General features: G+C 38.5%; 4 protein-coding genes and 1 non-coding gene across 6 annotated transcripts; 1 reads left to right on the forward strand and 4 right to left on the reverse strand.

Annotated features, from left to right (window-relative positions):
• The first annotated feature begins 24,943 nt into the window (after window positions 1–24,943).
• On the forward strand, window positions 24,944–29,249 carry LOC135673817 (cellulose synthase A catalytic subunit 7 [UDP-forming]-like). 2 transcript variants are annotated; one of them, XM_065183148.1, is made up of 12 exons: window positions 24,944–25,102; window positions 25,170–25,368; window positions 25,441–25,562; window positions 25,643–25,709; window positions 25,798–25,942; window positions 26,014–26,626; window positions 26,698–26,835; window positions 26,955–27,080; window positions 27,162–27,374; window positions 27,461–27,967; window positions 28,101–28,451; window positions 28,532–29,248. In XM_065183148.1, exons 1-12 carry the CDS (start codon window positions 25,022–25,024, stop codon window positions 29,111–29,113), a joined length of 3,144 nt encoding a protein of 1,047 aa, XP_065039220.1. In that variant the 5' UTR covers window positions 24,944–25,021; the 3' UTR covers window positions 29,114–29,248. The 2 variants fall into 2 exon arrangements, with proteins under 2 accessions (XP_065039220.1, XP_065039222.1); XM_065183150.1 differs by having other exon boundaries at window positions 24,963–25,102; window positions 25,182–25,368; window positions 28,532–29,249.
• Window positions 28,000–28,070, reverse strand: TRNAG-GCC (transfer RNA glycine (anticodon GCC)). The gene has a single exon. It is a non-coding gene; the product is annotated as a tRNA-Gly (tRNA).
• A 3,997-nt stretch (window positions 29,250–33,246) lies between the features above and the next one.
• Window positions 33,247–38,220, reverse strand: LOC135673818 (pentatricopeptide repeat-containing protein At2g22410, mitochondrial-like). The gene is made up of 2 exons (XM_065183151.1): window positions 35,892–38,220; window positions 33,247–33,559 (listed from the first exon to the last, which is right to left on the reverse strand). The coding sequence occupies exon 1, from the start codon at window positions 37,930–37,932 to the stop codon at window positions 36,232–36,234; it is 1,701 nt and encodes a 566-aa protein (XP_065039223.1). The 5' UTR covers window positions 37,933–38,220; the 3' UTR covers window positions 33,247–33,559; window positions 35,892–36,231.
• A 12,351-nt stretch (window positions 38,221–50,571) lies between these two features.
• On the reverse strand, window positions 50,572–51,849 carry LOC135674991 (peroxidase 44-like). Its single transcript, XM_065185252.1, has 2 exons — window positions 51,583–51,849; window positions 50,572–51,493 (listed from the first exon to the last, which is right to left on the reverse strand). Exons 1-2 carry the CDS (start codon window positions 51,802–51,804, stop codon window positions 50,729–50,731), a joined length of 987 nt encoding a protein of 328 aa, XP_065041324.1. The 5' UTR covers window positions 51,805–51,849; the 3' UTR covers window positions 50,572–50,728.
• A 1,655-nt stretch (window positions 51,850–53,504) lies between these two features.
• Window positions 53,505–57,874, reverse strand: LOC103985044 (uncharacterized). Its single transcript, XM_009402658.3, has 7 exons — window positions 57,698–57,874; window positions 56,661–57,122; window positions 55,557–55,691; window positions 55,432–55,474; window positions 54,818–54,880; window positions 54,505–54,619; window positions 53,505–53,802 (listed from the first exon to the last, which is right to left on the reverse strand). Exons 2-7 carry the CDS (start codon window positions 57,011–57,013, stop codon window positions 53,675–53,677), a joined length of 837 nt encoding a protein of 278 aa, XP_009400933.2. The 5' UTR covers window positions 57,014–57,122; window positions 57,698–57,874; the 3' UTR covers window positions 53,505–53,674.
• Window positions 57,875–72,089: the final 14,215 nt, after the last annotated feature.

A 72,089-nucleotide genomic window follows, 5' to 3' on the forward strand; every position in this document is an offset into this window, starting at 1 on the left:
GGATTTTATTATTCTCTTACTTTATGTTGATGACATGCTTATCCTTGGAAAAGATATGTCTAAAATTGATAGGTTGAAAAAGAAACTAAGTGAGTCATTTGCAATAAAAAATATGGGGCCAGCAAAGTAAAAACTAGACATGTATATTTTTCATGATAGAAAAAATAAAAAGAATTGGTTATCACAAGAGAAATACATCAAGAAGATATTGGATAGGTTCAGTTTGAGCAATGGAAAACTAGTTGGTTCTCCTTTTTCAAGTCACTTCAAGTGATTATAAGAAAGAGAAAATGCAAAATATTCATTATGCTTCAGTAGTTGGAAGTTCGATATACACGATGGTATATACAAGATCGGACATCACATATACAATGGGTGTTGCTAGCATATTTCTTACAAATTCAAGCAAAAAACACTGGGCAATAGTGAAGTAGATTTCTAGATATCTCAAAGGGAGCTCCAAAGTTTGTTTAAGCTTTAAAGACAGATCACCTATGTTGATAGGTTGCATAGATGTAGATATGGCAAGAGATATTAATATAAAGAAGTTCACATTAGGTTTTGTGGAGTTGTGTTATGGCAATTTAGATTACAAAGGTGTATTGCTATCTCTACTACAAAGGTAGAATATATTGCTGCTACAAAGGTTTGCAAAGAAATGTTATGATGAAAGAATTCTTATAAGAATTGGGGTTGAACCAGAAAAATTATGTCGTGCATTATAACAGTTAAAGCGCCATCCATTTGTGTAAGAACATAACTTTTCATTCCAAGTTAAAGTATATAGATGTTAGATACCACTAGATTCAAAATGTATTTGAAGAGAAGTAATTGCAACTTCAGAAAATTCACATAGATGGTAACATGGCAGTTATATTGACAAAGAACTTACTAAAAGAAAGATAGGAGATGTGCTAATGGTTGGTCGGCATGACTTCACATTGATGACTCATGAGACTCCTCCCTTAAAGGCTGAAGGGGGAGGTTATTGGTCACATGGCCCATTTATTCATCTATGACTCATAGATGTTATGACAAAAATTGATAATGGGGGGAGGGGGGTGGGGGTGGGCGGTGTTGGGTGGGGTGAATTAGTGCTATTAGAAAACTTAGTTGATTTAGGAAAATCGTTTCGATAAAGCTCAGAAATGATATCGAAAGTGTGCTTCACTTGGAGTGGGTAGCCAAATTAGTGAGCAATATAAAGAAACGGCAAAGAAGAGAAGGTACACTAATTTTATAGTGGTTCGGTCATCGTGACCTACGTCCACTCCTGATTCCCCCTCCGTTGAGGTCAACAGCTTCCACTATTAATCTTTGTTCAATGGGTGAAGATCAACCACCCTCTTACAGCTCTATTCTCCTTTTCACAGGATGAGGAGAAAACCTTTACAGTTCTCTCAGCCCTCCCTTAGACATAATTTACACTTAGGGAAGAAGAGGGGAGCTCTCAAGGAATCACAACAGTGTTTTCTCACTTGGATCACAAGTTTTTTATTCATACTTTCGTGTTTTTTCATGTAGAAAAGAGTGGGGTATTTATAGGCCTTAAATGGTTTCAAAAATAGAGCTAAAAAGTGTCTCATCCCAGGTTTTTGGGACTGGGCAGTACCATCGCTCAATCTGGGTGGTACGACCACCTGACAAAGCCTCAAAGATTGGGCTCTAGCGATACCACCACTTGATAGGGCGATACCACCGCCTGACAGCATTAACTATCGATGCTACCATTGCCCAATCTAGGTGGTGCCACCACCTGATGTGGCTCCAAGTGGCTGAATAAGCCATCCAATAGGCATAATTTAGTTTTGTTTAGGGCCCAGTTAGTCCCTAATTGAGTTAGTAGGATTTCTCCTAAAACTAACTCAAATTAAAATCCTAAATACGATAGTTAAGGCTAAAACAATTATGATACAAGCAATCTAAGTTGTTTGGCATATCAATTATTTAACCAAACTTTCAGTGAACTTCCGGCGAACTCTTGGTGATCTTCCAAAGAGTTTTCGGTGAACTCCAGGTGATCTTTCAGTGAGCTTTCGATGAACTCCTGGTGAACTTTTGGCGAGCTTTCACTGCATCATCCGATCCTTCGGTGTATCCCTTGATTCATCCGGCTCGATGCCCGATCATTGACTCCGGCCCAACATTCGATTATTCATTAATTATTTTTCCTTTTTCATGATCATAGTTAGTCCTACGTCACTTATCTCAACACATGGATTAGATCATTAATTCATTAATTGATTTCATTATCAAAATTTGAGATTCAATAATTTTTTCCTTTTTTATGATGACAACCAATTGATGACGGAGTTAACCTTAACTCTTCCTATCTATATGTCATATTCAGATAAAGCAAACTTGAATTCAAAAGGAATCATAACCTTTCAATTCAAGTAAAACAATTTCAATTATAGTGATCAAATGCAATACATTAAAATTTCATAAACTGTGCATCATTATAGTTTCAAGTCATCAAGATATAACATGTACAATTTCATTACTTCATGCATAATAACAATATCAACATCACTTCGAGCATAACCTATATGATACTAAAGCATTCATCACTTGATACCAAAATTAACATCGTTTTGGGCATAACATTCATGATACCAAAGCATTTATATTTTTAATCATTTTGGGCATAACATGCATAATACTAAACTATTTTTTAACCATTTATCACTTCATGTATGATACCAAACTTAACATTATTTTGGCATGATTCCAAACATTCATCATTTCTCCCCCTTTGTCATCAACAAAAAGGAGAATCATTCAACAAGTATTTGAACTATCCAAGTAAGTTTTATATCATTTTATGCAAGCTAGAAAATTTATAAAATGATAAGTTAAGCAAAAACATTGCGAGATAATCACTTTTGCTTCTTAAAATGGGCAAGCTAGCACTTCTCTTTAGATGTGCAAGTACTTTTTGGTTATTTTTGAGATATGCAAGCTAGCATTTTTTGTTTTTCTTGAGATGTTAGTAAGTTTCTCTCCCCTTTGTCATAAAAATAAGAAGAAGAAGAAGAAGAAAGGAGAAATTCATTCATCACATAAAAGATCAAAATGTGCATACTAAAAAATTCATGAATCAAATTTATATTCTTGTAAATAGAAGGAAAAAAGATTCATATGAAATGATCATCACATAAAAGATCAAGTATACCAAAAATCCATGAATAAAAATTCTTCTTTAATGAGTAGAGAGAGGAAGAATTCATTGGAAAATGAAAGATAAAAAATCCATGAATAAAGACTCAAGAAGGTGATAGGAAATGATCTCGATAAAAAGAAAACTTAATTTCCAAAAAAAACTTAGAAATCTAAAAAATATATAAGAGGAATTCATGCATTAGGAAGATTTTGTTGAATCTCGGATTTTGATGATGAAGTCAATTGTCATTTGTTATCTAATCTATGTGTTGAGATAAGTGTGCAGGATTAACTACGATGAGAGTAAGACAAGCAGCAGGAGTTGCGCCGGAGTCAAGATCATGATCACGTTGGGAGTTCGAGAGTTCGACGGAAGTTCGGACGGTCGTCGGAGGTTCAGAGAGAACAGATCCGAGAAGTCCAGAAGCTTGCCAAGCGAAGCTCGTCGGAACTCGCCAAGTGGATCGTCGCAAAGTCCAGGAGTATGCCGGATGTCCGCAGAAGGATCACCGAGGGTTATCGGTTGATCGACGGAAGTTGGCAGGAAACTCGCCGGAAGAAGCGATTGACGCATCGGAGCAAAGCTGCAGAAGTTGTCTTAGAGTTAATCGTAGTTAGCATGATGATTAAGCATGAAAATGGGAGGTGATCCCATTAGCTTAATCTTGGGGCAATTGGGCCCCTGAAAAGATTCAAACTGGGCCGAATGGAGTGAACCATTCGGACCCTGATTGCACCAGGAGGTGCAACCGCCCCAGCCAGGAGGTGCAACCGCCTGGGCTGTGGGGTTGAGAGGTGCAACCGCCCCAGCCAGGAGGTGCAACCGCCTGGGCTGCGAGGCTGGGAGGTGCAACCGCCCCAGCCAAGAGGTTGCACCGCCAGAGCTCAAGTTCCGAGCTCTGCCAGGCGATGCAACCACCAAGCTCAGTCTTCGAGCTCTGGCAGATAGGTGCATCAGCCTGAGCTCAGTCTCGAGCTCTGCCAGGTGATGCATTCACCAAGCTCAGTCTTCGAGCTCTGGCAGAGAGGTGCATCAGCCTGAGCTCAGTTTCGAGCTCTGCCAGGTGATGCAACCACCGAGCTCAGATTTCGAGCTTTGCCAGGTGATGCAACCACCAAGCTCAGTCTTCGAGCTCTGCTAGGTGATGCAACCATCGAGCTCAGTCTTCGAGCTCTGGCAGAGAGAAGCAATCGGCAGAGCTCAGTCGTCGAGCTCTGCCAGGCGGTGCCACCTCTCCAGTCGAGAGGTGCAACCGCCTGATCCCAGAATTCTGGGATTTGATCGATTTGATCGTTTTGAGCTCGAATTTTGAATTGGGTTGAGGCCTATAAATACCCCACCCATTCAGCACTGAAAAGATACAGACCTATACCAAAATCGTGATCTTTTCTGTGATTCTAAAGAGCTCAAAAGTGTTGTAAAGCCTTTAAGTCTCCTCCTTCTGTTCTTCAAGTTTTCAATTGTAAAGTGAGGAGAGAAAGGTCTGTAAAGGTTGTCTCCTAAGCCTGCCAAAAGGAGAGAAATTGTAAGAGGGAAGTTTGGCCTTCGCCCATTGAAGGAAGGCACCTAGTTGACGTCGGCAACCTCATCGGTGGAGGAAGCCAAAAGTGGAGTAGGTCAAGGCTGACCGAACCACTCTAAATCTCTGGTTTGCGTTTATTTTCGAGCACTTTATCATTACTGCAAACCTCCCTCATCACTACTGCTCTCTGCGCTTTCACGAACAAGATCTAAGTGCTATTCTTCCAAATCTGCATTCAGACGTAAACTCGTATTTTCATACATTACAGTTTACGTTTACGTTTGATTCTGCAGAACTGTTTTCCGTGCTTTTACGAACGAGCTTCCTTGCAGTTTACGCTTACATTTTAATCCTATTAATAACTGCAATCTGTCCTCTACGATTTTACGAACGAGTTTCAACATTTAGACGTAAAACTGCATTCAGACGTAAATCGGCTTTCTTCGCTCAATCATCAGATTTCAGTTCACGTTTACGTCTTGGTTTCAACTGCATACTGCCTTCTGCGAGTATACAAACGAGTTTCAAAGTTTAGACGTAAATCTGCGTCTAACTGTGTTTAGACGTAAATCTGCGTTTAGACGTAAAACTGCGTTTAGACGTAAAACTGCGTTTAGACGTAAAACTGCATTTAGACGTAAAACTGCGTTTAGACGTAAATCTGCGTTTAGACGTAAAACTACGTTTAGACGTAAAACTGCGTTTAGACGTAAATCTGCGTTTAGACGTAAATCTGCATTTAGACGTAAATTTGAGTTTAGACGCAAAACTGCGCTTAGACGCAAAACTGCGCTTAGACGCAAAACTGCGCTTAGACGCAATCTGCGCTTAGACGCAAACTGCACTTAGATACAAACTGAGAATTTGCTTTTGCATCATAATAGTTTTTGAACAAACGCAGCTTTTGGTTTTTAATCGTTATAAGATTTCCGCTGCACTAATTCACCCCCCCCCTCTTAGTGCTCTCGATCCTAACAATTGGTATCAGAGCAAGGTTAACTCTCTAAAGGATTAAAACCCAAGAGAGATGGCATACGCCGGAAACCAAGAGGGGCATTCAATTACACGTCCACCCATGTTCAATGGAACGGACTACACTTACTGGAAGACCCGAATGAGGATCTTTCTTATTTCTATGGATTTTGAACTGTGGAACCTTGTTGAAAATGGATTTTCAAAATCTTCTCTTCCAATGATCAATTGGAACGATTTGGAGAAGAAGACTTTCGCTCTTAATGCAAAGGCTATGAATGCCTTATTTTGCGCACTTGATAAAAACGAGTTTAATCGTGTTTCAACTTGCGAAACTGCTTTTGATATTTGGCACACACTTGAAGTGACCCACGAGGGCACAAGTAGAGTGAAAGAGTCAAAAATCAATCTGTTGCTGCATTCTTTTGAACTTTTCCGAATGAAACCGAGTGAAACCATTGGCGACATGTTTACCCGTTTCACGAATGTCGTCAACGGTCTAAAAGGACTCGGAAAGAGCTTTTCGGATTTTGAGCTTGTTAATAAGATACTAAGATCCCTTCCTAAGAGTTGGGATCCTAAAGTCACCGCCATTCAAGAGGCAAAAGATCTGCAAAATTTCCCTCTTGAAGAACTAATCGGGTCATTAATGACCTACGAAATGACCTGCAAAGCTCATGAAGAGCAAGAAGACATCCTTCCAAAGAACAGGAAGGATATGGCACTTAAAACTTCTGAATGCCACTTGAGAGAAAACTCAAGTGATGAGGATTGTGACGATGACTTGGCACTTTTGACAAGAAAGTTTAAGAAATTCTTCAAAAGAAACAAGTTTAAAAACGATGTGAAAAATAAACTTGAATCAAAGAAGGACCAAGTGATCTGCTACGAGTGTAAAAAGCCGGGACACTACAAAAGTGATTGTCCCCAAGTCAAGAAAAGAACAACAAAGAAGAAGGCGCTCCAAGCAACATGGGATGATTCGAGCACATCTGAGGAAGAGGAGTCCAACACCGAGCAAGTTGCTCATTACGCCTTTATGGCCATCGAAGAGGAGGTAACGGATTTATTAGATGCTGATTTATCTTTCGATGAATTACTAAATGCCTTCCATGATTTATTTGATGAATGCAAAGTTATAAATAGAAAATACAAGTTGCTAAAAAGGGTACATGATAATCTTACTTGTGAGTTTGATAAATTAAAAGTCGAACATCATGATAGTTTAAAGTCATGTATCAAATGTCATGATTTAGAAACTATACAAAAAGAGAACTTGCTACTTAAGGACACCTTGAAGAAATTCGAGGTTGGTAGCAAGTCATTAAACATGATCCTTACAAACAAGGGTCATGCTCCCAAAAGAAGTGGGATTGGATTTGTGAAGAGTCCTCACCGAAATCCAACTACCTTTGTAAAAGGCCCCATCTTACATGTTCAACACCAAACCAAGTGCAACTTTTGTTGCAAATCTGGACACAAGACACATTGTTGTCCATTCAAGAAAATAAGTCCAAACAAATTGATTTGGGTTCCTAAAGGAACCATGATAAACTCTATGCAACATGATAGAAAATGTAGATCTATTTATGAGGCACCCAAAAGCAAATGGGTTCCTAAAGATCATTCGTTCCTATAAAAACATTAGGCCGGAGCAAGAAATAATGTTCTGCTCCTTGACTCTCAATGGTCATAAACCAAGAATCAAAAAGGGACTCGCAACGCTTAAGTAACAAGTGGAAGCTATGAAAACACAAATACGATACAATTAGAAATATATCATATCCAAATTCACATACCCCCCTGATCTTCAAAACCTGTTCATCTACGAATTAATTCTTATAGAAACTAAATGTGTCATGATCTTAAAAGGGACACCAAACAAACATACGCACGTTAAAAGATCTATCTTACAAAGAGCTTCTTCCTTAAATAAAAACTCATACGAAATCATGTAACAAACATCAATTGCTCTGAAACTCTCCTCAAGGCAAAGGCTCCCTGATCAAATCATCTTAAGAGCTCACCTGCTGCAGGCGGTGGCACCTCTCCAGCTGGCGGTTGCACCTCCAGCTATCACGGGTTGCCAGAGGTTGCACCGCTCCAGCCAGAGGTGCAACCGCCAGCAGCTCTGCTCTTTAAAATCACGCTAGGGCCGGCTGAGGAACCGACCCCAACTCACCCCCATTTCCTCCTCTACTCTTCCAAGTCTCCTCCATTCCCATTTCACTCCTCTAAGCCTTCCAAATACCTCTTATTTCGGAGCAAAACATCAAGAATCCTTCCTTCTCTTGAAGATTTCACAAAGGTACTCTTTAAGAAGCTCTTAAATTCTGTTTTGTTCTTCATTTACTTTAGCTCATCATCATCCCTCTAAACAGCAGTAGTAATGGGATCTAGAAGATCCTCAAGGGACAAGGGAAAGAGGAGAGTAGTAGAAGAGTTTGATCTCACTCTTTTTGATTCCAAAAACCATGCTGAAAAATTTCTCTCCTTCGAACTAAGAAGCATCAATAAGGGAAAATACGTAGATCTAAATGAACTAAGAGATGTAGAGACTATCCATTGGTTTGCAAACCTAAATCTACTTCCCATTTTGCAGATCAACGAACCCATTTATCCTAGACTAGTTAGATTGTTTTATAACAACATGCAAAAAGATGATGAAGAAAGGATATCAACCTATCTCTTAGGACAACACATCTCAATCACTGATAGATTCATTTGTGATATGATAGGTATTCCCATGAAAAGCATAGGACTTTACTTCAAAGGATCATGGGATGAAAAAACTATTGAAACATCCTACGTTGAAGCCTTAGGAACAATCCTTGCCAATCCTAACGTAGAATCTATTCCTAAAAGTTGTGAACATCTAATGCCCTTTAACACTAAGATACTTCATCATATCATGACTAGTATAATTCTTCCTAAGCAATACCATCATGATGAAGTGAGTCAATTGGAATTAGGAATTATGTACCTAATTATGAAAGAACGTGACATTTGTCTTGGCTATCTGATCCAACAAAACATGTTGGAATTATCTACGAAAGATATGATGCTCCCATATGGTGGAATTATTACTAGAATAATGAAAGCTTACGACATTCAAATACCACTAGAAGAAGAAGTAATGAAATCAGATAGATTCAGCATAATAAACAAAAATCTACTTCACCGACTAAGATGTCACTATAGGAACGGTAACTGGGTTAGAATGCCTAGAAGAACTGATCCCCCTCAACCTGAACCTGAACCAGAGCCGGAAACCCCAGTCTTTAGGAGTACCCACTCTCCTCCGATCTGTCCCTTTGAGGAAACATATCCGGTTGAGCAAACTCACACATCATCCATCGAAGATATCGGGATTCGGATGGACCGATTTGAGCAACGACAAGAACGGCTTGAACTTCGACAAGATCAAATCCTAACCGAGCTACAACAAATCCATCGACAATTTGACTCTTTACTTAGGCACTTTAATCTTCCACCTCATGAATAAGCTTGTATAAACATCTGATGTTTTTGATATGACATGTTGTAAACTCCTTATGAAGGACTTTGTCTTTATGGTTACCTGATATGCTGTACCCTGATATGGTTATCTTTGTCTGTGTAAGCATATTTGCAAACATCTCTTGTTGTTTATCTCGGTTTTTGCACTGAAACTAAAAAGGTTCAAAAGCCTATGCCTTGAAAATATGAAGCAACATACCAATGTAAGTTGATAAGTCAGCAGTATGACATTGATATGGTTGCTATTGCTAATATAATGCTATCATGCCATGTATCAAACAAAAATTTGCATCATACGAGCTGATATCTTACCATGTGATGCAATGCTACACTTGCTGAAATAAAAATCCTGCTATGCAATATGATATAATGCTACACTTGAAATAATTGTGTTACTACATCAAAATTATTTTTCGAATGTTATTACTATTACATGCCTTGACAACGCTTGATCAAATAACATGTTGAAAATTATGTGACAAATATTTTTAACCAAATGCATGTAAGAAGTTCATTTTTCGGGTTGTATGCTAAAAATGGGATGTTCCCGTACACTCTTATGAAAACTCTTTGGAAAATGACTTTCCTCCGTCAAGCAAAAACAATAAAGAGATATATGTGTCATGACTTCCTTTATATGCTTGATAATGCTATCATGCTTTTTGTTGATGACAAAGGGGGAGAAAAATATGAATTGATAAACACTATGTCATAGTTGCAAATACTTGAGTGATGCTATAAACAATGTTATGACATCCTTGCATCACCAAGAGATATGTGAACATGTACTATAGTTTGCATCATATCTTGATTTGATATTGTGAAGAAAATGCAAACTTACTAGAAAATCTCAAATGTGAGCATCATGTAAAAAGTCCTTCGTAGCTTTATATGATTACATGATGATTGGTTACAAACACTATCATACAAACTTGATGATGTATGTCATGCCTTGACATAATTCTTGAAGAGATACATCATGATAGGCATCATGATGGGAATATTGATAAGTTTAACTGATCTAACTTATCAATACGTCACTTGAATTCTTAGGTCTTGAATTCAAGGTTGACTTATCTCAACTATGGCATATAGATAGGGGGAGTTAAGGACAACTCCTTTATCAATTGATTGTCATCATCAAAAAGGGGGAGATTGTTGAATCTCGGATTTTGATGATGAAGTCAATTGTCATTTGTTATCTAATCTATGTGTTGAGATAAGTGTGCAGGATTAACTACGATGAGAGTAAGACAAGCAGCAGGAGTTGCGCCGGAGTCAAGATCATGATCACGTTGGGAGTTCGAGAGTTCGACGGAAGTTCGGACGGTCGTCGGAGGTTCAGAGAGAACAGATCCGAGAAGTCCAGAAGCTTGCCAAGCGAAGCTCGTCGGAACTCGCCAAGTGGATCGTCGCAAAGTCCAGGAGTATGCCGGATGTCCGCAGAAGGATCACCGAGGGTTATCGGTTGATCGACGGAAGTTGGCAGGAAACTCGCCGGAAGAAGCGATTGACGCATCGGAGCAAAGCTGCAGAAGTTGTCTTAGAGTTAATCGTAGTTAGCATGATGATTAAGCATGAAAATGGGAGGTGATCCCATTAGCTTAATCTTGGGGCAATTGGGCCCCTGAAAAGATTCAAACTGGGCCGAATGGAGTGAACCATTCGGACCCTGATTGCACCAGGAGGTGCAACCGCCCCAGCCAGGAGGTGCAACCGCCTGGGCTGTGGGGTTGAGAGGTGCAACCGCCCCAGCCAGGAGGTGCAACCGCCTGGGCTGTGGGGTTGAGAGGTGCAACCGCCCCAGCCAGGAGGTGCAACCGCCTGGGCTGCGAGGCTGGGAGGTGCAACCGCCCCAGCCAAGAGGTTGCACCGCCAGAGCTCAAGTTCCGAGCTCTGCCAGGCGATGCAACCACCAAGCTCAGTCTTCGAGCTCTGGCAGATAGGTGCATCAGCCTGAGCTCAGTCTCGAGCTCTGCCAGGTGATGCATTCACCAAGCTCAGTCTTCGAGCTCTGGCAGAGAGGTGCATCAGCCTGAGCTCAGTTTCGAGCTCTGCCAGGTGATGCAACCACCGAGCTCAGATTTCGAGCTTTGCCAGGTGATGCAACCACCAAGCTCAGTCTTCGAGCTCTGCCAGGTGATGCAACCATCGAGCTCAGTCTTCGAGCTCTGGCAGAGAGAAGCAATCGGCAGAGCTCAGTCGTCGAGCTCTGCCAGGCGGTGCCACCTCTCCAGTCGAGAGGTGCAACCGCCTGATCCCAGAATTCTGGGATTTGATCGATTTGATCGTTTTGAGCTCGAATTTTGAATTGGGTTGAGGCCTATAAATACCCCACCCATTCAGCACTGAAAAGATACAGACCTATACCAAAATCGTGATCTTTTCTGTGATTCTAAAGAGCTCAAAAGTGTTGTAAAGCCTTTAAGTCTCCTCCTTCTGTTCTTCAAGTTTTCAATTGTAAAGTGAGGAGAGAAAGGTCTGTAAAGGTTGTCTCCTAAGCCTGCCAAAAGGAGAGAAATTGTAAGAGGGAAGTTTGGCCTTCGCCCATTGAAGGAAGGCACCTAGTTGACGTCGGCAACCTCATCGGTGGAGGAAGCCAAAAGTGGAGTAGGTCAAGGCTGACCGAACCACTCTAAATCTCTGGTTTGCGTTTATTTTCGAGCACTTTATCATTACTGCAAACCTCCCTCATCACTACTGCTCTCTGCGCTTTCACGAACAAGATCTAAGTGCTGTTCTTCCAAATCTGCATTCAGACGTAAACTCGTATTTTCAAACATTACAGTTTACGTTTATGTTTGATTCTGCAGAACTGTTTTCCGTGCTTTTACGAACGAGCTTCCTTGCAGTTTACGCTTACATTTTAATCCTATTAATAACTGCAATCTGTCCTCTACGATTTTACGAACGAGTTTCAACATTTAGACGTAAAACTGCATTCAGACGTAAATCGGCTTTCTTCGCTCAATCATCAGATTTCAGTTCACGTTTACGTCTTGGTTTTAACTGCATACTGCCTTCTGCGAGTATACAAACGAGTTTCAAAGTTTAGACGTAAATCTGCGTCTAACTGCGTTTAGACGTAAATCTGCGTTTAGACGTAAAACTGCGTTTAGACGTAAAACTGCGTTTAGACGTAAAACTGCATTTAGACGTAAAACTGCGTTTAGACGTAAATCTGCGTTTAGACGTAAAACTACGTTTAGACGTAAAACTGCGTTTAGACGTAAATCTGCGTTTAGACGTAAATCTGCATTTAGACGTAAATCTGAGTTTAGACGCAAAACTGCGCTTAGACGCAAAACTGCGCTTAGACGCAATCTGCGCTTAGACGCAAAACTGCGCTTAGACGCAATCTGCGCTTAGACGCAAACTGCACTTAGATACAAACTGAGAATTTGCTTTTGCATCATAATAGTTTTTGAACAAACGCAGCTTTTGGTTTTTAATCGTTATAAGATTTCCGCTGCACTAATTCACCCCCCCCCTCTTAGTGCTCTCGATCCTAACAGATTTAACATGCCTAATTCTCTTCTGATAAAATTAAATTGTTCATCATTCAATGGTTTTGTAAAAATATTAGCTAATTGATGTTTTGTATCAATAAATTCTAGAGATATATCATGATTATTAATATGATCTCTAATAAAATGATATCTAATGTTAATATGTTTAGTTCTAGAGTATTAAATGAGATTATTTGTTAAAAATATTACATTAATGTTATCGCATTTTATAGGAATATTTTTCAAGTAAATTTTATAATTTTCTAAAATGTTTTTCATCCATATAACTTGGGCACTACATACGTTTGCTGCTATATACTCAGCTTCGATTGTAGATAATGCAATTGAGTTTTATTTCTTGGAAGAGCAAGAGATAAGTGTATAACCTAAGAGTTGATATGTTCCTAATGTGCTTTTTCTATCCATTCTACATCCAGTGAAATCTGCATCGGCATAAGCAATTAATTCAAAGTTTTTATATTTTGGATACCATAATCCTATATTAGGAGTTCCTTTTAGGTATCTAAAAATTATTTTAACAAATTTAAAATGATTACTTGGTATTAGATTGAAATATAGCACAAAGTCCAACACTAAACATGATGTCCGATCTAGTTACAGTGAGATACAATAAACTACCTATCATACTCCTATAAGTCTTTTGGTCAAAATTTTCTCCATCATGGTCCATATCTAACTTTGTGGGAGTGCTCATTAGTGTGTTAATAGACTTAGAACTATCCATATTGAATTATTTTAATATATCTAAAGCATATTTAGTTTGATTAACAAAAATTTTATCACTTAGTTGCTTAATTTGTAATCCTAAGAAAAAGTTAATTCACCCATTAAACTCATTTCAAACTCTTGGCTCATACTCTTGGCAAAAGACTCATATAAAAACTCATTTGAAGGACCAAAAATGATTTCATCAACATAAATTTGAACTATAAGAAAATTATTTTCAAAATATTTAATAGACAATGTGGTATCAACCTTGCCTTTCAAAAAATCATTCTTAATTAAAAAGGAACTAAGTCTCTCATACAAAGCCATTGGAGCTTGTTTTAAACTATAGAGAGCCTTAGACAACTTAAAAATATGATTTGAAAAAATAATATTCTCAAATCCGGATGGTTGTTCAACATAAACTTCTTCGGAAATAAAGCTATTAAGAAAAATATTTTTAACATCCATTTGAAATAACTTAAAATTATTATAACTAGTATATGCAAGGAAAATCCTTATAACTTCAAGTTTAGCCATAGGAGTGAAGGTTTCTTCATAATTGATACATTCTTCTTGGTTAAAACCTTTGGGCACTAATCTAGCATTGTTTCTAACCACAATACCAAGTTCATCTTACTTGTTTCTAAAGACTCATTTAGTACCAATTACTAAATGGTCACTAGGTCTAGGAACAAGCTTCCATACCTCATTTATTTTAAATTAATTTAATTTCTCTTACATTGCAATAACCCATGAATCATCTTTTAAGGTTTTGTCAATGTATTTTGGTTCAATTTGAGATAAAAAGGCTGCATTAGCACAAAAATTCTTAAATGAAGAGCGAGTTTGAACACCCTTTGATGGATCTCCAATAATTAGCTCCTTAGGATGAGCATGTATATACTTTCAATCCTTAGGTATGATTATTTGGAAGAAGATGCATCCAAGTTGCTTAGGGGAGGAGAGTTTTTATTCAAATTTAAAGTATCAAAATTAAAATTATTATCAAAATTATTTTTCTTAAATTCGGGAAGCAGCATGAATAGATTCCTCTATAACCAAAGTTTTTTTATTAAAGACACGAAAAACTTTAGACATAGAGGAATAACCAAGAAAAATGTCGGATTTTGCATCAAATTTTCCTAAGGCATCTTTTTCATTTAAAACAAAATATTTACAACTAAAAATTTTAAAATATAAAATATTGGGTCTTTTGTTATTCCATAATTTATAGAGAGTTTTGGAAAGTAATGGTCTTACGAGAACCCTGTTCATAACATAGCATGCCACGTTAACGGCTTTGTCCTAAAAATATTTGGGTAGGCTATGTTCGTTTAACATGATTCTTGTCATTTCTTGTAAGCTCCTATTTTTTCTTCAAACTACTTTATTTTGTTGTGAATTTTTTGGAGTAGAGAAATTATGGTTGTGCCCATTTGACTTACAAAAATTTTGAAAATCATAGTTTTGAAACTCACTACCATGATCACTATGAATAGATGAAATCATAAAGGTTTTTTCATTTTGAATAAGTTTATAAAATTTTAAAAATATTTAAAGTAATCACTTTTGCATACTAAGAAGTATGTCTAAGTATATCTACTATAATTATCAACAATTACAAAGACATATTTATGACCTCCTAGGCTTGTCTTATCAATTGGTCCAAGTAAATCCATATGGATCAATTGTAGTGGTCTAGAGGTGCTTTGATTTGAAACTACTTTTTATTTATTTTCCTAATTGACATGCATTATAAAATTTGTCTTTGACATGTTAGGATTGAGTCGACAATAAGGAGAGAGAGGGGGAGGGGGGGGGGGGGGGGGGGATGAATTAGTGCAGTAGATAAAAATGTCAGTTTTGAAAATCTTCGTACGATAAAAACAGAATAAGTAGTAAGGAAATTGGATAGTTTGTAATGCAGTAAACAGAATAAGTAGTAAGGAAAGAACATATCGAAATTTATAGTGGTTCGGTCATCGTGACCTACATCCACTCCTTATTTCTCTTTCGTTGAGGCCACTGGCATCCAAAGCAGTCTTCCTTCAATAGGCGAAGACCAACCTCCTTCTTACAACTCTATTCTCCTTTTGTAGGCTCACAAGAGAACATTTACATCCCCACTACCTCTTCTCTTGAACTTCACTAACACTTAGAGTTTGAGATGAGTTCTCACAAGATTACAACAACGTTTTCTTCCTTTTTTGCTCTCAATTCTTGTATGTTAACCAGGGATGAGATGAGTATTTATAGGCCTCAAGTAGATTCAAACTTGGAGCCTAAAAGTGTCTCATCCTCGATTTTTAGGGTACTAGTGGTACCATTACCTATAGCACTAACACTAGCTAGTACCGCCACCCAGTTTGACCGAGTCTAGGTGGTACCACCATCCAGTCTTGCGGTACCACCGCTTGACACAGTCTCGGAGACTGTGCCACCTACAATTCCACTTGTTGGGTCATTGTTTGGGCCTTTCACTTGGCCCAACACAACCTAAACTTGGGTCTAACTGACCCATAATTGAGTTGGCCCAATTCCAACCCAATTATGTCTAAAACCTACTTCGATTTAGACAATTATTACAAAGCTAATAAAATATTATCCAACATATCATTGGTTCATCGACGTCTCGTCCGATTCTTCGGTGTATCGTCCTCTCTTACGGCTTATTGCCTAATCGGCCAGTTGACCTCCTTAACTCTGATTTCCTTGGCGTAATTTTCACTCTTCTTGGCCCAATGCCCGAACCCATGACCCGAGGCCTTCTGTCGATATGTCGACCGATCCTCCGGCTCGACGTCCAATCTTTTGGCATGTTCCACTCTAGCCCAACATGATTCTTCCTATATTTAATTGTCTCTCCCTGATCGAAGATTCCTATGTTACTCAAAGCGTAGATCATATCATAAACACTATCAATTGGTTTCATCATCAAAATCTGAGATTCAACAATCTCCCCCTTTTTGATGATGACAACTAATTGATGACAGAGTTAACCTTAACTCCCCCTATTAATATGCAATATTGATAGAACCTTGAATTCAAGTCAAAACAATATTTCATCATGAATATTTCATCATTGCATGTATCATTGTCATAAGTTTAAGTATTGCATGCATCATTCAAATCAACATGGTATCAAAATATCAAAATATATTACATCCTACCATGTATGATCATCATATCATCATATCTTCTCCCCCTTTGTCATCAACAAAAAGGAGAAGTGCAACTATCCAGTTTTAGAAATATGAAAGTTTAGCTATTTAACAAATTTTTTATCATTTTAGAATATGTAAGCTAGTGAGTTCTTTCTTTTTTTTTTAGAAATGCAAGCTAGCAATTTTTTGCTTCCTTTGCAATGTTCGAGCTAGCAATTTTTGCTTCATTTGCAAAGTGTAAGCTAGAAAAATTTTATATAATTTTACAACATGCAAGTTAGCAATGATTTTGAGTTTTGTAAGTTTGCAAATTTTGCTTATTGAGATAGGCAAGATAGCACTTTTGCTTCTCTTGAGATTGCAAGCTAGCAATTCTTGGTGATGTTCAAGATAACAAATTTTTCTCCTTGCAATTTGTAAGCTAGCAAATTTAGCAAGTTTTAAATCATTTTAGAACATGCAAGCTAATAAATTTTAGTCCCCCTTTGTAATTGTCAAATAGAAGGGAAGAATACAATGTTGTAATTCTTTTCCCTTTACATCCATTTTCAAATCATGACAAAGATAAAGTATCATTCTTAATTCAATATATTTGTGCATAATTATAATTTCAAATTAAAACATGCACAATTTCAAAACCTTACATTTCATCATTACTTCATGCAAGATACTAAGAATAAATCAATCATCACTATGGGCATATCATGAAAATTTGGTGATGAGATATACTTCATGAATACAAAAAAAATCATATCATGAAAGATAAGATCATGTGAATACCAAAAGACATGATTTATTTTGATAAATATTCTCTTTAATAAAATGTAAGAAATCATTCAAGAATAAAAAGTATGGGATCTTGATTCACATATAAGGAAAAAAAATCAAGTTTTAATTCTGAGAATTCAAGATCATAATTTCAATAATGCTTCTCTTTAATATATAGCAACTAGAATCATGGGTGCATCAACAGAAATGTTTCATGTTGAATATATCACAAGTCATAAATATGATAAATGATTTAGTTGGATATATTATCTCATTAGTAAAATGAGTCATATGAAAATATATCCAAAATCATTATCAAAATCACTTTCAAAAAATTTAATGAAGGCAACGTAGATAGATTCACGAGAACTTGATTCCTGCATAATGTCTTAATTCATCATGAATCACAAAAATTGAGAGTATCAAGTGAAAAAATCATGATTCATTTAGAAAATTTTCCTCTTTAGTAAACAACAAAAAGAAACATAGCAATGATACCAATCATGATTCATTTGGATAGTAAATAGTAAAAAGAAACATCAAGGATAAAATATCTCAATTCATATAAAATAAATCTCAAATTATAAATATCGAGAAATCAAGATAAAAATCGTGATTAGATAAAAATCATCCACATTAAAATCATCAAATCATCAAAATCACTTTCAAGAGATTCAAAATGACATAAATAGATTTATTTATCTCTTAGGATCTCTATGATGAAAACTTAATAAGATAGAGATTTAGAAGTTTAAAAAAAAAAATTCTTCTTTTTGATTGTTTCAATTCATGCAATTGATTTCATATAAGCATGGCCAAGTTTTTTTTTATGCCAAAGAAAAAACATGCATCATCATTTAAACTTGAAAAAGCAAGAAAAATCATTAAGATCAAAAAGTGTAACACATAAATCCAAAACATATAATTTCAAATCATCATTACTTCAAATCCTCATGCATAATATAAAATCATCATGATACCAAACCTTTTAATAATTTCATTACATCATTAGAACATCAAACATGATTTCATTAAACATAAGACATTCAAAATCATTTGTTTGTTCTAGTAATGCATTTTTCTTTTTAAGTGAATATAACATTTCATGCTTAGTGCTAGGAGTTACCATGCCATTTTCATGCTCAAATTTTTATTTTTATTTCAAAATCACTAGAAAGAGAAGCATGATATTTTTTACTTTTTTTTTATTTTTTTACTAACTAATTTAAAAATAACTCATGAAAAGCATCAAGTTATTTCAAAATAAACTAAGGGGACTTTGGTTACCTCATCATCGAAAGCCGTTAAGACGTAGTTTGCCACCTCGCCTTTGTTGATTTGTTCTTTATCTTCAGATGAACTTGATTTGTCCCAAGCTACCACGAGTGTTTTCTTCTTCTTTTGTAGCTTCTTCTTTTTAGATTCATTTTTATTCTTTGATTCTTGTTTTAAAATTTTTTTAAGCTTTATTGTTAGGAGTTCAAAGTCATCATCATCATCACTTGAGTCATCACTCAAGTGGTATTCTATTATTCGAAATGTCAAATCCTTTCTATTCTTTGGAAGGTAGTTCTCATATTCAATACAAATCATTTCATAGGTCATCAAAGACCCGATAAGTTCTTCAATCAGAAAATGGTTCAAGTCCTTTGATTCTTGTATTGTCATTACTTTCAAATTTTAATTTTTTGAAAGAGATTGTAAAACTTTATTAACAAGTTCAAAATTCGAAAAAATTTTACCAAGTACTTTTAAACTATTGACGATATCCGTAAAACGGGTGTACATGTCTCCAATGGTTTTGCTTGGTTTCATATGAAACAATTCAAAATCACGTATCAAAAGATTTATCTTAGAATCTTTTACTCTACTAGTGCCTTCGTGTGTGGTTTCAAACGTCGATTTTGAAAATCTTCATACGATAAAAATTAATTTCAATGAAAACTATTTGTTTGACTTGTATAAGTTGGCAAGTGAATGGAGAAGAGGGAATTAGATAGTTTGCAATACAACAAACAGAATAAGTAGTAAGGAAAGAATACACCAAAATTTATAGTGGTTCGGTTGTCGTGATCTACATCCACTCCTGATTCCTCTTCCGTCGAGGCCACCGGCATCCACTAGCGGTCTTCCTTCAATAGGCGAAGACCAACCTCCTTCTTACAACTCTATTATCCTTTTGTAGGCTTAGGAGAGAACCTTTATACCCCCACTTCTTGGTCTCTTGAACTTCACTAATACTTAGAGTTTGAGATAAGTTCTAACTAGATTACAATATCGTTTTCTTCCATTTTTGCTCTTAAATAGTATATTTGTTAACTAGGGATGAGAGGGATATTTATAGGCCTCAAGTAGATTCAAACTTGGAGTCTTAAAGTGTCTCATCCCTGGATTTTGGGGTACTTGCAGTACCATCGCCTGTAGCACTAACACTAGGTGGTACCATTTTCCAGTCTGGTGGTACCACCACTTGACAGTCTCTCAAAGACTTTGTTTGGGCGGTGGCTACCTGACACAATCTCGGAGACTGTTCCACTGACGGTTTCACCTGTTGGGTCACTATTTGGGCCTTTCACTTGGTTTAACATAGCCTAAACTTAGGCCCAACTAGCCCCTAATTGAGTTGGCCCAATTCCAACTCAATTATGCCTAAAACCTACTTCGATCTAGACAATTATTATAAAGATAATCAAATGTTGTCTGTCGTGTCATTGGTTCATCGACGCCTTGTCTAATTCTTCGGCACATCATCCTCTCTTGTGACATATTGCCCAATCGGCCAGTTGACCTCCGCAACTTTAATTTTCTTAGTGTAATTTCTTCTTTTCTTGGTCCGATGCCTGAACCCATGGCCCGAGGCCTTCTATCGATACGTCGATCGATCCTCCGGCTCGACGTCCAATCTTCTAATATATTCCACTCCGACCCAATATAATTCTTCCTACTTTTAATTGTTTCTCCCTGATCAAAGCTTCCTACGTTACTCAAAGTGCGGATCAGATCATAAACACTATCAATTGGTTTCATCATCAAAATATGAGATTTAACATGACAAACTTGATGTTAGGCATTTCTCTTACAAGTTCTCTAGTTAAAATTTAAGAGATTAGTTTAATGCTAGCATGACCTAATCTCCTATGTCAAAGCCATGCATCATTGTCTAAAGCTGAAAAACATGTTTCAACGTAAAAATCATCAATATCAATAGTATAAATATTATTATTTTTTAAGACAATCATATATCTATTTTATGTGGTATTTCAATTATACAAGCATTAGATTCAAATTTGATGATATATCCTTTATTACACAATTGACTAATACTTAGTAGATTATATTTTAAACTATCTACTAATAACACATCTTCAATTAAAAGGTTTGACTTGTTACCTATAGTTCTTTTGCCAATAATTTTTCCTTTATTATTGCCTCCGAATATGACGTACCCTTCGTCTTGGCTAGTGAGCTTAGAGAAGTATGTTGGATCTCCGGTCATATGCCTTGAGCATCCACTATCAAGATACCATCTTTTGCTACTAGCTTTTGATTGTAAACACATCTACAAGAAAAGAGATTTTATTTTAGGTACCCATTTAACTTGGGTCCCTCATAAATAGATCTACCTATCATTGAGTGATTTATGGTTCCTTTAGGAATCCAAACTAATTTGTGTGGACTATAAGTTTTAAATTGATATTTGTAAGCAAAATTACCATATTTTTCATAAAAAATATATTTTTCTCTAGGTGAGACATGTAATATAGGTACTTTAACGAAGATAGTTGGCTTTTGTTGAGTATTACTCACAAAGAAAATTCATTCCTTTCTATGAATATGATCCTTATTAGTAAGGATGATGTTTAAAGATTTATTATCTATTTTAAACTTTTCTCATGTTTCTTGTAGTAACAAATTTTCCTTTTTAAATGACTCTAACTCTTCATATTGAGTACAAGGAGTTAACATACATTTATCATGCTCATTTTTAAAATTTTTAAGTTCACTATAAAAAGAAGCATAATCATTTTTTAATAATTTATATTTTTTACCAATTAATTTACATTCATCAAACAAATCATAAAAAATACTAAATAAATCATCATAATCTAAATGAGATTCAATTGAGTCACTTACCTCATCATTGAACGCCATTAGAGCATAATTTACAACTTCGTCTTTGTTGGTTAGCTCCACGTCTTCGGATGCACTTGAATCGTCCCAAGTTGCTTTGAGTGTCTTCTTTTTCTTTGGTAGCTTCTTTTCTAGTTAGGGACATTCATTTTTGAAGTGTCTTGACTTCTTATATTCAAAGCATATCACTGTGTCATTTTTCGGTTCATTTTTGTTCTTAGTATCTTGTTTTGTTTTGTTTCGTTTTAAGAATTTTTTGAATTTTCTTGTAAGAAGTGCCAAGTCATTATCATCACTTGAGTTTTCACCCAAGTGGCCTTCTTTGGTTTTAAGTGTCATATCCTTCTTATTCTTTGGAAAGTTATTCTCAAGTTTATTATGTACTATATACGTCATTTTATAGGTCATCAAAGACCCGATAAGTTCTTCAAGCAGAAAGTTATTTAGGTCTTTTACTTCTTGTATTACCATTACTTTAGGATCCCAACTTTTTGGAAGAGATCTTAATATCTTGTTAACAAGTTTAAAATTAGAAAAGCTTTTACCAAGTGCTTTTAGACCATTAACGATAGTCATAAAACGGGTATACATCTCTCTAATGGTCTTATTTGGTTTCATACAAACAACTCATAGCTATGAACGAAAAGATTAATTTTTTACTATTAACCCTACTTGTGCCTTTATATGTGATTTCAAGTGTGTATCAAATCTCATATGCAATTTTGCATATAAAAACCCGATTAAATTTATTTTTATCAAGAGAGCAAAATAAAGCATTCATCGTTTTAGCATTCAAAGAGAAAATCTTCCTCTCCAAATCATTTCATTCATTCATTGGTTTAGAAGACTTTTCAAAATCGCTTTCAACAATGTTCTATAAATCAAAATCCATTGAAAGTAAGAAAATTCTCATTCTAGTTTTCCAATATGTATAGTCTGTCCAATTGAACATAGGAGGACGAATGATAGAAAGACTCTTTTGATTGCCGGTAAAAACTATTTCTCTTTGGTATTAAACCAAACGAGAAAAACCTTAGCTTTGATACCAACTATTAAGACCGAAATCGATACTAAGAAGGGGGGGTGAATTAGTACTATATGAAAACTTCATCGACTTAGGAAAATCATTTTGATAAAGCTTGTATTAAAAATGATATTGAAAGTGTGCTTCACTTGAAGTAAGCATAATAAGTAATTAAAAATAGAGAACAATAGTAATGAAGTAGAGTGAGCAGCCAAATTAGTGAGCAATATAAAAAAAAAGGCAAAGAAGAGAAGGCACACCAATTTTATAGTGGTTTGGTCATCGTGACCTATGTCCACTCCCGATTTCCCCTCCGTTGAGGTCACTATCTTCCACTATTGATCTTCTTTCAATAGGTGAAGATCAACTACCCTCTTACAGCTCTATTTTTCTTTTCACAAGTTGAGGAGATAACCTTTAGAGTTCTCTCAGCCCTCCCTTAGACATAATTTATACTTAGGGAAGAGGAGGAGAACTCTCAAGGAATCACAACAGCATTTTCTCACTTAGATTATAAGTTTTTTACTCACACTTTCATACTCTTACATGCAGGAAAGAGTGGGGTATTTATTGGCCCCAAATGGCTTAAAAAATAGAGCCAAAAAGTATCTCATCCTAGGTTTTCGAGATACTAGCGATACCATTGCTAGTACTGGGTGGTACCATTGTTAGCACTCCTTGAAACTGGATGGTACGACCATTCAGTCTGGGTGGACGATCGCTTGATAGAGCCTCGAAGACTGGGCTCTAACGACACCACTGCTTAATAGGGCGGTACCATCGCCTAATAGCATTAATTACCGACGGTACCACTGTCCAAACCACTTGGGAGGCTAAGCCTTACGCGGTTCCACTGCCTGGTTTGGATGGTGCCATTGCCTGACATGGCTCCAAGTGGTTGAATGGGCCATCCAACCGATCCAATTCAGCCCTATTTAAGACCCAATTCACTCCTAATTGAGCTAGTAGGATTTTTCCCAAAACTAACTCAAATTAAAGTCCTAATTATAATAGTTAAAGCTAAAATAATTATGATACAATTAATCTAAGTTGTCTGACACATCAATTGTTCAACAGAACTTTCGGTAAACTTCCATCAAACTCCCAACGATCTTTCGATGAGCTTTCAGCGAACTCTCGGTGATCTTCCGGCAAGCTTTCGGTGAACTCTAGGTGAACTTCCAGCGAGTTTTTATTGCATCGTCTGATCCTTCGGTGTATCCCCTGATTCATCTGGTTCGATGCCCGATCATTGATTCCGGCCCTGATCGGGCCCAACATTTGATTATTTTTTAATTGTTTTGATATTTTTATGATTATAGTTAGTCCTACATCATATCTCAATATATGAATTAGATCATCAATTGATTTTATCATCAAAATCTAAAATTTAATAATAATATATTTTAATAACCCATAGGCCACTTTAGCTATAACATTTTCTCTTTTAACATAAACCCTTTTTTCTTTAATATGGACTTGTGTGACAACTAAGGTAGAAAAAAAGGGGGCAGCGGTGGTTGTGGACGTGGCTGAAAAAAGAGAAACCATAGTAACGATAGTTGAGGGCAAAGGAGTAAGAGAAGAAGAGAAGGAAAAAAGACGAGAGGGGAAAAAGACGAGGGCAATGTGCACGATGATATAATCGTTGTATCCCTATTATTCTTTAGTGATTGTTGAGTAACTTTTTGGCAATAGACTTTGAGAAATGTGCGTTTATTATTTTTATACTGGATTTGCTTCTTAGCTTGCTTGTGATTTTTTTTTCTTTGCATTGGAGGGATTTTCCAAGTAAATCTTAATGTTCTATGTAATTATGATTTTTATTTATCTTTTGTGCTGTATATTACGGTCTATTTGTATTTGTTCATATATAAATTCTTTTATCTATCTTCAATTGCATTTATGGGGCACCTCGAGACGGTACCTTTAAATTTACAGGGATGTTTCTGTGTTAGATTTATGGAAGTGATATGCTACCAGTAAGAACGGGTGATAATATTCAGAAAGCAATGAAGTGTGAATCCTCACATTCGTCAGTTGAGTTTGAGAAAGAGCTTATGGAGCAACACAATGAGATTATGACACAAATGGATGCATTCTTGACGGCATTTTAATTTCAGGTTTTGTCGCACCACAACTATTACTCTGAGGATTGAAGCTCCTCAAGATGCAATTGGTGTGTGCGCGCGCGCTCGCACATCTGCTACTGTTAGGTTTGCTGCTGGTACATCTCTATCATATTGAACGTAATTGACATTCTAGAGAAATTCTGTGGGGGTTTTGGTAGGTCGTTTGCTTTAAATCTACTGCAACTTTGCTGGTGTAAGTTCAGAGCAGGAACTTAGGTTGTAAGCGAGCCAGCCACACCTTCCACAAGATCTAACTTCTCTTCTAATCAAAACCACGACGCCCTACCTCACAGTTGGTGAAGGATGCAACACTCTCCTACGTCTCAGCATCCATAAAATCTCTCTCACCCTTCTCCATCTCTCCAACGAGGCGTCCTTCTTCCTTCCCATGGATTCTGAATCTGCCACCAGGCTCGTCGCTGGCTCGCACTGGCGCAACGAGTTGCATGTCATGCATAACCATCAAGAGGTTTGTTCATCTTCTTCCTCTCCATAAAGGGTTTCATGCGCTTCATGTTCTCAGCGTTGGGCGACAGCCCAAGGTGCAGAAAAGCAGAGCAAACACCAGACTGTGCCGTGTCTGCGGCGACGAGATCGGGCTCAGGGACAATGGCGACCCGTTCGCCGCATGCCTCGAGTGTGGATTCCCTGTTTGCCAGCCCTGTTACGAGTACGAGCGACGAGAGGGAAACCAGGCCTGTCCGCAGTGCAACACCCGTTACAAGCGCCACAAAGGTATCCCATCTATCTAGTCCTCTCGTTCTTCCCAGGATTGAGGACGACTAACTAAAACGTCAAAGTAATCAGGATGTCCGAGGGTTGAAGGAGACGACGATGACGGGGTAGAGATGGACGATTTCGAGGAAGAGTTCCAAATTAAGAGTCCCAAGAAGTCCCCTGACGACCACCAACGCTTTGACGCTAACTCGGTAACTAGCCCAAATGACTACTCTGTACCTTGTTCGTTTCAGTTCACGTCGATGACAATCCAAGCCATGCTTTGGAGCAGGAGAATGGAGAACGGGTGCAACCATGGCGGCCAAGTGGGCGTACCTTGTCATCCTTTGCAGGCAGTAGTGAGTGGTGCAGCTATACCGATCCATAGTGTTTTATTTGTCTGGATTTATGTTAATTTCCTATGTTTTCTCTACTTGTAATTTTTAGTTGTTGGTAAGGAATTAGAGATGGAGAGAGACATGGAGGGGAATATAGAATGGAAGGACAGAGTGGAGAAATGGAAGGAAAGAAAAGGTCAGATCAACAAAGACGATGGAGGAAATGATGAAGACAACTACGAAGACGATATGCTGTAAGATGTTCTAAATGTTCGGTACCTTTGTGCTCATCGATGGTGTTTGTTGAAATGCTTTTGCTCCTCAGCATGGCGGAGGCTCGACAGCCCCTGTGGCGGAAGGTGCCGATTCCCTCGAGCAGGATCAGCCCTTACCGCATCGTGATCGTCCTCCGCCTCGCTATCCTGGTCTTCTTCTTCCGCTTCCGAATCACGACCCCCGCGACCGACGCGTACGCGCTGTGGCTCACCTCGGTCATCTGCGAGATCTGGTTCGCCCTCTCGTGGATCCTGGACCAGTTCCCCAAATGGTTCCCCATCACCCGCGAGACGTACCTGGACCGCCTCGCCATGCGGTTCGAGCGCGAGGGGGAGCCGAACCGCCTCGCTCCAGTGGACTTCTTCGTCAGCACCGTCGACCCGCTCAAGGAGCCGCCCATCATCACCGCCAACACCGTCCTCTCCATCCTCTCCGTCGACTACCCGGTCGACAAGGTCAGCTGCTACGTGTCCGACGACGGCGCGTCGATGCTGACCTTCGACACCATGTCGGAGACCGCGGAGTTCGCCAGGCGGTGGGTGCCGTTCTGCAAGAAGCACAGCATCGAGCCTCGAGCGCCCGAATTCTACTTCTCGCAGAAGATAGATTATTTGAAGGACAAGGTGCAGCCCACCTTCGTCAAGGAGAGAAGGGCCATGAAGGTAGGATACAGCTTCATCAATTTGGTTCCTCATGATCTTATGCATGTCATCTGACCGAGTTGAAATAACAGAGAGAGTACGAGGAGTTCAAGGTGAGGATTAATGCACTAGTGGCGAAGGCTCAGAAGAAACCTGAGGAAGGGTGGGTGATGCAGGATGGCACACCTTGGCCTGGAAACAACACGAGGGATCATCCTGGCATGATTCAGGTGTCGTCTTTGTTGTTTCTTCGACCTTATGTTACCTGTCCATCAATAATCTTTAGCATCAAATGTGAAGTTAGTACCCTACTGTGAACATCACCTGATATGATGGTTGATTCATGCAGGTATACTTGGGCAGCGCAGGTGCACTTGACGTAGAAGGTAAGGAACTCCCTCGACTCGTGTATGTCTCGCGTGAGAAGCGACCCGGCTACCAACACCATAAGAAAGCCGGAGCAATGAATGCACTGGTGAGCTAATATGCTGTACGAAACATTCTAATATGCCCGCTGTAAATATTTACCGTGATCCACTGTTCCTTAATTGACTAGGTTCGGGTCTCGGCTGTGCTCACCAATGCGCCATTCATATTGAATCTGGATTGTGATCACTACATCAACAACAGCAAGGCCGTCAGGGAGGCCATGTGTTTTCTGATGGACCCTCAGCTGGGGAAAAAGCTGTGCTATGTCCAGTTCCCTCAGAGGTTCGACGGGATTGATCGCCATGATCGATACGCCAATCGCAACGTCGTCTTCTTCGATGTAAGATCAGTTCTGGTCCTGAAATACCAGACATTGTTCATGGCATTATATCGAAGTAATCAGCAGAATTATGTAATCTGGTGTAGATCAACATGAAAGGGCTGGATGGCATCCAAGGCCCCGTGTACGTGGGAACCGGTTGTGTCTTCAACCGAGAAGCATTGTATGGCTACGACCCACCGAAATCGGAGAAGAGGCCGAAGATGACTTGCGACTGCTGGCCGTCGTGGTTCTGTTGCTGCTGCTGCGGCCGCAGGAAATCCAACGCCAAGAAGGGCGAGAAGAAGGCCTTCCTGGGCCTGCACAAGAGGAGCAGTAAGGCTATTGTGGTGAGCAAGAAGGGGTACACCAAGAGAGGGTTCGACCTGGAGGACATAGAGGAGGGCTTGGAGGGCTACGATGAGCTGGAGAAGTCGTCGCTCATGTCGCAGAAGAACTTCGAGAAGCGCTTCGGCCAGTCGCCGGTCTTCATCGCCTCCACCCTCATGGAGGAAGGCGGACTGCCACAGGGCTCCAACTCTGCGGCCCTCATCAAGGAGGCCATCCACGTCATCAGCTGTGGCTACGAAGAGAAGACCGAGTGGGGCAAAGAGGTAATTCAAGCAAAAATGAAAAATAAATATTATGCACCAGCCGGGAATCGAACCCGGGTCTGTACCGTGGCAGGGTACTATTCTACCACTAGACCACTGGTGCTGATGTCGCCAACTGATTCTTTCATTGTAGATTGGGTGGATCTATGGGTCAGTGACGGAGGACATATTGACCGGCTTCAAGATGCATTGCCGAGGGTGGAAGTCGGTGTACTGCATCCCCGACCGACCGGCATTCAAGGGTTCTGCTCCGATCAACCTCTCTGACCGGCTGCACCAGGTGCTGCGTTGGGCTTTGGGTTCGGTGGAGATCTTCATGAGCCGCCACTGCCCTCTCTGGTACGGCTATGGCGGCAACCTGAAATGGTTGGAGAGATTCGCATACACCAACACCATCGTCTACCCATTCACATCCATCCCCCTCCTCGCTTACTGCACCATTCCGGCCATCTGCCTCCTCACCGGGAAGTTCATCATCCCCACGGTAAGATTGATTCTGAGCTCACTCCACGATGATGAAGGGGGCGCGGCGCCCAACTGAATTAACTGCCACTCTGTGAACAGATCGACAACATAGCGAGCCTATGGTTCCTCGGTCTCTTCCTGTCCATCATCGCCACCGGGATCCTCGAGCTGCGGTGGAGCGGCGTGAGCATCCAGGACTGGTGGCGCAACGAGCAGTTCTGGGTCATCGGTGGCGTGTCGGCGCACCTCTTTGCGGTCTTCCAGGGTCTCCTCAAGGTGCTGGGAGGCGTCGACACCAACTTCACCGTCACGGCCAAGGCCGCCGACGACTCCGAGTTCGGGGAGCTCTACCTCTTCAAGTGGACCACCCTCCTCATCCCCCCAACCACCCTGATCATCCTCAACATGGTGGGGGTCGTGGCCGGCGTGTCCGACGCCATCAACAATGGCTACGGCTCGTGGGGGCCTCTGTTCGGGAAGCTCTTCTTCTCCTTCTGGGTCATCGTCCACCTGTATCCCTTCCTCAAGGGATTGATGGGGAGGCAGAACAGAACTCCCACCATCGTCGTCCTCTGGTCGATTCTGCTTGCGTCCATCTTCTCGCTGGTGTGGGTCAGGATCGATCCCTTTTTGCCCAAGCAGCAGGGGCCAGTTCTCAAGCAGTGTGGAGTAGAGTGCTAGTCGCCATTTCCTCTCTTGAAGAGCTCCTCCATCCACGTGACAACTGGTTGTGGTATGCATGATGAAGAGTGTGTATTGTGAAGATCTGCAGACAATTTGATCATCAAGAAGTGGAATATGGCTGTGCAAATTCATGACTATGAGTGTGCAAATTAATTGATCGAAAAGAATATTTTTTGAAAAAAAGATCAATTCAGTTTGATAGGATGTTTGAGATCATAACACATCTTTTACAATGGTTACAGAAAAAAAGATGATGGGCTCAATCTTTCGAAAAAGGAAAAAGCATGGTAACGCATCATGTTAACCATGACATTAATTTCAATCAACTTGATTGATTAAATATTTTAAACAGGTAACATCAAACGTACCAAAGAAAACCTTTTGAGCTAACTACCTAAAACTTATTTCAGTGATATTTCCTTTTTTTTTTTTAATGCTATCATATGTTGGGAGAAATCTGCAACAATTTGTCCCTTAAAACTACAGCAAATTACTAGTTGGAAATAGCAAAACCGAAGATTAAAGAATATACATCATTCATAGTCTTATTACAGCAACAAATCAAGGGATATTATTCCTAGCAGCTTTTTAAGACAATATATTCCTTGGCATCTTTAGATTACCATAAAATCAGGTATGATGACGCATAAAATATTATATGAGGACCTAATTTTTATAGCAATTTTTAATGTCGGCAACAAAATTTAAAAAAGAGAAACTTCTCATTCAAATTGCTATCCCTCTCTTCCACACTGGCCAACCCTATCTTTATAAATTTTCTTGCATGATCAAGAATGCATTTGGAAACATATTTGAAGTGTACATTGAATGTCCAATGTATATTTTAAATATAAATTGATATTTGATTTTTTTTAAATCATATTTGACCTAAATGTTGCATTACAAATACTCAAATACTAATGCTACCTTAGGATAACATTAGTTTTTCAATATTTACGAGATGTTAATATAATTTTTAAAATCTTTAAAACATCCTATAATATTATTTAAAATCATAAGATTGCCAATATGATTTAATAGGAAACTAACATGATTTATGTTTTTTATAAAATAAAATTTTATTTATTTATTTTTTTTAAAATATTTTATATTTATTTATATGATTATATTTTTTATTTATTATATATCTAGACCATATGAAACTTTTTTTAATAAAATATTACATGAATTCATTTATTTTATTTATTTAAATATAAATATAAATATACTTTTATATAAATATTTAAAATATTAAAAGTATAAATTTATCACATAATATTCAATAAACTTTTGAAATATAATTTTAACAAACAAGACCTATGTCAACACATATTTAAAATATAATTTTTATCTATTATTTATCAAATACGTATAGTATTCCACAACAATATATTCACTCAAATATTTTTCTCGAAATACGTATTAAAAATATAAATAGGTGGAGGACTGTTTTATTCATGTAGTGCTTCTATTGAATATGAAATGTTATGATATATATTCGAATATATAGAAAACAACAAATTAATGGATGAGATTTTTTAAACACAAAAAAATAGATGCTTTTCTAGAAGGGGGCACCGACCACATAACTTTCGAGACCAAAAAATAAATTAATTTAGACGTAGGACGCAAGACTTATTCAACTAAAAAGAAGCTTTATGATCTTAAACAAGCGAGGATGGCAATGTTAAAACTAATAAATATACCATAATTTCCAAAAGAAATAATATTTGGCTCCAAAACTTAAACTTATAAACCTTTAGGAGAAAAAGTAAAAGAAGAAGAAAGCTGGCCAAAGAACAGTTACATTTTATTGTTCATAACAGCAGAAACGGCAACAGAATAAGGCTCATAATTGCAGCCACACATTTAGGAACTTCACATGGATAAATAAACTGTTTATTGTTTTCTTAGCATGAATTTTTCTACAAAACTAACCAGAATACGATAATTTAATGCTAATCCATATGCATGGTTTAACATTTCACATTTTCAAATACATAAGTTACATGTAAACACAAGAAGAGACTGTAAAACCTATATATTTAGTCTAATAAATTAGAAACCCAACTGATCTTGTTGGTTATACAATCAAAAAGGCACAGTGGATTGATGGCTCATAACACAAGTTGAGTTTCCGAAACATGGCGGATGAGAGTACTGTTCTTCTTAAGATGAGAAACTTAAGCAAAAGAAATGATTCCAAAGACAAAGCAAATGCAAACAAAATACCAAACTAGTAGTGAGTAAAGATTAAAGCCCCATTTAGTCTTACACAGAACAACATTACCACTTAAAGCTACCCATTATCAGAGATCTAAAAAGGTGCTCGGGCGCTCGCCTAGGCGCTCCTCGCCTCGCTAATCTCTCAGACGGTGTGTTTCAAACAGATGCCACCTGGGTGCTGGCCCGAGCCTAGGTGCTGGGCGTTTCGAGCGAGCGCCTAGGTTAACCAAGGTGATCGAACCAGGATTTTAGATCTGGTTCGATCCTGGTTCGGTCTATGATGGTTAGTTGGTTCAATCGAACCAACTAAAACTGATATAAGTGACAATCGAACCCTAACCCTAACCCTCGCCGCTACCGATCCCAATCCCGCTGCTCACCGTTGTCGCTGCTGTTGTCGCCGCTCTCGCTCTTGCTCCCACTGCCGCTGCTCGCTACTATCGTTGCTCGCAAACGCTGCCGTTATCGCCGCTCGCGCTTCCCGTTGCTCGTCGCTCTCGCTCCCGCTCCTACTCTCGCTGCCGCTACTCACCGCTGTCGCTGCTCGCAAACGCTGCTGCTGTCACTGCTCGTGCCTCCCGCTCCCGTTGCTCGCGATTGTCGCCGCTGCTGCCGCTCGTCACTACCGTTTCCTCTTTTCTCAATCAGCAGGCTCAGCACCCCTTTACACTTCCTTTTAACAATATACGTATACCGTATACTATTAATATTATTAAGTTTATTTGAAATGATTAATTTTCAATACTGTTAATAGATTAATAATATATTATTTTGATTTTAATACTATTAATTTTTATTTATTTGAAATTTTTTGTTAATGTGATATTGTGATTTTGTATCTTAGATTTTCTTAATTTAATAGTATATTTTTATTTAAAATTTTAAATAATTATATTTATTAATTATATTATATATTTTTATATTTTAGCGTCTCGTTTCGCTCGGGCGAGCGCCTAACGCTTCGAACGTTTTTGGACCTTGGTACCTTTTTGACGCCTAACGCTTTTTAAATCACTGCCCATTATTCATGAAAACTTAAGATGAAAGACTCCAGAGAACATGATCCTCGGAACCTACATTAGAGAACATGGTGCTGGTAGTAGCTGGAAAGACTTGAGCAAGAATGCAGGTCAATCTGCTTATCTTGAATATATGTTACTGCAAACAACATAACTAATTAGTGCCCTGCTAACAATATATATTACTACATACATTATTCAATGATTAGTAAATTGCTGATAAAGGGCTCTTCGTGACTTGATTACAGTACTGAAACTATTTAATTTATGATTATTAACATGCAAAAAGTAAATCTTATGTTTAAATACTTATTGAGAGCCATTTTTGCAGTCCATCATCACCTTTTGTTTTCCACATGAACACAAAGATTGCTTTGTCTTTTAGATCAACATAAAGCAAGTTGAGCTATTGACGGTTATAATTCGATGAAAATATGTTCATCTTTGTGCAATATTTTATATAGTCCATTTTACTTCAATGAGGACTACTTAATCCATTAATTGTTCAGTAATAAATTATAACTTAATTAATTTTATGATCTTACAATTAAATTATTTATCCTAATATACATTCTATATCAACATATCTACACTGACCATGTCATACAACCACCAAAGAAAGAAATTGTTTTATTGTCTTCATAGATATTATTATTTAGTTGGAAAAAGTTGAACATTATGTGATCATTAAACTTTCAACAAACATACATGTCATTTAGCTTCTATGACTACACGTGTGATTTCACCTAGTACAAATTTTCATGACTCAACCTGTTTCAATTGCGGTAGGTCTTCAAAGATGTGGTAGAAGCTGTTGTTCATGCTGGCTAAATTATCTACAACCAGGTCTAAAACATGGAAACTTTACTGAAGAAGAGGATAAGATAATACACTCTCCACAACAACATTGGGAGTTGGTAATTTGCATAAAACTTAAAGCATACTTACTCTAAAATAGTTTCAAACAAGTCTAACAACTATATGCTGCATTTAGTCTGCAAATGAAATCTAAATTCAATGTATAAATATAAAAAATGATATAATAAATCTACAATAAAAAATTCAGCAAAGCTAGTGGTTATTTGTTAATCCATCCTTTTTCCACTGGATGTTGAATAAGTTGGTCTGTGATTGCTTCTATGCTGCCTGGAAGAACTCACCTAGCTATAAAGAACTATTGGAACACAAGATTAGAAGGCTGCCAAAGAAAAGAAAACATATCAGGAACAACCAACACATCATAAATGAAGGTCATGCTTCATTAGCTGCAACTGAAATGGAAGAAACCAACAACTATTCAGCTCCAGTTGAAGAAAGATATATTGAAGGGCCATTAATGGCTGAAAATTCGATGTTTAACTCAAGCAATATCTCATGAGGTGATCTCAGGGTCTACTTTTCCATCAATGTCTGAAATATGACAACACTCTGATTTCAGTGAGATTGCTCATTTATTCATCATGACACCACTTCATGAGCTCATGTTGTACTCTTCATTTTCCACATATTTTGATACAGTGGATAACAACTGGAGCAACGGTGATATCTTTGTTTCGTTAAATATTGTCATCATGAAGTGCAAAGGATAATTTGTATTGATTATCGTTTATGTTCTTGCTGCATCATTGGCTAGTTGTTTAAATCAAGAAATAAATACTCTATTAAAATGCTTAAAAGTAAAATATCAATTTTCTGTTTCATCGAGCCTTATAATGTCATTATGTATTTGTCTTATGTCTATGCAATTTTTTCTCCTTTTGAATAAGTTCATACATTGCATTTTAGACAGTAAGAAATCAGAAGAATTCATCACGATATTTCATCAAAATCATAAAGAAAAATATAGGGTATGTTTGATTTGAATTCACAATGATCCAAGTTAGCAAAATACACAAAAGAGGTATATATTAGTCCACCATTTATGTGGGTTATTCATCCTATATTATCAAAGTTAAATTTCTTTGTCAAATTAATCGAACTGTCCTAACCTTGAAGCATTTGGCAAGTTGAACGAATGCCAGTAACTTAACCTTCCAAAATCTCAAACCAAATACAGTAGAATCCAATTCAACAACACAACAAACTATTTATTAAAAGCAACAAAGAAGAAAAAGGTATAAGTCATACACACACACACACACACACACTCAATAAGGGTTGTGTCTATCAAGATGCTGGAGACAGATTTTATGAAAAGAAGCTTTCTTGTTTTACATAAATAAGTTATTGTTGTGCAATTTATTTTCAAATGGGGTCCTTTTATCTAAAATATATGCTTCAGGTCCTCCAATCAATGATCTGTGGTTTGAGTTGTATCTAGCAGTTTGTCAAATTAAACATTGAATGTTCATAAAAAGAACACAAGTTTGAGATCCCAAGTTCTTTTTTTAAGCGTGTATGTGAACTTCTCATTGGGATCATTGAGTTTCCCTTGCAAAAGTCTAATTAAAAGGAAATTTTAAGATAATTAAAGCTCCAATACATTCAGCTTAGAATACTGATGAACTCCATGGATTAATTTTTAAAGAGTAAAACTCATTTGAAGCACTAGGTAGAAACAAAAATGAACAAGCTCAAACAAAGGATCGCCGTATCGTACCGTACCGGCGTTTCGACCCGGGCTCGGTACGATACGGTACCGGTGTACCGGGTGATACATCAGGGCATACCGAGTGGTACACCCTGATGTACCGAACAATTTTATACTTTTCCACTGTAGCAGTGCTACAGTATAATACTGTAGCACTGTAGCGGTACCGAGCGGTCCGCGTACCGATAACCTGTTGGACCGGTACATACCGCCTGGTACGGGCGGGTACGGGCGGTACGCTTCGGTATGACAAACCTTGGCTGAAACATAGATGTCTTATTTTTCACTTATTCCAGAAATATTTACTATCAATTTCAATGTAGAGAAAGTATCAGAAGCATTGGAAGACAGATTTCAGATCTGAGGTGAACTCTGAAAGGCCGATGGAACAGAAAGATTCAGATACTCTTTGTCGGATGACAACTAATTATTTTTTCTTTCTTCTGGTTTTTCTTCTCTTTTCCAACTTGTCTTCTCTTTCTTTTGTTTGTTTCCTTACCTCCCTGTACCTCACATTTTCCTCTTCTCCCTGCTTTTCATCTCTGGATGGCTCTCTTATGCCCCTCCGGATCTTAATTCATGACAAAAATCTCAGAAAAGATGGATAAAAATAATTATTTGACTCAAAAGGTTTGACTTGTGATATCTAACTAAACCACTTAGAGGCACCTTGATTGGTTTTCTGAACAAAAGAAAAGGCACTTCTTCTCATCTATGTTATTCTTCTCCCTTCCATTTTTTGAATGACGATATGCAGTGAACAATAATGCTAGCTTTTATGGGAAAATCCATTCTGAGGAACACATAAAACTCTCTGTAACACACAATGTCTTCATTTCCTTGCATTTGCTTTACAAGGTAGAAGATCAGTGATAGTTGTGCTTATTTGCAATTCTCATGCATCAGCGACAAGAAAGAACTTAGAAGTCAAGCGCCATACCTCAAGCTGCTGCCAAGCCTGTTGCATCAACTGATATTACTTCAAACCTGACCAAGATGGATGCCTTTGCAAAAGCTGCTGGCAAAAGCATTGTCCGAGAATTCATCAGCTAAGATTTCCGATCATGGAAATGTGACTATGTCTGCTGTGAAATCTGCTGAAGATGGCAGACAAAGAAGAACCTCTGGTGGCAGGTAACCTTGATGAGGCTTGCAAAGGAGTACATGAAGAGATCACAAGCTGCAATCACAGGCAACTAGGACACTTCTATTCTCTTGATGAGCTTATCCTCCAATTGATCTGATTTCTTGTTTAACCTCCCGCACCACTAGCTAAAAACTCATGAACAACATCCATTGACCTCAATCAGACTGAATCCAGGGTTCTTCTTCACACCGAGTCCCACCATCATTCTCCTCATCCTTGTGGCATCATCCCACCGGTCGATCGACGCAAACATGTTTGCAACAAGAACGTAAGCTCCACTGGATTTTGGCTTTAAATCAACCATCTTTGATGACAACTCTTCTTCATTGCCCAACTGGTCTTGGCTGTTTGCCCTGAGCCCACCAAGCAATGCTCCCCATACAAACTCGTCGGGTTCCATTGGCATGGATTTGATGACCTCCAGGGCTTCCTCTATCAAATTCCCCCTACCGAGAATACCAACCATACAAGTATAATGCTCAATCTTTGGTGTTATTCCATAGTCATGATGCATCCGACTAAATATGTTAAGTCCCTGCTCTACTAATCCTGCATGAGAGCAAGCACATAATACAGCTATGATTGTAACATCACTGGGTTTAATCCTTAATCTTTCCATCTCTCTGAAAGTTTCCAATGCCTCTGGGGAACGCCCGTGCATGGCAAATCCATAGATCATCGAGGTCCAAGAGCAAACATGTCTCTTCTCCAATCTGTCAAACACCAGCTTGGTGCCTTGTAGCATCCCACATTTGGCATACATGTCCATGAGCGACGAGCCGAGAAAATCGTCCACCTCGATCTCTTGCCTGGTGATGTACCTGTGAATCCATATGCCCTGTTCAAGAGTGCCCAGATGGGCACAAGATGAAAGCACGCTGACCAAAGCAGACTGGTTAGGCCGTGGCACCTCGACCAACATGTCCTTGAACAGATCAAGTGCATCCTTGAACCTGCCACACTGCGCCAACCCCGATATCGCGGCACTCCACGTAGTGGCATTCTTCTGTGGCGCCCGGGCGAGCAGGTCTCGCACAACCTTAATGGCTCCCGACCTAGCATGACCTCCAATCATCGTGTTCCACGAGACAACATCCCTCTCAGGCATTTCGTCAAAAAGCCTAGAAGCGCTATCCATGAAACCAAACTTTGCATAGCCCCCCAGGAGTGCATTATACGTCCCAACATTTCTATGTTTCATCTCTTCGAACAGTCGGCGAGCGTACGCGATATCCCCGCACTTGACGTACCCTCCGATCATCGAGTTCCACAAAACGACATCTCTATCCGGGATTTCATCGAACAGCCGTCGAGCGGCAGCGACTTGGTCGAACTCGGAGTACATTCTGACCAAGCCGCTCCGGACGTAGGCGTCCAAAGAGAAACCGAGGCGGAAGATTCTCGCGTGAACAGATTCGCCGGCGGCGGCGGCGGGGAGAAGCGAGCAGGCCTTCAGGACGGAGGGGAAGGTGAAGCGGTCGGGGGCCACGCAACCACGGTTCATCTGGAGATACAAGAGGAGGGCGCCGCCGGGGAGGCGCGCGCCGACGAGGCCCCGCAGCATGCAGTTGTAGGCGAAGCGGGCGGGGATGGGGGCGTGGGCGAAGAGGAGGGAGGCGAAGCGGAGGTCGCCGTGGGGGGACGTGGCCGCGAAGGAGAGGAGGGAGGCGAGGGCGGACGGGTGCCCGGAGGCTCCGGCGACGATGATCCGTGCGAGGTGCTGCTTGAGGTGGGACATGGAGAGGCAGCAGGACGACTTGGAGAGCCCATGTAGAAGGATTCTTCCTCTTCCAAGGCCATAAAAGGAAGAAGCTGCCGACAGCGACGCCGACATCAAAAGCTCCAAGTCCTAAATCGAAGAAGCAGGTGGCGACCACACATCGACACGAACTTCCCAATTCTGCCACTATCAACAGCATCGTTCATCCACTTCCACGAAAGATATAAAGCGAAGACAAAATTGAACCTGTACAATGATGCATTGACACGTTTGAGACGATGAAACACCAAGTTCTACAACGATCGAGTGCACAACATCCCCGTACACATTGCTTCTTGTTAATCTGTACAAGAATTGCCAACCCCTGTTGTTCTCAAGGGTTCAAGAAAGTTGTCGAAGGACTATCCTACTAATAAGTTCCTCTGAACTGTGTTCTCATCCTACTAATATATCCTGTCATCATAACTACTCTTAGAGGCCTCAAGAATTACCTTTGGAGGAGGTAAAGCCCACTGCGTTGTTAAGATAAGGAGTTTGAAACCAATACCTGCATTTAAGATGATCAATGCATAGTCAGAAGCTTGAATTAAGCAAGCAGAGAATGAGAGTTTTTTTTTTTTTAAAGAAAAAGAATGATATGCTTGAGCACAAATGCAAAGTGACTAAATGAAAATTAGCCAATAGTTTCCTTGAATCCACCAAAAATTGCAAAATGGATGCATCCAATAATTTAAAATTTTACATTACTGGAATGATGAACACAAATCCTTTCTCTGATCCAACCAGCAATGAACATCCTTTTACCGTTCAAAGAACTATCATGGATTGAAAGTAGGATGCTTGAGAAACAAAGACTATACAGTAACCATTACCTAAATGTCTCTAGCAGCGAACTCTATTTTCATTCAACTCATACCTGGTGAAGATCTCCCTGAAACCTTGCGGGTTACCTCGGACACAACTTTTGTTCATGTAGAAGAAAAGGTTATTCGAGGAGAAGAAAAACATGATGTCAAATTGTTTAATGCATCACATGATATACTTTTGTTACCTTTTTTTTGTTTTTTTACTTACAACTAAAAGAAAACTAAATATTTAAGTGAGATAGGTTACTTGGATAATATAAATCTCTGGTTAGGGAGCGAGCAATAGAAGACAAGTAAAACTCATAGTTACAGTTAAGCGTAGACCACCAAGCTTCATTTCTTGCTTCAATAAACATGATATTTGTCCTTATCCTTCTCACTTAATCTAGTACACCACAAAGTCTCTACTAAATTAGAGAAAAAAATAAACTGAAAGCATGCTAGCGTAGGAGATTTATGGATGCTATAATTAGATTAATGTTAATAGTCTGAAGAGAGATAAAGAAAATTTTAACAATAACTTAATAAATATTATAAATAAAAATTTAACTAGATATATAAGTTTTATAGATCTCAATGATAAGATTCATGTAGTCGATTTTAAATAATTTATACTTTTAATTTTGTTATTGTTGTTGTATGCTAATAGGTGGAGGATACATTTCAATAGTAATGGCTTTTATAAAAGTTTGAAGTTGCTCTATTGAAATGAATAGAATTATAAAATAATAATAATAATAATAAAAGTAATAAGGATCTATGGGATGAGACTTCTATACGACAATACAGTACTTGCATGATAAATATATAAACAACCTGGTCCAAGACCCATAATTGAATTAATATTGTTTCACCTTAAAACTGACTCAATTAGACCTAAACTAACTTGATCTAAATACATACGATTATAAGTATGAATCCTAAATTGTCCAGCATATCATTGGTTCATCTGATGCTTCGTTCGATCCTTTGACGTATTGACCAACCGACATATTGACCTTTCGCAACTTTCAATATCCTTGACGCAATATCTGATCCTTTGGTCCGATACCCGAACTCATGACGCAAAGTCCTTCCAGCATGTTGACCATTCCTTCGGCCCAACGTTCAATTCTTCCTACTTTAATTGAATTGTCTTTCCTTGATCGAGGTTAGTCCTACATCACTCAAACCCATATTAGATCATAATTGCATTAATTGATTTCATCATCAAAATCCGAGATTCAACAAGTATGTCCCCAAAAAACTTTTGAAAAAATGGTAAACATTGATATGATACCCTATACCTTAGCGATAGGGTCTATCATGTATGTTATGCTATATACCAGGCCTGATATAGCATATGCTTTGAGTGTAACGACCAGGTATCAGATAGATCTAGGCTTAGAGCATTGGAAATAAGTAAAGTATATCCTTAAGTACTTGAAAAGGACTAAGGATCTTTTACTGGTATATGAAGGAAGTGGCCTTAGGGTTGAGGGCTACACGGACTCCACTTTCTAATCCGATGTCGATAATAGTAAGTTTAATTTAGGGTATGTGTTCACCCTAAATGGAGAAGAGTTTCAAGTAAGATACTACTACTAATTCAACCATAGAGATGAAATACACTATTGTGGTAGAGGCAGTAAAGGGGGGAATCTGGATGAAAAAGTTTATCACAAATTTGGTAGTCATGCAAGTAACGAGGAGTTGGTTCCCTTATATTATAATAACAACGGAGCGATTGCTTAACAAGGGAACCTAGGTCTTATCAGAAGTGTTTTAAGGTGGTTCCAGCTTATTAGAGAGATCATGGCTCGAGGAGATATAGCAGTGGAAAGAGTTACATCCGAAGATAACATTGTAGATCCACTGACAAAACTATTGTCTCATATTATCTTTGAGTGTTATAGGAGTTGGATGGGGATCAAACACATAGGCGATTGACTTTAGGTCAAGTGGGAGATTGCTAGTCATAGGTGTCATACAAGCCAATCACGTGAGTGATGGCACGTGTGACATGATACACACTCTTTTTTCTTATTATGTATTTGATATTTTTCTCACCTTATATTGCCTATTGCATACATTGTGATATTGATGGATATGTGCAATGAGAATCGGATTATGATGAGATCACAATAATAAGACTGATTCACCTTTAAATATATACTCTAAATAATCTCTGTCATAGGTAACTCGAGAGGGACATCGAAATGACTAGATAGACTAGTATGATGAATACTCATCCATATGATGGAGGCGATTAGTCTCATAGTTGCACCTATGGACATAATAGGGATACCACATAAGTGCTTATTAGAGAATGAGTTTACTAAATGATTCACTCATGGAATGCTAGATGATTAATGATAACTCATTGTCAAACAACGATTTTGTCGTCCTAGTGGTATATATATAGTTCTTAGACTTGAGACACCAAAGTTGTCCTATATGAGTACTCCACTCTTTGATATCAAACTTATAGACTTGGAAGTTCTATATCTAGCACAACCGGTCATCGGAAGTGGTAGTCAACCTTATGAGGGCTATTGAGTATCAATAGAGGATCATCCACTCTAGGTGTCATGAGAGGATCATCCACTAACGAAACTATTGTCTCATATTATCTTTGAGTGTTATAGGAGTCGGATGGGGATCAAACACATAGGTGATTGACTTTAGGTCAAGTGGGAGATTGCCAGTCATAGGTGTCATACAAGCCAATCACGTGAGTGATGGCACGTGTGACATGATACACACTCTTTTTTCTTATTATGTATTTGATATTTTTCTCACCTTATATTGCCTATTGCATGCATTGTGATATTGATGGATATGTGCAATGAGAATCGGATTATGATGAGATCACAATAATGAGACTGATTCACCTTTAAATATATACTCTAAATAATCTCTGTCATAGGTAAATTGAGAGGGACATCGAAATGACTAGATAGACTAGTATGATGAATACCTATCCATATGATGGAGGCGATTAGTCTCATAGTTGCACATATGGGCATAATAGGGATACCACATAAGTGCTTATTAGAGAATGAGTTTACTAAATAATTCACTCACGGAATGCTAGATGATTAATGATAACTCATTGTCAAACAGCGATTTTGTCGTCCTAGTGGTATATATATAGTTCTTAGACTTGAGACACCAAAGATGTCCTATATGAGTACTCCACTCTTTGATATCAAACTTATAGACTTGGAAGTTCTATATCTAGCACAACCGGTCATCGGGAGTGGTAGTCAACCTTATGAGGGCTATTGAGTATCGATAGAGGATCATCCACTCTAGGTGTCATAAGAGGAATATTTTATATATTCTTGCTAAGGCAAATCTTTGGCCATTGTCATTCAGATTAAAAAAGAAAGAGTTCTCTAAGAGAATCATATTAGAGCGAGACTCGAGTAGAAACCATATGGGCTTGACAGCATCATGCCCGGTATACGGTCTCTAGGGTATTAGATGGATGAGAGATTATAGGTATATGGTAACTTAGGATAGATAAGTCCAAAGGATTGGATTCCCCTATATCGTCTAGGGACTGCGGCGTAGTGGCCCAATAGATCCATAGTCAATGAGTTGAGTGAATTATTATGGAGATAATAATTCATTGAGCTAGAAGGAGTTTTGACATATATAACTCATGGCTAGCTCGATATTGGGCCTATAGGGTCACACACATATGGTAGGTGTTGCGATGAGTAGAGATTCGAATATGAGATATCCGTTAAAGCCCCTATTTTATTGGATATCTAATAAGCTCCTAAATTATTTGATCTTATGGATGAGTTATTTGATCTTATAGATGAGATCCAATAAGAGCCAATGAGAGATTATTAGGTAGAGATTTAGGTAGTTAAATAGAGATCCAATACCTAATAAGGTAAGATCCATTAGGGTTAAGTTGAAAATGAGCTTCTATAAATAGGAGAGAACCAAAGGGTCATAAGTCATGCCTTTTTAGCTACCACCTCCTATTCTCCTCTCCCCTTCTCCTCCTTAGCCAATAGCCCATATTTGGGACATGTGGGGATTTGGACAGTGATTTAATAAGCATATTCGTAACCCTTGTCGTGTGGATCATTGCTAGAGAAGAGGACACTTGACCTCATTCATCTTCTCCCATAGATCTGTAGAATTTCAAGGATATACGATCTTCCTAGGTAACATATCTTTTTTATATGCGTAGTTTTCGATTTTGCAGCTTTTGCACATCAATCTTCGCATGACGATAAGAGACTATTTTTCTATGAAAATCTGGGATTTTTGTTTTTGTTCTTCTACTGTACATGTGATGTCACCCTAATATTTCCCTATAGTTACAACCATTCTCCTTTTCACAAGCTTAGAAGAGAACATTTACACCTCTCTTTTACAGAAGACCTCACACCTCTTTAGTATAACTTCTACACTCAAGAAGGAAGAAACTCAAACACTTTTCAAGAGAGTTTACAACACTTTATACTTAAGAATTTTTACTTCATCAAGCAAGCATGAGTGGGTATTTATAAATCCCAAATGACTTTAAAAATGAAGTGAATAATTCAAATCCTCGAATTTTCGAGGTACTAACGGTACTACCATCAGCACTAGACAGTACTACCACCAAACAGAGCCTAGGAATCTAGGCTCTAGTGGTACCACTGTCGGCTTGGGTAGTACCACCATCGCCCTAGGCGATACTATCATTGGAACTTCTAGAAAAGCATAACTTGTGCTTTCCGGCTCTCAAGTGATACCACCACCTAGGCCTAATGATACCACCGATTGGGCCAACCTCAAGTCATCAAATTAACTTTTTAATAGGCCCAATTCGGCTCTAATGCAGGCCTAATGGGCTTCTAATTAAGTTGACATGGTTACAGCCCAAAATTAACTCAATTAGACTCGAAATGACTTCGATTAAGACTTAATCACTCTAATTATAATTATGAAGCCTTCAGTATGTTGTTTGGCATGTCATCTGTTCATTAGACACTTCATTTTAACCTTTAACATGTCATCATTTTTCTCGGTGTATTGCCCAATCTATTAGCATATTGACCTCCTACAATATTTAATCTTCTTGGTACAATACTTGATTCTTTCGGCCCGATGCCTAAACTTATGGCAAGAGGTCCATCGTCCAACACATCAACCAATCCTCCTGCTCAACATCCAATCTCTGACATGATGCTTTCTAGCCCAACATCCGATTCTCTTACTTCAACAATTTGTATTTTGATGGTTCAAGTCCATGATCAAAATTTCTCTTACGTCACTTATCCCAAACTTATATTAGTCCATAAACTCATCAATTGATTTCATCATCAAATTATAGGATTTAACGATCATCGAGAAGGGCTATTTTTGTTATCTTATATATGTAAACGAGTATTCTAAATAAGAAATTAATTTAAATAAAATTTCAATGGTCAGAGAGTTCCCTGATGTATTTTTAGATGATGTGCCCGAATTACATGCAAATAAAGAAAATAAATTTACTATTGATTTGATTCTCGAGATAACCTAAATATCTAAACCTCCTTATAGAATAGCATCACTCGAATTAGTAGAATTCAAGAAACAACTACAATAATTATTAGATAAGGGTTTCATTTGGCCCAACATCTCACCATGGGGTGCTCTAATGTTGTTAGTTAATAAGAATGATGGAACATTGAGGCTTTGTATCAATTATAGATAATTGAATCAGGTGACCATAAAAAATAAGTAACCTCTACCTAAAATTAATAATTTTTTTGATCAATTGCTAGATGCATGGGTCTTTTCTAAGATTGATTTCAGGTTTGGTTATTGTTAATTGAAGATTAAGAAGGAGGATATCCCAAAAACAACTTATAGAATTTGATGTGGTCTATAAATTTTTAGTAATACCTTTTGGCTTGACTAATGCCCTTGTAGCTATGGATCTAATTAATAGGATATTTCAGCCATTCTTGTTTGACTGAATAATTATATTCATTAATGATACAATAGTGTATTTGAGGAGTAGCGATGAGCATGAAGAACACTTGAGAAATGTATTATCCATGCTAAGAGAAAAGAAGTTATATGCAAAGTTCAACAAATATGATTTTTAGTTGAATGAAGTTACTTTCTTAGACCATATGATTTTAGGAAAGGGCATCTTGTTGATCCAAAGAAAATAGAAATGGTAGTTAAATAGGAAATATCAATGAATATACCAAAATTTAGAAGTTTCTTGGCATGACAAGTTAGTACAAGAGATTTGTAAAAGGATTCTCTCAAATTACTAGTTCTCTCACCAAACTAATCTAAAAAAAATATGAAATTTGAATAGGATGATGATTATGAGTAAAGTTTTCAAGAGTCAAAAGAAGATTGACTAGTGCCTTTATTCTTACTATTTTGAATCATAATGAGGAATTTGTAGTTTATACAGATGTTTCGAGAAAACGCATTGGTTATGTTTTGATGCAAGATGAGAAAGTAATTGTTTATACTTCCAAACAATTGAAAAGTTATAAATAGAATTATTTAATTCATGATTAGAATTAGTAGTAATTATTTTTGCTCTAAAGATTTGAAGATATTACTTAGAGAATATTTAAAATATTTACTAATCATAAGAGTTTAAAGTATATTTTTATCTAGAAAGAGTTAAATATGAGATAGTGAAGATAGATAAAACTTCTAAAGGATTATGATTGCACCAACTGTTATCATCAATATAAAGCCAATGTGGTAACTGATGCACTTAGTAGAAAACCTACAAGTCTTATAACTGGTCTGGTGGTGAAGCAATGAAAGTTATTAAAAGAAAATTATGACTTGAATGTTATGAGGATAGTGTGAGACTCAATGATATTGATGGCCCCTATCCAGGTTCAATATAATTTCATTCGATAAATTAAAGAATAACAACTATGAAATCCACATTTAGCCTTCTTGAGGAATGAAGTAGAAAAGAGATTAAAGCAAGAGTTTTGAGTTTCAAAAGATGACCTATTGAGATTTAGGAATAGAGTATCATTCCTAATGATCCAAATATCAAGAAACAAATCTTGGAATGAGGTTATAATTCTGAGTACACCATATATTCTAGTCGCACTAAGAAATATAAAGATCTCAAAAGTCATTATTGGTGAGAAGGCATGAAAATAGAAATTACAAATTATGTTTCAAAGTATATGACTTGTTAGTAAATCAAAGTAGAACATTAAAGACTTCAAAGGTTGTTGCAACCTTTAGATATTCTTGAATAAAAATGAGAATGTGTTACTATGGACTTTGTTTCAAGTCTACATAGAACATCAAGAAAGCATGATGCTATTTGGGTCATCAATGATAGGTTAACCAAATCTATACATTTCTTATCTATCAATATGACTTATTCTCTTGATAGGCTTATAGATTTATATATTAATGAAATAATAAGACTGTATAGTATTTCATCTCTGATAGAGACTCCAGTTTTGTTTCAAGATTATAGAGAAGATTATAGGAATATATGAGTCCTAAAGTTAAATTTAGCACATTGTATCACTCTCAAACCGATGGTCAATCAGAAAGAATAACTCAAATATTTGAGGATTTGCTTAGAGCCTATGTTATGGATTGATAAGGTGAATGAGATAAAGATATTTCTTTTATTAAATATGCTTATAGTAATAATTATTATTCAAGCATTCAAATGGCTCCTTATGTAACTTTATATAGGTAAAAGTCTAGAACACCTATATGTTGGGAAGAGGTTGGCAATAGAGAATTGTTAACACTTGACAAAGCACAAGAGACTATTAAAAAAATTTAAATTATAAGAGAAAGATTAAAGACTAGTTAGAGTCATAAAAAGAGCTATATGGACAACAGAAGAAGATATCGAGTTTCAAGTATCGAATTTTGTATTCTTGAAAGTCTCCCCTTTTGAACTTTTTAGAAGAAAGGAAAATTAAGCTCGAGGTTTATTGAACTTTTTGAAGTCATTGAGAGTATTAGTTCTGTTGTTTGTAGAATTGTCTTGCCACCATCTTTATGTTATATCCATATTATATTTTATATTTCAATACTTAGAAAGTATATATCGGATCCTTCTCATATCATTAAGTATAAGCCAATTATGATCGACAAAGACTTATCTTATGTCAAAGAGCTCACTCAGATCATTAATAAGAAAGAAAATATTCTAAGAAATAATACCTCTAAATCATTCCTCTAGTTAAAATGATTTAGCGGTATTATTCTATTAATAAATCTACTTAGGAGCTGGAGGAGAAAATGAATAAAGCTTATCCTAATCTTTTCATCAATCAAGGGGGAGGAGAGTATAATATTTTTTATTTTAAAATTATTTTTAATTTTTAAGGATATGTTTATAATATAATGACCTATTTTGAATTGTTTAGAATGACCTATTTATAAATCTGATGATCTATTTGTAAATATAGATAATCACAAGGATTAAACTATAAAATATAAAAAAAAATAAAAAGGGGTTTCTCCGCCCCCTCTTGCCTTGAGCTTGAAGGAACTAAAGGAGGTAGTGTTTGGTGGAGAAGAGAGGGAGAAGGGAGAAGAAGAAAAAAGAATAGGAAGTGATTTGGTTTAGGATTTTTGGGACAATCCCTCTTTGTTGGGTTCAAATCCTTTAAAGGAAGTATTCTAACCTCTTCTTTTAGCAATTTTAATCTCTATTTTCATCTTAATTATGAGTAATTTGAGGGGTTTCATACATGATATCAATCTCGTTTAGATAAAAAGTTATGAATATAAAATTTTTGATATTTATGACCTATTTGTCTTATTTGATCTATAACTTTTTTAACTAAATTGAAAAAACCTTGATTCTTTAAAAACTAAACTCATATATCTTTCTTTAAGTACCTTATTTAAAAGATTTAGAGTACAAATATATACCCAAATATTTATTTTTATTAACCCCATAGATTCTATAAAATATAAATGATAATTTCTAACATTTTTATACTAAACTACTTGTAACTTTTTGTTAGAAATTTTAATTATACAAAACTGAAAATTAAACTCATAGATCTTTCTTTTCATACCTTATTTAAAAGATTTAAAATAAAAATATCTACCCAAACATCTGATTCAATTAATCATATAGATTCAACAAAATAGAAATAATAATTTCTAACAAAAGTTTATTTTTATTGTTTCATATACTTCTTATACATGCTAAATTTCTTGCTCATAATGTGCTTTTATACTATGATATTTATGAGATAATATAAACTTTTGTTAGAAATAAAAAAGAGAGTTATGTTTAGAGCTTATGAGGTTCTTGTTGGCCCCTTATGACTTCATCCAAACATGACTAGATGGAGCTTTCAAACATGGGAGACTTATGTTAATGGGCATGCAGAATTGAATAGATCATATTATGTTATGATCTTACTTCACCCTTTATATTTTTGACCTCTTATCCGAAGTATTACTTATGTGTTCCTATGTGCTCTTTAGATAAGAATGTAATGAATGCAACAACATATATGATACTTGAGCTTACGTTTTTTATTTGTTCTCTTGATATACACTTAAATATTTTTTACACTATTGATATACACCTAAATATTTCATACGTCGTTTATATGCTCGTAGATATTTTTTACTTCATTGATATGTGCCTAAATATTTCATATGTCATTGATATGCTTCTAAAGATTTCATACGCTATTGATATGTGCCTAAATTTTTTACGTTATTAATATATTCCTAATTGCTTTTTACTTTAATATTATAAACAAAGTATAATTATAATAAAATAATATCTATGAATTCTTATAGCCCTACCTTGTACCTTAATATTAAGACCATATGATCTAGGATTTTTCATCGTGGATATGTTAGTTACTTGTTGAGTTGCTCACCCTCTTATTATATAAAATTTTCAGATTAGCTTGTTACTTACTAAAATATTAAAATTGGGTTGAGGTAATGTAAAATTATTTAGATTTTGGGCAAGTTTTTATGGATTGATATATTATTGTTAAGTATATTTTATATATAATAAAATATTATCGATAAATCTAAATTGATATCTCTTGTAAACGTTTAAAAGATCTCTCATATTTGAGATTATAGAATGTTAAGTTTAATTTTTTGATAATACGAACTTACGATAAATAGTTGATTTTATGATTGTATAAATTTTTATGTTTATAAATTTATAAATGATAATAATTATTATTTTTAATTAAAATTAGATTTCATGAATTATAAACTGAACAACTAGCAATTGCAATGTCAGGTCGAATAAGGAGAGCGACGAACGGGGCAAAATGGTCGTGAGCTGGCCGTTTTTGGGAGAGAACGAAGCAAAATGGTGAGTTTTTGGGTTTAGTTTACTAAAGTGTCCTTCGATCCTAAGACATTTCTGCCATCAGTGAACAAGGATCTAAATCGGATTTAGGTCCACTTCGGATGCACCATTCGACGATGACCCAACCCGATCGAAGGTCAGCGAAGAAGGGCAGAGAATGGACCGGATCAATTGATGCTGACGTGTCTACTGCTACATGAGTAAGGCTATTTAACATGGCTGTCAATCACGCTAATCATTCACGGTTGGGCATGAAATTTAATGATTTAATTCAAAATGGATTGTAAGAAAATGGCATAGTTTCATCCTGTCACGTTGAGAAATATATGTAATGTTTGCTGCATCTCGTCCATAAAATAGAAATGTTTATAAATGTGTATTTATAGTATATGCATTTATTTGATATGGTGAAAGTAAAATCTTGTAATTCCATTTAATGACAGTAATATTATTAGTTAACCTCTTAGATGAAATGATAATGATAAAAGAAACTAATATAACATCAAAGAATCACATCGTATCTCGTTATACTATAAACGAGGAGCGTAATCTGATTTGATTCATCCTTGTCATCGCCAAAATATTTTGTCCCAATGTGTGATGAGGTACTCAACAAAGTCTCTCCGATTTTAATATCCATGCATGCATAAAGAAAACTCCTTTTGTTTAAGTTTGAATCATCGGTTATTATTCATTTTGATGTTTATGCAGTAGTCGTAATAAGTGATGCATACACTAATTAATACCCTCACAATAAAAAAAGGTTAAGTAATGAATTGAGTTTTTCGAGCTGATTTAATTAATGAAATGAATTAAATGTACCCTTTCCAACCTTCTCTACCTATTTTTTACGAGCAATCCACACAACATAAACGTGGCCACATCATACCTATACCTCTCCTGCGTGATACATAGCAAAAAGAGAATGACAAAGATAAAAATAGTCAATAGCAACATATAAAACTAAAATAAACATATTTTCAGTAAAATATGTGCATAGGATATTTTAATTTTTCAATCTAACATCCCCAAATCTGAACAATAAAAAAAAAAACTCACATGAAGAAAAAGGCTACCATTAATTTTTTTTATCGAAGAAAAATAACTCACTTAGATTTTCTTTTTTATGTATGCCTATTCTCAAGAGCCCTTCCTTTGTGTTTTCTGATATTTTTACTCTTTTTTTTTCGATTGGACCTAAAAAAAATAAAAAAAATCCTAATCTTTTTCTCAATAGGTCATGCAAAATTTTCAGAATTCTCTTATATTTTTATTTTTGTTCTCAATAGTACATTTTTCTGCTGACTTTTTGTTTTCTAGGTCAAACTCGGTCGATGGACGGCTGGATCTGAGATATGCCTTGTGGCGCCATGATATGAATGGAAAAATGTTGCAAGTCTTAACTTGTTACTCCCATGACACGCTAATACGTTTCGCTTACTTCCATGACATGCAGCTATGTGCATGTGCATCAAGAATGCCACGTGATGTCAGATGGAAAACCATAAAATATATCCCCTCCGTAAACTTCCATCAGATAACAGTCTGGACTCTGCCGTAAGTTTTTGACCAATTAAACCCCAGTGGCCATGGCTTTGATGGTCAAGAATGCCACGAGAGAGAGAGAGAGAGAGAGAGAGAGAGAGAGAGAGAGAGAGGAGCACAAGAAGAAGATCATGTGTTTATCTTCCACTGAAAATATTACAAAGGAAAGAGTAGTGGATGTTGGATTCTATGTGAAAGCAGTGCATTTCTTCCTGATGTTCCCACCAGTCTCCATCAGGACCTCCACATTCCCCAGCTTCACCAAAGCATCTGCAAACTTCTGTAGAAAGCCCGCTTCATCTGACGCCAGGCCAGAGACAACGCTCGCCGTCGAACTATCCGAAGCCAGCTCCTGGTCGATCTGCATCACCCCTTTGTTCACCAGTAACTGCTTGTAGTACTGGTTGTCGACTACGAAAGACGTGTTCTGGTCCAAGAACGCAGTAGGATCCTTCTTCAATGGCTTCGGTCTTGGCCCGCAGATTCGAGTAAGCTTGGCTTTCAAGCTCGGGTCCATGGAAGGGTCGGGCGCGCCGGTGCCCTGGAAATTTCCGAGCCGGTCGCGGAAGAAGACGCAGTGGGCCACGCCGACGGTGTGGCTGCCCAGGAGGATGACCATTTCTTCCAGGGTGAATCCCTTCGCCAAGAAGAACTGAAAAGCCTCAGAGACCGTCAAGGATGGCCCTGGCAAGCGGACGTCTTTGGGGTTGGAGACGAGGCCATCTCGTCTCCCAGTGGGAATGTCGTAGTTGGGACCGCCGGCTAGTGCTACGGCGTCTCTGGTTGCAAGCGCTATAATGTCAGCGCAGGAGACAGTGGACGGGCATTGAGCCTCCAGGTTTGCTTTCACCTCGTCGATGATCTCGAACCCGCGAACAGTGAGGTTTGGCCCCGCCGACCTCTCCGTCTTCTTCTTCTTGGTTGGAGCTATGAGGATCGATGCGTCGCAACCCTACAGCAGAAACAAAGCCATGCACATTACGTTGTCACATCACGATGTAGTGCAAAGACAATTGTCGTGAAGAGGAGATGGCTTATTACCCTAACGAAGCAGTCATGAAAGTACATGCGAAGGAAGGCGGCGGTGACGGAGTGATCGGTGGCGAAGTGCTTAGAGACGACGGAAAGCACCTCGGACTCTGCTTGCGGGCAGGAAGAGTTGTAAAACCCGACTTGGAGGTCGCCAATGGCGAAAGGAATGGAGAGGGAGAGGAGGACAATGCAAAGAAGCCCCATGCTTCGGTAACACGACCAAGGAGACATCACCACTGTATCCTCTCTTCTCCCGGAGGTGGTGAGATGAGATTGACAGTAGAGAGACTTGTGTGCATATATAGAAATCTAAGGTGCTAATTGAGCACAACTTGTAGTGCCCATATGGAGGTTCCATAATGCATGGGAGAAGGTTGACTTGGTAGAGAGAACAGTATTATACTCAGGATGCTGGAACAGGAATCATGCACGGTTTCACTCTTCTTGTGTTTGCTTCTTGGAAATTCCTTCCACCAGCGTGCAATGTATAGTGTCAACCAACCTCCATGGCACCAAGTTTAAGCACTGGAATTAGCTGTCCGGATATTGTTTTCATAGCACAAACTAGACCATGTTGTGGTGTGAATCAGTTGGGTAGCTTTGACATAGAGGAGAAGCAGAACATGTCTGCTGTGGAGAGCATCGAGAAGTTTGCGGAAATAACGAGGTCTTTTCCAATCTAATATACATGTGAAGGTTGGATGGCCATACAAGGGTTTCACTAAACATTATGTTCGTCGTGAGTAATTTATGTGGGCTCCGTACGTAGATAGTGGTGGGAAGAATGTGGTGGTACATGAATCCATGTTCATATGTTTGTGATCACGCATTTACGCTAACGATTCTTCTGGTGATTCCTTGGGTCGAACTATGAAGCTTATCGTCGAACTCTTAGAATGCAGAAATTGTCATCACAGTCAATTATTCTACGTGTCTGATAAGGTCAGACGAGAGCAACACAGAGACGAAGATTGACGGCAATGCAAGAAGATCTCATTCTCGTTTGGTTCAATGGAAGCAATGCGACGATATAGATATCAGCTTTTGTTCCCCATGCGTTCAAACTCACTGCGGCGGGTGCTCCTCTGCTGCAACAGGTTTCTCCTTGCCATCTGTGTCGGCGGCCTCTGTTTCCTCGACTAGTTTCAGCTCGCTGATCCCTGGATCAAGCTCCTCGACAACAGCAGCAGTCGGGCTTTCACCAGTCGGCTCAGAGAGGTCTACCAGTGGCGGTTCCTTGCCGTCTTCGGCACTCTCGGTCTTGGCCTGCAAATTCTGGAAACATGAAGATCTTGAGGAAGGAGAAGGCGTCGAGGAGAAGTCGTACCTCAAGAGGAGCAGGGTCGGGAATGGTGGGGCTCTCGGCGGGAGGAGCGTGGGGGCTGGCGACATTTAGCTCGCTGGGTTTGCTTGAACAAATACCCATTGAGCTCGGCGCAGGAGAATCCGAAAGGGGAACGACAGGGCAGCAGAGATCTCCGGCGGGGTATATAAACGGACGGGAGAACGATTAGGGTCAGAGAGGTGAAAGAATATGTCGTATCCATGTCTATGTTTGGGGGAGGGATGGTTGGCTGTTCTTGGACCATTTCTAATGGACAAATCTTCCTCCGTCGAGTGCGAGCTTTCAGGGGAAACCAACGGTCAGAAGGCGGGAAGGCACTCTCTCTCTCTCAAATTAGAGATACAGTAGACAGAGGCGGTAGAGGTCGTTTGCGGTTAAAAGCATGTATGATCACTGCATTGGCAGAAGCCTTCGAAAATATTGATACATTTCTTCTTCAGATAATGAAGAACATTAACAGTGATGCAAATAAACAACTAAAAAAAAAAGAAGGAAAACAGGGCTTCCCTTGCACAAAAAGTTTGCATGTCTTCATAATCATGCCAGCTCAAAAATTAGTAAAATCATATAGAATAAGAGCGGATCATAAGTAATAATACACAACCTTCATTAAATAACAAATGGAAAGTGAAATGTGCAGACGATATTAAACAAACAATTGACATATACCCAATCACTTGTGAAGTAAAATATTTCAGAAACACAAATAATAGCGGCAACAACTATACACTTTCTTTGTGTTATATACAACAATAGCTACGCTGTAGGATGGTACCCAGGATTCATAGTCACATCTGGTGGGATATGTCTTGCTGCACCAATCTCCTGGCAGCACTCCATAGAAAGCCGAAGAGCAGCAGCCAAACCCAGCACGATAAGAACACCTACAATATTTGTACCAATCAACTGTATTTTATTTTTCAGAGATTGAGAGAGAGTTAATCAACTGAGTTTAGTTAGATATATGTGCCTCTAGTAGTGCTGAGCAAGAAGTAATAGACATGCATATAAAGTTAAATGCACATGTCTGTGTCCATCTATACCCATGTATTTATACATGGTGTCCAAAGGTATAGAAAATGAACATTAAGAAACAAATTTATCAGCTGTCATCTGAATTAATTTGTTTATAATTTATAACTACTGTAGAATTATTTCCTAGTACATTAATAAAGCTCAGATGCATATGGAACCACAGTTGTGCTTATATTGCTCCCACCAGGGAAAGTTTCATACTAATTCCACCTACCTTAAAGTTTTCCTACTCTTATTGTTTCATGAAGCGTTGATGCACAGGGCATCGTGGTATTTTCACAAATGTAATCATGAACGTTCTGCTCAAGACAGAAAGGGAAAGAAATATACAGTAAAAGCAAGTTAAACTTTATCTACTTCGAACAACAATTACCTCAGTTGTGTATCCGTGTGGGGTTTTTCCAAAAGGCAGTTCATAATGTTTAATATGACATTGATCACATTGTAATCTGATGTTTATGTTCTGTAACATGATATGCAGAACTAAACAGGTAGCTTTCCAATAATTAACTACAAAAATTGTTGACATAAAGAAAGGATAACAATTGTACCAGTTATGATGTTCACAGGCAGTGAAGAAATACCAAGAGAAACTGATATTAGCACATCCAAAAAGAGTCCTCCAATTAGAAGGGCAAATGCAACCCAAAGTGGGTTCCAGCACCCCTGTTGGCATAAAGAACATAAACATAAATCCAAGCAAGATAATGACAGACTGAGCAACTAGCAGAATGATAACAAGTGGTGATTGTCTTGAATAAAGAATCGTAGAATCATGCATTTATCATTCAGGATTGCAGCAGTATAGTATGGTTGTAAAATTAGGCCACTGTAGCTCAACTTAAAACAAAATGGCATGCATACCCTTTCTTGTTCTTGTTGCCCCCTGCCATGAGCTGAATTGACCCTCCAAACCCAGTAATTTGTCTGTTCCAGGAAGAGATTGTTTATTAATTGATACAATAAATCAATTTTTTATTAAGTTGGGACATGAGTTGGAAACTTCCTAGAACAAAGTCTCGAGTGACTAGAAGCGTTTACCATTTTTACAAATTTAAGTACAGAACACACCGTCTTATAAGAGTAACATCAAACATACATCTTATAAAAGACAAATTTTAGTTGCTGACTAATTTATAATTACATGAAAGGTAATTGCATCCCATTTCAAACGCATAAAGCATTTGAGATAATATGAGTAAATTTTATAATAAATCCACTGTGGTTATAGCTGAAATTGTCATACTAATGAGATTTGACAATTTCATAACTATGTGGATATTTTTATAAAACTTATTTCGTTATTTCAAATGTGTTGTGTTCGAAACGAGATACAATTACCTTTCTTGTTTTTGTTGGGTAATTATAAGTCATTCCACATCAGGAATTTTTAACTTTTATAAGGTGTTCGTTTGATGTCATTTTTATATGATGACAACTATAACAGTTGATGGTAATGTTTATATAGATAAACTTACACTTGGCTGGAGCTCTGGAAATGGCACATTTGAAGCCACCTGCCTGCAGAGAAGGATTTGATTCAGACAGTAATTTCATCCAGAACTAAGAGACCAAGAAAAATTACATCATGTGGAAGACGTACTGGCAAATCTCGCATTTATTTGAACCTTTAGTACGAAACCAGATTTCTATGCAAGAGCGGTGCACTTTTGCAAGCTCACCTCGACATCGGCAACCAAGATCAATAAACGGTTCTTCTGTTTGTTGGTGACAAACTCTGCTCAAGTAAAAGCATCACAAAATACGGGCACAAGAATTCTTACAAAGAATCTGAAGCATCTAAACAAACAGTTTATGTGAGAGGAGAGGCATAGTGACATAAGTAACTGTTTCAATCATGATAAACATTTAATGGTATCTGAAGTCATTCCGAGTAAATCTGATGTATCAATTTAATTATTCAACCATTGGACCAGTGCATTGCACTGAGAGGTAGAAAAACTAGGGAATAATGAGGCCACAAAAGAGAGTGAACAAAAGTTCAAAAAACTTGAAAGAATATATAAAAGATATAATAGCGATAAAAATCACTACTTGGTTAATGAGCATGTCAGAGAAACAACTCAGCAAAGTACTTACTTGCAGAATGTTTTAGGTAGGTGACATAAATTGGGGAATACAGGCATCTCAGTTTAAGATTAGAACTCTTCAAGTGTCACAGATGGCCATATGAAAGTACAAAAGGTCCAGGATTGCATGCTAGTCAGAACTATCTGAAATGTACTTCATGTATTGATGTCAACTAGAATCACCATGCATATGAGGATCTATGTTTGGTCAAACAAATTTAACATTTCTGATGCTCAAATGATTACATTCTAAATTTTAAATATATACTATCACATATACCATCATTGTTTAGTTTATATCATTTGATCGCTGATATTTGCTGCTATAATCATTTGCTTTTTCAAATTACAGAAGTTCATTAATTTTTTTGCATTTGTTTCACAATTCTTTCCTTAAAAAAAGGAAAAAAAGCATCTTCAAAAGTGAATTTGATTAGTTTTGATAGTTAAATGAGACTGGGACCTTCTAACTACAGGAAAAATCATTAGATTGGAAAAGAAGAAAGTAAAAGACATAAGTTGTTTTTCATGCTTTTGAATAATTCACTTGGGGACCAACCACAACAAACCTGATTCTCGTCAGTCCCTCAAACTAATGACTTCTTGTTGCAATTTACCTGCACTGATCCTTGTCACTCTCAGTGGGCAAGAAGACCTTCTTGGAAGAAGCAGCTGCTGCCACTGCACTGATGCCCTCATATCCCTCTGAAGCTCCAGTCTTTGAGGTGCTCATGTCAGGCTTTGAAATGTCCTCCGGGTGGGATATCACTATGCTAATCGTTGGAAAATCAACAGCCCCACCCATGTGCCTTACCTGTGAAATTGCACCTGGCCCTCCTCCCTTCTGCGGCCCTCCACTTTGAGAGGGGAAAACATCCCTTAAAGTATGATTAGGGCCCGAATTCGAACAGGGTTCAGAGCACTCCTGGTGCGCTTTGTGCCCCAGCCCGCCACCTTCATCATTCAGCATTATCTTTTCGCAACACTACAACTCCTCAGAGTCCCAAGTAAACCTTTTAAAGCTTTTCTTCTAATAATGCGATTGCCTCCTCTTCCAACCACTTGAGGCAACGAACAATCTAAGACAGAGAAATGAAATGCCTTCAAGTTCTTTTGGACTCGAAAAACTCGCAAATAAATTGGATATGAGAATAGGCGCACGACCGTCAGGTCCAGCAGAAACCAACAAAAAAGGCCCTCTAAGACCAGTGGATAGACGTCAAACAAATGCATCGTATTAGTTCGTTGCACTCAAAAGCCTAACACAAAACATGAAATGCAAAATGCATTCCTAAATTTACAAGCCATATCATTAAGAAGAAAGGTTAGGCATATAGAACGCTTTCTTGATCGTAAACACTCAAATCATGTACGGAAAGAAAGTAGAAGGCATCAAATATAATGGGATCAGCAGCAAAACGGCTTCAAATGTTTCCTTGCACCTAAATTCCCAAAGGTCTTTTAAGGAACAGCGAAAGAGACAAAGATCGATGCCGTGCATCACAGAACCGCCCAAAAATGGTGCCAAAACCAAAACTATGAAGGAGGAATTAACCGATTAGAGATGCTCAAACCAGAATCAGAAACCAAGAAGACAGCTCCTGGAACTGCTCCGAATGACACCAAAATCGAAACTTTGTGCGGAGAACTCTACCCGGAAGACGAATCGCAGATCGCCAAAGGAGAGAGAAGGCAAAGGCACGAACTTTGTGTGGAGGAGGGATGAAGATACATCCCGCTTCGATCCAGCGCCGAATTGACGGCGGCGTGGTGAGAGGGGGGGGGGGGACGAGGTGGAGATATTTGGAGTCGGGACCCGGGAGCGATAGATAACAGTGGCGGGAGGAGTCGGGATACGCGTCCCCGACTTATCTTGCCCAACACTTCCCCGTCGTCTCATGGTCCCCAATTTCACGTGGGGCCTACATGAAAGGTTGATAGGATGCAACGCAAAACGTAGCCCATGCTTGGAAACCCAGTCCGTAGTGGCACGTCATGTGGCGTTGCCGTGCGGTACATCTGGTGACCTGCCACAACCCCCACCCCCGCCCCCCGTTTCCCTTTTTTGTTTTTTGGTTACTTCTAGCACTATTTATGCCACGATGGGAAGACTAAATTCATGAGCAGAATATTATTTATTTTTTTTATGTATAATAAAAATATCTTTAAAAATGTATAATTTACTGTGATAAATTGGATATGTATAATAAAAATTCATGAGCAGAATATTTTTGCTGGTGATAAATTGGATATTAAGATATAAATCATCACATGAGTCAATTTTTTGATATATTTTTAGGGCGAGTTATGTAAAAAATCTTTTACATATTTTCCAAAGATCTCCATTTGTCATAATGTCCCCTGATAGGACAACTAAAGCAGCATCTCGTTGGTGGTTTAGGTACATTCATTAAGATACTAAAAAGATATTATAATTAAAATAAATTTACTCAAAACTTAATCAAATTTAGCTCGTATATAAACATAAAATTTCAAATAAATATCGTTGCTAGTTTAAAAATAATGACAATCAAATATGAAAACTTTTATGTTATTATAATATTTTTAAATAATCATATGACATTTTTCAAAACGACGTAAGTCTATTATAAAATATTAGAACTGAAGAATTGTATTGATTCATCTTATAAATCAGTCTAAATTAATAGATCGATTGGGTTGATTAACCAAAAGAATAACTCAAATCTGACTCAAATTTAACTATTACTCATTGTTATTAATTTAAATATAAATATACAGATCAAAGGTCAAAAGTTATTTTATAATTATAAAGTATAAACATCAGAATCGTCAACATAGAGGTATATATATACGTATATAATTAAAATAGAGAGCAAAAGGAAAGTATTATATTTTCATCTATGATGGAGTAATAATGAGGCAGAACAATACGCAAAAGCCATAGCGAGGGACGTTTCCACTGAAACCGGAACTCGCAAAATGGATGGGGAGGTTGTTGGGTTATATGGTGCAGGCATAGATCACATTTAGCATCAGAGAGTAACGAATCCATGTTCCCACTGGCTCCCACCAAACGCGATGGCGTGATCTTTACGGCTGGAGGATCGATGAATGCACCCTCGGATGGCATGAGAGAGAGAGCAGATCACCGAACAATTAAGGAGGGGAGGGAGACTGCATGTGGGTGCATGTGCAGGGGAGATGGAGTCATTTGGAGTTTAGAAAGAGATGGATATTTGATTTAGTTGTACAAAACAGAATGTGATTCACAGCTGACGCTACATGCTTCAAAAAATTAAATAAATAAAGGACTCATCGAGAAGAAAAAAAATGTATGTGATATATATTAATAAAAGACCATGATATAAATAAATATAATATAATACTTTTATATTTCTTACATCTTCTATTTTTTTAATTATAAATCAATAAAAAAATTTAAGTGTATGATTTAAATACATGATTTAAGTATATGATTAAAAAAATCTTATAAGTATATATTACTTGAATGAATGAAGTTAAAAACAAAATTTTCATGGTATTAGAGTCATCAAAAACTTTCTCTTCCTCGCTCTTTTTTCTTTTATAGTGCTGATCTATGGTGACTATTATTCCTCTTCCTCACCTACCTTGTTGCTTACTTACAACTCCTTCCACTTTCGAATTCAGACATTGCACCCAAGATGAAGATGAAGATGTACAACTCCTCTCTACCAATCTTGCTCTACAACAAATCTACTCCACTTTGCTAATCTAATCAACCTCCTCGAGTGATTGACCAACTTCTCCGGTGATCTTTCATCATTATGCAGTTTTGCTTGGTGAGCATTCCCTCTACTCATATCTACAACTCAGTATCTTCATCCCCTTCTCATCAACCGACAAGCTCAATGGTGTCTTGGATCCACAATCGACCTCTCAGCAAAAAGTTCATTACTTACCATCTTCCTCTGGACTATGCTTTCAACACTTTTATACTTAAGAGAGAAAAGAAGATATCACCCTCTTTTGCATACATTAGATCATATCATCCTTTTTGCACTTCTTAGATCTGATCTCCTCCGTTAGATTAGATTCTCTCTTGTGTACTTCTTAAATATGATCTCACCATTTGTGCATCCAACCCAAATCATCAATTGGTTTTGGATTTCTCTTATTGGATCATAGTATCTTACTAGCGTATCTTCCTCCTCTATATCTAACTCTTCATGTATTGTTTCCTCAATAAATAATAGTTCATCTTAACCTATATATATATATATATATATATATATATATATATATATATATATATATATATATATATATATATATATATATCAATGGAGAAATTCTAATCCACTTCAAGTTCTTCAAAAGTAGTAATTATGCATTTTGGCGAGCATAATTTACCAATCTCCTCTTTAGATATGATCCATTAGACTATGTTGATGACTCTCTTAGTTGTCCACAATAAAAGATCTAAACATCTAAAGAACTCATCATAATGACAAATTCTGATAAAAAATTATGGCTACGATAAGATCATCTTATTCTATAAATCATTTAAACTTTATTCGTTAGCTTTATAGCATTACTAATCTCTTCGTGCAACATTATAGCATAAGTATAATCAAAGTAATAAACCACCCTTGCCAATCTATCATAGACTTAGTTGGTTTTGCCTAAGTCGTACGACACTCTTGCGTGTCTGTCCGCAAATGTCAGTCTCCCCGAAACCTCCCATGGTCCCTTAGAACCCACAAAAGAGAAAACGGGTTAGAGAAAATGCCTCACTCGGGATCCACAAGCAAACATTTCCAAAAACACTTCATAGACAATGTAAATTACAAACTGACTTTACAAACTCTGAACAATTACACAATAAAAGGTCAAAATGATCCACTACAGACCGAAAATCTCTCGTAAGTGTCCACATGACAAAACCTTTATTTATAAGCCTAAAGTGGCCACCAAACTCAACTAAAATGGGACTATTAAGCCTTCGGTCGTCTCTCTATATGCTGTGCAAAGCATGAACATACCGAAAGACACGGACATACATAAGCATTACATCAAACATCATGTTTAGAAGTTTGTCCGTGATATTCTCCCTCACTTATTCCTTCGACATCATCGTCGAAGCCTTTGCCGACACTACAACTCCTCTCCTTTGTTGAGTCTTCAATCTTCTGCTCTAGCTGCAATGCACCTCTTGGCTCCCAACTGCTCTCCGCTGTTGTTTTTGTGTAGTCGAACCTTTGATCTGCCATGCTACTTCAACTCGCCAATGACTCTGACTCTAGTGTGGGGTTGGCTAAGTTGTGTTGATCTTTGTTGGTTCCTGCAGATCCTCTAGATGAAGCAAAAGACCATCCTTACTATGCGCCAGTCTCTCAAATACCACATGCTGCTTGAACCAGGTGGATGCTTGTTGGAGCTTTAACGAGCATCACCTCGTAAACTTTTGAAGTTTTGGGTCCTTCCTCCACAAAATGTCCATCGACTCTTCTTTCATTTAGTTGTCACTTCCAAGTAGATTCGCATCACTTCCGCTTTCGATTGACATTCTGTTGGGAAATGAAGTGGATAGACTACTCTCAGTAGCATTGATCACAATTGGTGAGGATTTGACAATTATTATCTTCTATTATCTTCGAAGGGTCTTTGAACCTATGCAGAGCTCCTCTACTGGATAGATAAGAGAATTTGGGTACTCGGTTTCGCTCATTCTCTTAAGAGTTGAGAAGGCAATGGTTACTTGACTTCGCCCACCTCCTCAAGGGTTGTACTCCATGCATCGAGCTGGTTACTAGCCTTCGCCTACTCTTTACTCACACTTCTAAAGCACTCGAAGTGTTTGCACTCCTTGCATTGAGTTAGCTACTATGATTCACCTTCTCAATGCCATCGAACTTCTGGAATGCAGAAAATTCACCCTAACTTGGAGTAAGTCTATAATAGTTTTGGTCACCTTTGGGATTGTACCGTCTTCTCCATCAACCCGGCCGCCTACTCCACTGAGTAGCAAAGGTACAGCACCGCGTACTGCTTGCTTCGTTCCTTGGCCGTGCACTCTTGCATGACTCGAAGTCCTTCACTTTCGGCTATCTTGATAAGAAGCTCGTTGACACCGGTCTTACGAAGTTCCTTGGCCTCTACCCTTCAGCCTTGTCTCGGTACTTGGAGTTTGCCTCTACATACTGTTAGGATCGAGAGCACTAAGAGGGGGGGGGGTGAATTAGTGCAGCGGAAATCTTACAGCGATTAAAAACCAAAAGCTGCGTTCGTTCAAAAACTATTATGATGCAAAAGCAAATTCTCAGTTTGTATCTAAGTGCAGTTTGCGTCTAAGCGCAGATTGCGTCTAAGCGCAGTTTTGCGTCTAAGCGCAATTTACGTCTAAACTCAGATTTACGTCTAAACGCAGTTTTACGTCTAAACGCAGATTTACGTCTAAACGCAGATTTACGTCTAAACGCAGATTTACGTCTAAACGCAGTTTTACGTCTAAACGCAGATTTACGTCTAAACTCAGATTTACGTCTTAAACTCAGATTTACGTCTGAACGCAGATTTACGTCTAAACGCAGTTTTACGTCTAGACGTAGATTTACGTCTAAACTTTGAAACTTGTTTGTATACTCGCAGAAGGCAGTATGCAGTTGAAATCAAGACGTAAACGTGAACTGAGATCTGATGATTGAGCGAAAAAAGCCGATTTACGTCTGAATGCAGTTTTACGTCTAAATGTTGAAACTCGTTCGTAAAATTGTAGAGGACAGTTTGCAGTTATCAATAGGATCAAAATGTAAGTGTAAACTGCAAAGAAGCTCGTTCGTAAAAGCACGGAAGACAGTTCTGCAGAATCAAACGTAAGCGTAAACTGTAATGTATGAAAATACGAATTTACGTCTGAATGCAGATTCGGAAGAACAGCACTTAGAACTTGTTCGTGAAAGCACAGAGAGCAGTAGTAATGAAGGAGGTTTGCAGTAATGATAAAGTGCTCGAAAATAAACGCAAACCAGAGATTTAGAGTGGTTCGGTCAGCCTTGACCTACTCCACTTTTGGCTTCCTCCACCGACGAGGTTGCCGACGTCAACTAGGGGCCTTCCTTCAATAGGCGAAGGCCAAACTGCCCTTTTACAATTTCTCTCCTTTTGACAGGCTCAGGAGACAACCTTTACAGACCTTTCTCTCCTCACTTTACAACTGAAAACTTGAAGAACAGAAGGAGGAGACTTAAAGGCTTTACAACACTTTTGAGCTCTTAGAATCACAGAAAAGATCAAGATTTCGGTGTAGGTCTGTATCTTTTCAGTGCTGAATGGGTGGGGTATTTATAGGCCCCAACCCAATTCAAAATTCGAGCTCAAAACGATCAAATCGATCAAATCCCAGAATTCTGGGATCAGGCGGTTGCACCTCTTGACTGGAGAGGTGGCACCGCCTGGCAGAGCTCGAAGACTGAGCTCAGGCGATTGCTCCTCTCTGCCAGAGCTCGAAGACTGAGCTCGATGGTTGCATCACCTGGCAGAGCTCGAAGACTGAGCTCGGTGGTTGCACCGCCTGGCAGAGCTCGAAGTCTGAGCTCGGTGGTTGCATCACCTGGCAGAGCTCGAAACTGAGCTCAGGCTGATGCACCTCTCTGCCAGAGCTCGAAGACTGAGCTCGGTGGTTGCATCACCTGGCAGAGCTCGAGACTGAGCTCAGGCTGATGCACCTCTCTCCCTGAGCTCGAAGACTGAGCTCGGTGGTTGCATCGCCTGGCAGAGCTCGAAACTTGAGCTCTGGCAGTGCAACCTCTTGACAGAGGAGGTTGCACCACCCAGTCTAGCTCGAAGACTGAGCTCTGGGCGGTTGCACCTCTTGGCTGGGGCGGTTGCACCTCCCAGCCTCGCAGCCCTGGCGGTTGCACCTCTTGGCTGGGGCGGTTGCACCTCCCAACCTCACAGCCCAGGCGGTTGCACCTCCTGGCTGGGGCGGTTGCACCTCCTGGTGCAATCAGGGTCCGAATGGTTCGCTCCATTCGGCCTAATTTGAATCTTTTCAGGGGCCCAATTGCCCCAAGATTAAGCTAATGGGATCACCTCCCATTTTCATGCTTAATCATCATGCTAACTACGATTAACTCTAAGACAACTTCTGCAGCTTTGCTCCGATGCGTCAATCGCTTCTTCCGGCGAGTTTCCGGCCAACTTCCGTCGATCATCCGATAAACCCTCGGTGATCCTTCTGCGGACATCCGGCATACTCCTGGACTTTGCGACGATCCACTTGGCGAGTTCCGACGAGCTTCGCTTGGCAAGCTTCTGGACTTCTCGGATCTGTTCTCGCTGAACCTCCGACGACCGTCCGAACTTCCGTCGAACTCTCGAACTCCCAACGTGATCATGATCTTGACTCCGGCGCAACACCTGCTGCTTGTCTTACTCTCATCGTAGTTAATCCTGCACAACAAAACAAAACTTCGATCGAGACAATTAATCCTAAGCAATTAACCAAGTTGTCCGACATGTCATTGGTCTCTCGACGCTTCGTCCGATTCTTCGGCGCATCGTCCTCTCCTGCAGCCTATTGCCCAATCGGCCAGTTGACTCCGCAACTCCGATATCCTTGGCACAATACTCGCTCTTCTTGGCCCGATGCCCGAATCCACGGCCCGAAGCCTTCTGTCGATACGTCGACCGATCCACCGGCCCGACGTCCAATCTTCTGACATGTTCCTTCGGCACAACATGATTTTCCTACTTTAATTGTCTCATCCTGATCGAAGCATCCTGCGTCACTCAAAACACAGATTAAATCATAAACATATATCAAGTAGTTTCATCATCAAAATACGAGATTCAACAATCTCCCCCTTTTTGATGATGACAACCACTTGATGACGGAGTTAAACTTAACTCCCGGAGTTTAAACAAACTCCCCCTATCAATATGCCATATTGATAGAACCTTGAATTCAAACTGAATTCAAGTCATTGCAATATTCATCATGAATACTTGCAACACGTCAACATGAACATATGCATAAACTTTATGCATCACATGTCATGTCATCAACATACTTTCATCAACATACTTCTCCCCCTTTGTCATCAACAAAAAGGAGAAGTATCACAATCAAGTGTTTGTGATATTGATTCAACTCATTGCATGAAAAACATAGTATCAAGTTTTATCATCATGCAATCTTGGAGCTAGAAGATTTAGCAAGTGTTATATCATGCTTAGGACATTCATGCTATCAAGTTTTAGATATTCAAGTTTTATAACATATAAGATAGCACTTTTGGTAATGTTCAAGATAGCAAGTTCTATATCATGCAAGCTAGCAAATTAGAGATGTTCAAGAAGGCAACTCTTGCTTCTTGAAAATTTTGCTCACTTTGCTAGATGCGCAAGTTAGCATTTTTGCCTCTTGAGATAGGCAAGATAGCATATTTGCTTCTTTTGAGATAGCAACTTTTTGCTTCTCTTTAGACCAACAAGCTAGCAATTTTTACGATGTACAAGTTTCACAATATACAAGCTAGCAAAAAACTTCGAAAGCAAATGCAAGATAACTTTCTTGTGTAGGCTCATGATTATTGCTTCCTATTGTAATGTGCAAGTTGCAAGTCTTGCTTCTTGAGATATTCAAGATGGTGATGTTCAAGAAGACAACTTTTGCTTCTTGAAATAAGCAAGTTAGCAATCTTTGCCACTTACGATAGGCAAGCTAGCAATCAAGTTTTTGCATCTTCTTGACTTGTGCAAACTAGCTATCTCCCCCTTTGTCATTGTCAACAAGGGAAAAACCCTTTACATCAATTTCTAAATCATGACAAAGGTAAGTAATCATTCTTATTTGTGCATCATTATAGTTTCAATGCACAAATTCATTAACATTACATTTCAAAAAATTTATGCATGATACTGAAAAATCAATCTTCATCATGAGCATATCAAACATGATATTCAAGCATTCATGATATATCATTTTGGTAGCATGATCATAGATATTCAGACGATGGTATCTAGAATTCATTACATCCTATTATGCATGATCATTAACTCCTCATTTGTATTTCATGCATTATTTCATTTCATCTCATAAGGAATATCAAGAAGAGTTATTGGATGATGAGATAAATATTTTATGAATACACAGAATATCATAAGTGTTTCATGTATTCATATTATCACATGAAGCATATTATCATTTTTAAGATTCATAACATGAATAACGTTATTACTATTTCATCAAAATCAGTTTCGAGATTCACATAATATCATGAATTCATTAATCTCGATAAAATGGGAAAAACATTTTCTTTTTAAGTGATTCTTTTAACACATCATAAAAAAGAAAAAACTCATTCATAATTCAAGTGATTTACAAGATATCATAAATGAATTTATCACTTGTATTTCACCAAAATCGAGAACTCTTAGAGATAGAAAATGATTGAAGCATTTAATCTGATTGAAGAATGATTCATATTTAAAGTGTAGCATTTGTCAAATCTGAAATCATCAAGTGTAACTTTAATATTTTCATTGCAACATTAAGCAAGGTTTCATTGAACATAATTTTGAATGATTCTTATAAATGCCTAAAACTTCTTTAGTTTTAATTTATGATTGACTTTATAATAGCATGCTCAAATCTTTATTTTTATGTCAAAACCATACATTATATTTAATAAACAAAGACAATGAAAAATATCAAGCCTTCCAGACAAAAGCCATGTATCGTCATTGAAAAGCAATATGAAAATCATCAAAATATACATTCTTGCTTCTCAAGCACATAAATAAGATTAATCTCACTAGGTGTAAAATCATTAGATTTCTATCTTGCATTAACATAAGACATGCAATTTTCATTATCATTTTCAAGATTACAAGCATGATCATATTTTTGCATTTTCATTATTAAATTATTAAAAATATAATTTTCAAGAAAATTTAAAGAAAAAGAAAAATGCATCATGAAAAGCATCATATAATTTCGAAGTAAATTAGGGGGATTTCGATTACCTCATCATTGTAGGCTGTTAAGGCGTAGTTTGCCGCCTTGCTTTTGTTGACTTTCTCTTCTTCGGAGGAGCTCGATTCATCCCAATTTTTGTTCTTCTTCTTGCGTTTAAAGCAAGTAGTTTGATTCTTTTTGCTTTTTAATTTTCGTTTCATTTGTAGTTTAAGTTCACCATCACTTGAGCTTATGCTCGAGTGGTCTTCAAATGTTCTATGTCCCAAATCCTTCCTGTTCTTTGGAAGGTTGTTTTGTTCATCATTGTCCTCATCACTTGAGTCATCGCTCAAGTGGCATTCATTTGTCCAGAGTTCAACATGTTCATCATGTGCATTGTACACCATTTCATATGTCATCAATGAACCAATTAGTTCTTCAAGTGGTAAGTTGTTTAGGTTTTTAGCTTCTTGTATTGCAGTTACTTTTGAATCCCACTTCTTAGAAAGAGAACGCAAAATCTTGTTTACGAGTTCAAAGTCCGAAAAACATTTTCCAAGAGCTCTTAAACTATTGACGACATCCGTGAAACGGGTGTACATGTCGCCTATAGTCTCGCTTGGTTGCATTCGAAAAAGCTCGAAATCATGCAATAAAAAGTTAACTTTCGAGTCTTTGACACTACTAGTTCCCTCGTGCGTGATTTCAAGTGTTCGCCAAATGTCAAAAGCTGTTTCGCACGTAGAAATCCGATTGAACTCATTTTTGTCCAAAGCGCAAAATAAGGCATTCATAGCCTTTGCGTTTAAAGAGAAATACTTCTTCTCCAAATCCGACCATTCGTTCATCGGTTTAGAGGGAAGTTGAAAACCATTTTCAATGATATTCCATAAATCCAGATTTAGAGAAATTAAGAAAACTCTCATTCGAGTTTTCCAATAAGTGTAGTCCAATCCGTTAAAGAACGGTGGACGAAAAACCGAACAGCCCTCTTGAAAAGTCATTTCTCTCGGGTGTAAATCCGAAATGAGAAATACCCCGCTCTGATACCAATTGTTAGGATCGAGAGCACTAAGAGGGGGGGGGGGTGAATTAGTGCAGCGGAAATCTTACAGCGATTAAAAACCAAAAGCTGCATTCGTTCAAAAACTATTATGATGCAAAAGCAAATTCTCAGTTTGTATCTAAGTGCAGTTTGCGTCTAAGCGCAGATTGCGTCTAAGCGCAGTTTTGCGTCTAAGCGCAGTTTACGTCTAAACTCAGATTTACGTCTAAACGCAGTTTTACGTCTAAACGCAGATTTACGTCTAAACGCAGATTTACGTCTAAACGCAGATTTACGTCTAAACGCAGTTTTACGTCTAAACGCAGATTTACGTCTAAACTCATATTTACGTCTTAAACTCAGATTTACGTCTGAACGCAGATTTACGTCTAAACGCAGTTTTACGTCTAGACGCAGATTTACGTCTAAACTTTGAAACTTGTTTGTATACTCGCAGAAGGCAGTATGCAGTTGAAATCAAGACGTAAACGTGAACTGAGATCTGATGATTGAGCGAAAAAAGCCGATTTACGTCTGAATGCAGTTTTACGTCTAAATGTTGAAACTCGTTCGTAAAATTGTAGAGGACAGTTTGCAGTTATCAATAGGATCAAAATGTAAGTGTAAACTGCAAAGAAGCTCGTTCGTAAAAGCACGGAAGACAGTTCTGCAGAATCAAACGTAAACGTAAACTGTAATGTATGAAAATACGAATTTACGTCTGAATGCAGATTCGGAAGAACAGCACTTAGAACTTGTTCGTGAAAGCGCAGAGAGTAGTAGTAATGAAGGAGGTTTGCAGTAATGATAAAGTGCTCGAAAATAAACGCAAACCAGAGATTTAGAGTGGTTCGGTCAGCCTTGACCTACGCCACTTTTGGCTTCCTCCACCGACGAGGTTGCCGACGTCAACTAGGGGCCTTCCTTCAATAGGCGAAGGCCAAACTGCCCTTTTACAATTTCTCTCCTTTTGACAGGCTCAGGAGACAACCTTTACAGACCTTTCTCTCCTCACTTTACAACTGAAAACTTGAAGAACAGAAGGAGGAGACTTAAAGGCTTTACAACACTTTTGAGCTCTTATAATCACAGAAAAGATCAAGATTTCGGTGTAGGTCTGTATCTTTTCAGTGCTGAATGGGTGGGGTATTTATAGGCCCCAACCCAATTCAAAATTCGAGCTCAAAACGATCAAATCGATCAAATCCCAGAATTCTGGGATCAGGCGGTTGCACCTCTTGACTGGAGAGGTGGCACCGCCTGGCAGAGCTCGAAGACTGAGCTCAGGCGATTGCTCCTCTCTGCCAGAGCTCGAAGACTGAGCTCGATGGTTGCATCACCTAGCAGAGCTCGAAGACTGAGCTCGGTGGTTGCACCGCCTGGCAGAGCTCGAAGTCTGAGCTCGGTGGTTGCATCACCTGGCAGAGCTCGAAACTGAGCTCAGGCTGATGCACCTCTCTGCCAGAGCTCGAAGACTGAGCTCGGTGGTTGTATCACCTGGCAGAGCTCGAGACTGAGCTCAGGCTGATGCACCTCTCTGCCTGAGCTCGAAGACTGAGCTCGGTGGTTGCATCGCCTGGCAGAGCTCGAAACTTGAGCTCTGGCGGTGCAACCTCTTGACAGAGGAGGTTGCACCGCCCAGTCTAGCTCGAAGACTAAGCTCTGGGCGGTTGCACCTCTTGGCTGGGGCGGTTGCACCTCCCAGCCTCGCAGCCCTGGCGGTTGCACCTCCTGGCTGGGGCGGTTGCACCTCCCAACCTCACAGCCCAGGCGGTTGCACCTCCTGGCTGGGGCGATTGCACCTCCTGGTGCAATCAGGGTCCGAATGGTTCGCTCCATTCAGCCCAATTTGAATCTTTTCAGGGGCCCAATTGCCCCAAGATTAAGCTAATGGGATCACCTCCCATTTTCATGCTTAATCATCATGCTAACTACGATTAACTCTAAGACAACTTCTGCAGCTTTGCTCCGATGCGTCAATCGCTTCTTCCGGCGAGTTTCCGGCCAACTTCCGTCGATCATCCGATAAACCCTCGGTGATCCTTCTGCGGACATCCGGCATACTCCTGGACTTTGCGACGATCCACTTGGCGAGTTCCGACGAGCTTCGCTTGGCAAGCTTCTGGACTTCTCGGATCTGTTCTCGCTGAACCTCCGACGACCGTCCGAACTTCCGTCGAACTCTCGAACTCCCAACGTGATCATGATCTTGACTCCGGCGCAACACCTGCTGCTTGTCTTACTCTTATCGTAGTTAATCCTGCACAACAAAACAAAACTTCGATCGAGACAATTAATCCTAAGCAATTAACCAAGTTGTCCGACATGTCATTGGTCTCTCGACGCTTCGTCCGATTCTTCGGCGCATCGTCCTCTCCTGCAGCCTATTGCCCAATCGGCCAGTTGACTCCGCAACTCCGATATCCTTGGCACAATACCCGCTCTTCTTGGCCCGATGCCCGAATCCACGGCCCGAAGCCTTCTGTCGATACGTCGACCGATCCACTGGCCCGACGTCCAATCTTCTGACATGTTCCTTCGGCACAACATGATTTTCCTACTTTAATTGTCTCATCCTGATCGAAGCATCCTGCGTCACTCAAAACGCAGATTAAATCATAAACATATATCAAGTAGTTTCATCATCAAAATACGAGATTCAACACATACTCCACCTCTTTGGCCCCTTTCACGACCAAGCACTTTCTCTCCATAAGAGCAAGGGATCAATGACTTTCACGGAAGTCCCGCCTCTATGGTACCATGGCGTTGCCATGCCCATGGCCCTACTATCAGTCGCCTCGCATCTGCATCCATTTTCTTCATGATCAGTAGATTTGTCTCTGTGGCACTCCTTCGAGTCCACCTCCATTCTAACTAATGCTTGATTTTGGGTAGCTAAGTCCCTTTGGACTCGTCGTCACTTTCTTACCCCTTTCGACCCCCTACTTCAACACCTCTGTGTTCTCCAAGCAGCTCACTTTGGTCGATGAAAAGACAGACTGCAACTCCCATACATGGCCTCTGCCATCACGTTATAGAGTTTGAATCAATTTTATTCTCCTTAGCTTCCTTAGTAGTAACGTTTGCTCACTCGACCTTGTCCTCTGACTTGCCGGGCTCTCTTAAGCGAATATGGGCTCTGGAGCAGTCCAACTCTTCAACTGCTTCGATTATACCTCTGCATGATCAAGTCCCTCCTATGGGACTCACTAGTACTTGCATTCGAACTTTTCCTTTGGTGGAACACAACCCCCATATGCTGATGACCAAGGCTTTCATCTGATGTAAAATTTGATGCACGCACGAAAGACCCGCCTCTACGGTACCATGGCCTTTACTCTTTGAATCCATAGCCCTTCTTGCTGTCGTGTTGTTCACCGAAGTGGAGCTTACAGTAGCTCCCGATCATACCTCCGTATGATCTAGTCCCTCACGGGACTATGTTGTGTGTATCGCATTACCACGAACTGTTCTACTACGATCCGCTGCACTATGTCGCCTCCTAGTGACATCTCTATTGCATTCTGATCCTTATGGGATGAACTCGAATTGTGATCCCTTTATGTGTGGCCTCTACCAATACATCGCAGGGTCGCTTTCACCTTCGATTTTGTTCGCTCCTTTAGCAATCGATCTTCATCCACCCGCTCTTGGGTTACACCTAGATGAAGCATCGCTCTAGGACAGTCCATCGCCTAGTAGCTCCCGAAGTCCATCGACTTCGTTGCAATTAGTGCACCATTGTCTGGATCCTGGGCCTCTGCCCCTACCAGCACAATCTCCGTTGTGCGATGCTTCCTTCATGGCAACTTGAATGGCAACACTATGGCATATTCTTTAAGAGTACCCGCCTCCGCGTCCTCTTACCCCGTGCCAAGGCCTTTTGAACCCAACTTCACCTCTACAAGTTGAGTCGCCTTAGTTCATCCATTAAATGCTTCTCCGAGATAATATGCATGTGCCCATAAGCTCCCATTGTCTTTGGCACCATGCAAGATGAGTCCGCTCCATCAGAATGAAGGACCCATGGAACAACATGATCTTGCTCTTGCCTCTACAAGAGTTCATGTCCTT

Source organism: Musa acuminata, chromosome BXJ1-5, assembly GCF_036884655.1.
Source record: "Musa acuminata AAA Group cultivar baxijiao chromosome BXJ1-5, Cavendish_Baxijiao_AAA, whole genome shotgun sequence".
NCBI lineage: Eukaryota > Viridiplantae > Streptophyta > Magnoliopsida > Zingiberales > Musaceae > Musa > Musa acuminata.

Coding starts and splice junctions, on each gene's coding strand:
- LOC135673817 (XM_065183148.1), top strand. CDS start 25,022: ATGGATTCTGAATCTGCCACCAGGCTCGTCGCTGGCTCGCACTGGCGC. Junction 26,627..26,697: donor AGGAGAGAAGGGCCATGAAG/GTAGGATACAGC, acceptor TTGAAATAACAG/AGAGAGTACGAGGAGTTCAA. Junction 27,081..27,161: donor CCGGAGCAATGAATGCACTG/GTGAGCTAATAT, acceptor TTAATTGACTAG/GTTCGGGTCTCGGCTGTGCT.
- LOC135673818 (XM_065183151.1), bottom strand. CDS start 37,932: ATGTCGGCGTCGCTGTCGGCAGCTTCTTCCTTTTATGGCCTTGGAAGA.
- LOC135674991 (XM_065185252.1), bottom strand. CDS start 51,804: ATGTCTCCTTGGTCGTGTTACCGAAGCATGGGGCTTCTTTGCATTGTC. Junction 51,494..51,582: donor TTCATGACTGCTTCGTTAGG/GTAATAAGCCAT, acceptor TTTCTGCTGTAG/GGTTGCGACGCATCGATCCT.
- LOC103985044 (XM_009402658.3), bottom strand. CDS start 57,013: ATGCTGAATGATGAAGGTGGCGGGCTGGGGCACAAAGCGCACCAGGAG. Junction 55,475..55,556: donor AATAAATGCGAGATTTGCCA/GTACGTCTTCCA, acceptor CCTTCTCTGCAG/GCAGGTGGCTTCAAATGTGC. Junction 54,620..54,817: donor GGCAACAAGAACAAGAAAGG/GTATGCATGCCA, acceptor TTATGCCAACAG/GGGTGCTGGAACCCACTTTG.